This window comes from Tenrec ecaudatus, chromosome Y, assembly GCF_050624435.1.
Source record: "Tenrec ecaudatus isolate mTenEca1 chromosome Y, mTenEca1.hap1, whole genome shotgun sequence".
Lineage (NCBI taxonomy): Eukaryota > Metazoa > Chordata > Mammalia > Afrosoricida > Tenrecidae > Tenrec > Tenrec ecaudatus.
This window is the reverse complement of record NC_134549.1, coordinates 19,449,199-19,520,157: the sequence shown is the minus strand read 5'-3', so window position 1 is coordinate 19,520,157 and position 70,959 is coordinate 19,449,199. Positions and strand designations below refer to the sequence as shown.

Below are 70,959 nucleotides of genomic sequence, written 5' to 3'. Positions count from 1 at the left end.
GGATGGCGTCTGAGGCCGCCCCTGCAGCGTGGGGGGCGGGGTGGGCGCCTTGCACCCGAAAGTGGAAGCATCGGGGAGCACGACAAGCCCGGAGGGGAAGTGGCCGCAAAGGGAGACTGAGGACCCAGAGGAGGAGCTGGAACTGAGAAGGAGCCAGAGCTGTCAGTGGTTCTCAGCCTGGGGGTCGCGACCCCTTTGGGGGCTGGAACGTCCCTTTCACAGGGTCCCCTAAGTCAGGACCATCGCAGAACACATGTTTCCGATGGTCTCGGGCACCGAGACCCCGCTCCTCCGTCCTCTGTCCCCGGGCGCGTCGCCCACGTGCAGAGGCGCCCACCTGTGGGAACCCGGCCTGAAGACTGTTTCCCTGCTGCCCATCCTGCTTCACGACGAAGCGTCACTCGTTTATCGTTCGACGTCAGCACTTCATCGTCCAGAATGACGTGTCGCTTCTGTGAGGAATCCCTGTGCTCTAATGATGTTCGATTTCTCACACTGACGCTGCATCCTGCCGATCAGACAGTGACCTGACGATTCAGCACAGTGGCAGCGTGGCAGCGATGAAGAATAGTGTGATGTTCGGGGGTCACGACCACGTGCGGAGCTGTGTGAAAGGGTCGCGGCCTTGGGCAGGTTGAGAACCGCCGAGCTCAGATCCTTTTTTTTAAAGCCCGTTTCACCCCACTTGCAGGGGCGGCAGGGAGGGCTGTGTGTGTGGCTGAGGGTATGGGGTGTGCTTGGCTGTAGGATGCAGCGTTGATGGTTTCTAGCCGACGTGCTCAGGTGACCTTGCCCAGAGGTGTCTAACGTGTGCCTGGTTTGCTGGTGTCTAACGTGTGCCTGGTTTGCTGCAGAGCCTCCCTTGCGGTGTTGGCAGGTAATCTTTGCTCAGCACAGGTACCGGGTGCAGACAGCCCCTTCGTCCCGTCTTCCTCCCTGTGGAGCTGGTCTGCACGTGAACGTTGGTGCAGAGTACCTTCGCAGGGTGCTCGGAAATGGGCATCTGATTTCAGATTCTGCAGCCTTTGCTGCAGATTACAAAGGGGAAACTGGGAAAGTGAGTGAATAAGGGGGTGCTGATAGTGAAAATGCTGAAAGGGAGGGTGAGATGTGATCGGAAAGAGCCGGGTGAGAAATAGAACATTTTCCACCCAGATCTGGAAATGAAAGATCGGGGGTCGGCTCGTTTGGGGGGCCGTGTGGAGAGAAATGGGCACAGAGGCGTGCGGTTGTCCTTCTAGGGAAAGGCAACCGAGTTCCTGACTTATTTGTTGGTGGATTTGTGACCAGGTTGAAATACAGAGTGTTAAGGAATCCCAGGCTACTGGAAAACAGGGCGTAGCAATTCGTTTCAGAACAAATTAGGGGGGCGAATAGAAGCGGGAAAACCAAAATCTGCACCACAACATGAACAAGGATTAATCACGTGTCTGTGGTTGTTGGGCGCATCCAGGGGGTTCTCACCCGCAGCCAGGCTGCGCACAGCAGAGAAAGCACTGCCCAGTCTTGTCCCATCCTGACCACTGCTCCCGTGTCTGACGGCTGCAGGCACTGTCTCAGCCGTCTCCTGGACGGCCTTCCTCCTTCTTGCTGCGCAAACACGACGTCCTTCTCCAGGGACTGGCCTCTCCTGGCGACACGTCCACACTACCTGAGACAGACTCTCCCCATCCCGGCCTCTACGCAGCGCTCTGGCTGCACTTCTTCCAAGACTGATTTATTCGTATCTTTGGTTGTGCATGGAATTTTCAGTATTCTCTGCCGGAGCAGCGACACAGCCCCTTGATTGTACTTTGTTCTTCCTCATTCAATCTCCCACTCACATGCCTGCGAGGCCATCGGAAATACCATGGCTTGGGTCTGGTGCCCCTTAGTCCTCAAAGTAACTTCTCTGCTTTTCCGTGCTCTGTAGAGAGGTCTTGGCGGCAGATTTGCCTCCATGCAAAGCATCTTTGGATCTCTGGACGGCGGCTTCTGTGAGCATTGACTGTGGGTCCAACAGAGACTAAATCTTTGACAGCTTCAACCTCCCCATTGATTGTGATGTCACCTGTCGGGCCAGCTGTGGGGATTTGGGTCTTTACACTGAGTGCGAGTCTATACAGGTCAACTTCATCAGTAGACGCTGCACATCCCGCTTTCCACAAGCAAGCCTGCGCTCTCTGTTTACCGCCGCTTGTTAACAAGCCTCCCTCCAGTCCTGATGCCGCGTTCTTCCTATAGCCATCCATCCATCCATTGTGTAAAGCACATTTGTACATTCTTTGTCCTCATCATTCTCAAAACATTTGCTCTGCACTTAAGCCCTTGGCATCAGCTCTGCATTTTTCTCCCTCCCTCCCCGCTCCTCACTCCCTCATGAACTCTTGATAATTTATAAATTATTATTTTGTCATTTCTTACATTGTCCTACTTCACCCTTCACCCATTTTTCTGTTGTCCCTCCCCCAGGAAGGAGGTTATATGCAGACCCTTATAATCAGTTACCCCTTCCTACCACACCTTCTTTCTACCCTCCTGGTATCGCCACTCTTACCACTTGTCCTGAAGGGATCATCTGTCCTGGATTCCCTGTGTTTCCAGTTGCTATCTGTACCAGTGTACATCCTCTGGACTAGCCGGATTTCTAAGGTAGAATTGCCATCATGATAGTGGGGGGAAGGAAGCATTTAGGATCTAGAGGAAAGTTTTATGTTTTATCGTTACTTCACTGCACCCTGACTGGCTTGTCTCCTCCCCGCGACCTTCTGTAAGGGGGTGTCCAGTGGCCTACAGATGGGCTTTGGGTCGGCTGCTGCCTTATCGTACAAGAAATCTGCGTTCGTTCCACATTCTTTGTCTGCTTCCTGCATCGTTCAATTTTTGTCCATCACTCGTTCACTCACTGCCATTGAGTTCATGCTGATGCTCAGCGACGCCTGGTGGCTTCTCGAGACCGGCGTTGCTTATGGGAGTAGAAAGCCCAGGCCTTCTCCCTGGGAGAGGCTGGTGGGTTTGAACTGCTGACCATGCGGATCGCAGGCCAAGCATAACCACTACGCCACCGGGCGTCCGTTTTTTGCCCATGGAATCTTCAAGTTTCCTGAGTTCTTTCTGTTTTAAGACTTATTGAGTGTCAGGGGAAAACAGCCTCCCACAACTGAAGGGCCGGAAGGTGCAAATGTACGTCGATGATGTGTAAAGATGATGGTAAAGTCACGGAGGCTGGGAGACAGGAGAGAGGGTCGAATGAAGGAGTCAGATACATTGCATGGTAGCACGCTCACCTCTGCCCCTCTCGAACAAATGCAGACCCTCAGGGCCTGCTGACTCCCGCGGGTTCCCTAGGACCCCCTGGAGCTGGCAGCGCCTCCTCAGTCACAGTTTCAGTGCTTTCCGATCCGCGGCCTGTCCTCCAGCACTGTCTGTGACAGCCTTCTGCTCTCAGCCGTCAGGCCGTCAGCATCTGAGCGAGGTCCCAGGCTGCGTGCTCGTGGGAGGTTTCCAGCATCTCCCTCCTTCAAAGCGGGCGGCCAATTCCTTCTCAGTCGTCGGCTCTCAGTCCGGAGCTGCTGAAAACTTCTTCCCCGGGGTGACCATGGTGACACGTGAGGTACCACTGCCTGAAGCTTGCAGAATGGCCGCAGCCACCCCAGCAGGACAGACACACTGACAGACAGTGGTGGCCTAGGATGGGTGCCGTGAAAGCCTCTCATATCAGTACAGCCTTCTACGTGTGTGGGGCAGCGGTGTGAAGGCTGTGAAAGGTTATGGGTTGTAGTAACAGTTGCATGAGCCCCCAATAAAATGATGAGAAAAGAAAAGAAACATTAAGTAAAATGCAATAAAGGAAGTGAATGGCTAGTGTTGACGGCACAAGAGAAGAGCTTTTTGTTGTATTTACTTTGTTATGCTTTAACTATGTTTAGTTTTGTTCAATTTCTAACAACAAAAATACATCCTGCGTCCTTGGGAAATGCAATAGATGGATATGGTTCTAGACGCTGACTCCAGGGGAAGCTGAAATAAATCAATTTTAAAAAAAGAAAAGAAAGAGATGACACATCTTGCCTGTCAGACATTTCCATGACGATTCATCACAGTAGCAAACTGACAGTGATGAAGTAGCAACGAAACTAAGTTTATGGTGGGGGGTCACCACCGCAGGAGGTGGTGCGTGAAAGGGAGGTTGAGAACCACTGCCCTAGAGCTTCCACGGCTGTGGGTCCAGCAGGGTTTTAAACTTCCTGTAATGAAGGAGAAAGTGGTGGGGCAGACCCTGCGTGCCCAGGCCTGGTCCACCTTCGGTGCTGTGGACGTCCGGCCCATCCTGGCTCAGAGCCCTAAGACCGACTGCTTCTTGCTGCTTCACCCTCTGTGTCGTCCGCCTCTCCACAGTGCTTACGTTTGCATCCTGACACCCAGCCCGACTCAGCCAGTGAACCGTCTGGCTCACCCACACCATCCCAGGGAGAAAGTGCACATCTCTGGCCAGCTGGTGCGTGGACCAGTCAGACCTCATCTTCTTCTGAGTGTTCTCTGCCCTGTGTCCACTCCCATCCCTCGGGCTGGGAGACGACCGTGCCCCCGACGCGCAGGATCTGCAGCGAGGACATGGTGAGTTTGCAGCAAGCAGGGCTGTGCGCACCTGCATGTGAGTCAGACGGACCTGCTCTGTGTGGGAACTGCCGGGCGCCTGGTTGTTCCGTGAAGGGGGAGCCCAGCAGGGAGCAGGGTGCCCAGTCCCAGGAGGGACCTTGAGATCGTCTGGGTGCCTGGGTTCACCTGTCTCAGGTTATGCTGGTCTGGCCCCATGGGCCTCAGCGATCTGCCCGCTGCTGCTCTCTGGTGAGACACGGCCTCCAGAGACCCCCTGTCCTGTCTCTGTGGTTTCCCCCATTTGCCTCAAGGGGCCGGAACAGTTGCTATGAAATTGGAAAACTGTCCCTCCTGTCCTGGGATAGAGAGTCGGGAAGATGCCGTCGGGGGGCCTCCTGGCTGAAGATGGGTCTAGGAGGGGTGTCCCCTGGTGTCATCCAGGCAGGAACTAGGGGCAGTCTGTCCAACTGCGATTATGTTTGCAACTCCAGGCCAGTGTGATGTTTTTTTGCCGAAGAATACTTTCCTTGAAGGCTTCCCTGTGTGTGGACACAGAGTCTCCAACAATGATCCTCGACCTCCTACCTAGGCTGAGATCATGTATATGTATATACACACACGTACATATATACACACTTGTGTGTATACGTGTGCATGTATACACGTAGGTGCACACATACACGTACATATATGTACATCCCAGGTGTTATGTGACTGTTGATAGTGCTTTCTCATTTGGTAGAGACTAAATATAAGCTGTGTGTGTGTGTGTGTGTGTGTGTGTATGTGTGTGTAAATACTTTAATTTTCCGTTTCCTCAGAAAAAATTCCATCAAGCCCGTAGCATTGTTACCCCCAGGATTTGAGTGAAAGGGATGGAAATGCCCAAGTGCAGAGGCGTGCCTGTGTTTTAAGGGATTTAAACCTGCCCCAAGCTGAAGTAATCTTGCGATGGTCCTTTAAAGATCCCTGTGATGCTGATCGATCGTGGTAGAATCCCTTACGGTTTAAAAATTCTAGTTTGCAGTGTTCTCCGGCTGAGATAAAGGGCAGCTTTTAAAACCCCAATGTCCTTAGGGCTTTGCTTAGCAGCAGAGTTCAAAGTCACCTTTGTGGTTTGTACGAGTGGATGAAACCGAAGACCCAAACTCACCGCCATCGAGTGGATGCCGACTTAGCTGCCCCTCCAGGACCGGGCAGCAGGGCCTCTGCGTTTCCAGGCTGTAAATCTTCACAGGGGAGAAAGCCCTGCCTTTTCCCCGAGCAGCTGGTGTTCCGACCCGCTGACCCCGGGATCTCAGCCCAGCGTTCGGAGCAGCTCCGTCTGAAAGATGAATGGTTTCGTGATTGTGAGAACGGTGACTGAGCGTGTACGTTCCGTGTCACATAGTCAAGCGTGTGCATCGTGGCTGAAGAACTGCAGTGCTGTTCACGAACGTGACCTTTCCCAACCTTGATGCTGATCCTGCGACCTCATGGCGTGTTCCCAAAAGCGAATGATTATCCAGTGACATCATGAGCATGTTCCCCACAGTTAATGCTTGCCCTCTGACGTCGTGCGCGTGTGAGATGTGAGCGAGGGCAGGATCATCCCAGTCTGCTTGCAGATTTCTAGAATTGAGGCGGCACGTCTTTGCCTGCGCCTCTCTGTCTACGCAGTGGGTGATTTCTCAGTTGATGACGTTACTCCCTTTGCCTGCGCGCTAAATGAAGGTAGCCGTCGTCGATCCCCGCTGCTGAGCCCCCAGTGTGCCGCATCTGTGTAAAGTGCCCCTTTGGGAACCCGACGACCCTTTCACAGGGGTCGCCTAAGACCATATTTCTAACAAACGGAGACACTGCTCCTTTGTCCGTCTCCAGGCGGGTCCGTCCACATGCAGATGCCCCCACCTCCGGGGTCACCCCCACGCGAGGACGTGTGTGAAAGGGCTGCGGCCTGAGGAAGGTGGGAACCACTGCTTTATAAGGAAGGGACTTGAGAGTCTGATGTAAGAATTCTGTCAGTTTCTTTGAAATATGCCCTCCACTCTCAAACATGTGAGATGCTGTGCTTGTTGGCAGCTTGTTTTTCTCTTTCCTTCATTAACGACTTGGCAGGTATCCACTGTGTGCTCCCAACTCCAGACAAATCCGTATCTGTGCATCTGACGTCACTGTCGCCGTGCGTGGAAGGGGCGGATTGTCTCTAAGCCACAGGTGTGTCCAGGGAGCACAGGTCTGGGCAGAGGAAGCAGGGTTTTCCCTCCTGCTCAGCCAGGCTCTGTGTCAGCCAAGGCTTTACTGAGCAGGAACCGGCCGAGCAGCCACTAGACAATGTCCGTAGAGAGGAAGGACATCATGGAGAAATTAATCCTTCAAGATGAGTCCACCTGCTTCTTTTTCTTGGCTCAGCAGGGGTTGATTGAAGTGTTGGGCAGAGTTCTCTAGAGAAACAAAACCAGGACACTTAGGGTTTTGTGTGTGTGTGTGTGTGTGTGTAGGTTTATACAGCACAAAGGACTATAACAGCTAATCAGTCCACACAGCAGGACAGAGGGCTCAGTTCAACTCACTTCCATAGAAGTTAATAGACTGGAAGTCCTTCAACTCTGGAGGGCTGCCTGGCCCAAGGTCAAGGAAGCAGACAGCTGGGTCTCCATCGGACAAGGCAGGCAGAGTCTGCCCACTGGCAGCACACAGCAGGGCGGGTCACCAACAGCAGCTCAGGAGCTTAGAAAAGCAGGCCCGGATGGAATATGGAACTCAAGCAATGCAGGACTTCAGGACCCACCAGTCTCCGGCTCAAGCATGTGCACCAGCTGTGGAGAAGCCGGTCTCTGAGGAACCTCAAGCTCTAGCACAGGATCCTCGGGTTGGCTGTCCCAGAGGTGGAGCAGCTCATAAGTGGAGGCCGACAGCTAGCTACAGCAGCAGCATGGTGGTCTGATCACCAGAGAGGAAGAGAGGGGGGTTTGGGCCATACAAGGCCATTGATCTCTTTGCCGTCCAATCAGACTGCGCCCTGAGGAATCCCACACGTTCTTGCTGGCCGGGTTGGCTCAGTCAACCTTGTCTGTCCCAGGGGATTGCCCCTGTGCTTTGTGGAGATTGCTCTTGGGCGGAGGTGTGGCTGTGTGTGCTTGTGAAAGTGATGAGGTGGCATTTCTCCCTGTCCTGGGCCGTAACAGACGGGGAAAGACTTCCCCGACGGGCAGTGCACCGTGGAGGCATGGCTTCCGTGTGCTGTGAGGCTTTGGGAGCACATGCTGTCCTTGAGGAAGTCTTTGCGGTTGGCGAACAGAGGAGGGTGGTGGTATATCCTAAGGGTGGTCCTTGGTAGAGACGCCTGTGGGGTCTGCTGCACACTGAGCTCTTGGGCACATGGGGCGACGTGGGAGCTTCCTGACCCAGAGCGTGTGGGCTGTTTCAGGGCTCCGTGGTCCCTGAGGATGTGGCCGTGGTCTTCAGCCAGGAGGAGTGGGCTCTGCTGGACCTCGCTCAGAGGAGACTCTACAGGGACGTGATGATGGAGACGCTGACCCACCTGGCCTCCGTCGGTGAGAATGACGTCGGAAGAATGGGTCTTGTCTTGGTTTGTTCTTTGGGGTTTTTATTAATCATTTTTATCAGGGGCTCTTGCAACTCTTATCACAATCCACACATCCATCCATCCATCCTGTCAAGCACGTCTGTGCTTATGTTGCCGTCATCATTTTTTTAATAAATCATTTTATTGGGGGCTCATACAGCTCTTACTACAATCCATCCAGCATGCATTGTGTCGAGCACATGTGTACGTTCATTGCCATCATCGTTTTCAAAGCATTTCCTTTCAAATTGAGCCCTGGGTATCAGCTCATTCCCCGCTGCCCCACCTTTTAACATACAGTTACTGGACATTGGTATCTTCATTGACTTTGCTTCCACGTCTTGTGCTGAAGGGCAACCTAGAGGGATTGGTCACACGGGCACCGTCCCCTGGTCTGTGGACCTCAGATACACTCCTTTTGCAATAAACGGGGCCACCTGTGTCGCCGTGAGCTTCCATTTTCTTGTGGTGAGAAACTCAGAGGCTCCATTCACAGTGTTTTAGGTGATGGCGTCAAGTTCAGGGCCGGGGGACGGTAAAGACAGGGTGAGACTCGGAGTTTTCAGCTGTGCCCTCCCACCTGTGCTCTCTCACCTGTGCTCTCCCTCTTGTGCCCTCCCAATGTGTTCTCTCACCTGTGCCCTCTCACCTGTGTTCTCTCAACTGTGCCCTCCCACTTGTGTTCTCTCACATGTGCTCTCCCATCTGTGTTCTCTCACCTGTGCCCTCCCACCTGTGTTCTCTCACCTGTGCTCTCCCTCTTGTGCCCTCCCAATGTGTTCTCACCTGTGCCCTCTTACCTGTGTTCTCTCACCTGTGCCCTCTCACCTGTGCTCTCCCTCTTGTGCCCTCCCAATGTGTTCTCACCTGTGCCCTCCCACCTGTGTTCTCTCACCTGTGCCCTCTCACCTGTGCTCTCCCTCTTGTGTCCTCCCAATGTGTTCTCTCACCTGTGCCCTCTCACCTGTGTTCTCTCACCTGTGCCCTCTCACCTGTGTTCTCTCACTTGTGCCCTCCCACCTGTGTTCTCTCACCTGTGCTCTCCCATCTGTGTTCTCTCACCTGTGCCCTCTCACCTGTGCTCTCCCTCTTGTGCCCTCCCAATGTGTTCTCTCACCTGTGCCCTCTAAACTGTGTTCTCTCACTTATGCTCTCTCACCTGTCGTCTCCTGTGCTCTTACATGTGCCCTCTCTCCTGTGCTTTCTCACCTCTGCTCTGTCACCTGTGCTTTCTTACCTTTGCTCTCCTACCTGCGCCTTCCCACATGTACCCTCTCACCAATGCTCTCCCACCTGTGTTCTCACCTGTGCCCTCTGACCTATGCTCTTACCTGTTCTTTCCCACCGGTGTTCTCCCACCTGTGTCCTCCCACATGTACAATCAACCTGTGCTCTCCCACCTGTATTCTTTCACCTGTGTTCTCTCACCTGTACCGTCTGACCTGTGCTCTCCCACCTGTGCTCTCCCATGTGTGCTCTCCTACATGTGGTCACCAACACTCTTTGCTCTTTGGATGTCATGTGTGTGCTGTGCCTCTTACCTTTCGGTTCATGCCTCCCAAGGAGACATGTTTTTGCCGTCACTCTTAATCCAGGTGAAAGCGTTTTCTCAAACTCGACTTTCCATTCACTGCCGTTGTGCCCACGCGGCGAAACGTGGCAATGTCCTCTTTGTCCAGATCAGCCGCCTTCCCTTAGTAATTATTTTCTCTCGTTTCATTTTGCAAAACGCAACTCGGTGTGCCAGCCTCTCCCAACCAGAACGATGAGGAAAAGTTGGCCCGTGACCGTGTGATGCTGCTATTCAGGAAGAACGACGCCTGGTCCTCCTTGCAGGCCGACGTCTCTGAATGGCGCGTCGGCGAAGATCAGCACAAAGACCCAGGGAGACTAGCAAGGTGAGCGTCAGGCCCAGAAGGAATCCGTTTCCCTAGGAGAAAACACCACGGTGTCATGACATTAAAACACACTTGAATGTTTTTGTGCACATAAGTCCAGACCCCAGAATCTTCTTACGGCTGTACAGGTGTTGTGAGTGTTAAATAGGCTGCATTCATATTTTGGCCGTCAGACGCTGAGACCACAGAAACATCAGCCCCACTCAGACTTGACTGTTGGCTGGACTTTTTTTCACATGTGTCCATCTCCACAAGGGAATCCAGTAATCCGGTTCCTCAATAGATCCATAAAGTTTGAGGAATCCTATGCAGAGAATGGCCGTCTTTTATTTTATTTTATAAAATCATTTTATTGGGGACTCATACAGCTCTTATCACAATGCATCCCTACATTTCACAAGTACATTTGTTGCCTTCATCATATTCAAAGCAGTTTCTTTCTACTTGAGCCTTTGGTATCAGTTCCCATTTTCCCCCTCACCTTCCCTCCCTCATGAACCTTTATTACTTTATATATTTTTCATGTCTGACACCGACCAATGTCTCCCTTCACCCACTTGTTTGTTGTCCGTCCCCCTTGGAGGGGGTTATATATAGATCTTTGTTATCCGTTCCCCCTTTTCCCTCCCCCCTTCCCTTCCTCTCCTAGAATGGCTACTCTCACTGTTGGTTCTGAGAGGTTAATCTGCCTTAGATTCCCTGTGAATCCAGCTCTTATCTGTACCTGTGTACATGCTCTGGTTTAGACAGATTTGTAAGGTAGAACTGGGGTTATGATAGTGGAGTGGGGTGGAAGCAGTAAAGAACTAGAGGAAAGTTGTGTGTGTTGTCAGTGTTGTACTGCACCCTGTCTGTTCCCTTCCTTGTGACCCCTCTGATGGGATGTCCAGCAGCCTCCAGAGACACTGCCCTCAGTTTCATTGGAAATTGCTGGATCTTCCTGAATGGATTCCAAGCCCTGATACGTATGAAAACAACATGCTTAGATAGACCCACATAGCTGTGCCCATCATCCATCAATCTGTCCACATGTGCAGATACCCACAGAGATGTACAGTTCACCTTGGGTCAGTTCCAACTTACACTGACCTTACAGGACAAGGTGGAATTTCCCCTTGGGGTCCCCAGACTTAGAGCTTTCCAGGAGTCAGCAAACTTGTTTTTTATCCTGCTGAGCTGTAGTTGTGTTGAAACTGCTGACCTGGTAGAGTGCTGTGTGGTGTGTACCTCCTTGTGCCCCCAGAGATCCTACTTGTTTGTTGACATGAAAAACCACCGTTAAGATCATGTGCTCCGAGGATCTTTTTGATTTTGTATTTTTCAATCATTTTATTGGCATGTCATTCACATGTCCTAGAATTCAATAATCAGTGACATCAAAAAGATTTGATTAGTCATTTCCACAATCAGTTTCAGAACATTTTCTTCAGTCTGTACTCTTTATTAGCTCCCCCTTTCCCCGCCCAACTTCCCCAGAAGCCATTCATCTACTTACTTCCCATAGTTTTGAACTAGAATTTTGACAATACAGTATCTTCATACATGTGTGTGAAGCAGAAAAAGGGGCAAGGTTATATTCAACTGACTTTTAATTTTTGCAGAGACCTTAGAGAAGAGAGTCTCTGTGGAAATAATGAAGGCAGCAGGTGTGACACAACCTTCAGCCAAATCCCAGATGGCACTGCAGCAGCTCAAAGCCTTGCTACTGGAGAAAATCCATCTCAACCAAGTCAGCGTGGCGGGGCCGCCACAGATCACTCGCTGTCTCATGTTGTATCTGATGCTGACTGCAACACCTTTCCGTGTAAGAAATGTGGAGAAGCCTGCCTTGGCCACGGGAGCCCAACGTCTGCTCTGGGAACTCTTAAAAGAAGGAGTACCTGTACTAAAAGGGTGGTGTGTGGGGCGGACACCAGTCCTATAACAACATGCCTTGGTGAGAAACACTGTGAATGTAATCGATGCAGGAAGAATTCCTATGGTCTTTCCTCCCTTGGGACGCATTTGAAAGGTCGTAAGGGTAAAGAACACGGGAAGCCCGATAGTCCTCCGACATCGCAAGTTTTACATAGAACCTTTCAAAACTTCGGAAAGGAACACTTATGTACGCAGTGTGGGAGAGACTTCAGATCTTCCTGGTTGCTCACGCAACACATGCAAACTCACAGGGAGCACGTGGCGTCTGGATGTCAGGAGGATGAGAAAGTTTCTTCTCAGTCTTCAAAGCTCGCCATGCATAAAGTTCGTAGTGGAAAGAGGACCTACCAGTGTCAGGAATGTGGGAAGATCCTTACTTCTTCCTCCTCTCTCATTCAGCATGCTCGGACTCATACCGGAGAGAGGCGCTATAAATGCCAGGAGTGTGAGAAGACCTTTACTCAATCTTCCAACCTCATTATCCATAAAAGGATTCACAGTGGGGAGAGGCCGTATGAGTGTAAAGAATGTGGCAAAGCTTTCCGGTGCTCTTCCCATCTTAGTCGACACCTGAAAACGCACAATGGGCTGAAGCCTTATGAATGTCAGGAATGTGGGAAGGCCTTCAGCCAGGTTGCCTCCCTCACGCAACATAAAGGGATCCACAGTGGAATGAGACCTTACGTTTGCAAGGAGTGTGGGAAGACCTTTCCTCGGGTCTCATCGCTGACGATACACAGACGAACCCACAGCGGCGAGAAGCCTTATGAATGTAAAGATTGTGGGAAAGCCTTTAGCAATTCCTCACATCTCAGTAAACATAGGACCACTCACAGCGAGGAGCGGCCGTATGAATGTAAAGAGTGTGGCAAAGCCTTCACCCACTCCTCGTACCTTAATCACCACATCAGAACACACCGCGGAGAGAGGCCTTACAAATGTGAGGTCTGCGGGAAAGCCTTTGGGCGTTCCTCCCATCTGACTTCACACCTGAGAACCCACAGTGGGGAGAGGCCTTATGCGTGCAATGAATGCGGGAAAACCTTCAGTCACCCCTATTGCTTGTCTGAGCATGTTCGGATTCACACAGGACAGAGGCCTTACGAATGTAAGCAATGTGAGAAAGCCTTTCACTGCTCCTCGGACCTCACGAAGCACGTGAGAACGCACAGCGGAGAGAGCCCGTACGCCTGTGAGCACTGTGGGAAGAGCTTCAAGCAGGCCCCAGCCCTCACTGTCCATAAAAGGATCCACACGGGCGAGAAGCCTTATGATTGTAAGGAATGTGGAAAGACCTTTACTTCTCTGTCTGCGGTGACGACGCATATGCGAACCCACGGTGGAGAGAGACCTTACAAATGTGAGCAGTGTGGGAAGTCGTTTGGGTATTCCTCAGTCCTCAGGCAACACGTACGGACCCACAGCGGAGACATGCCATACAAATGCAAGGAATGTGGGAAAGTCTTTAAGACCCCCGCCTACCTCACGAAACATGTGAAAACTCACACGGGGCTGAAGCCTTACGAATGTCAAGAGTGCGGCAAAGCTTTCTCTCGATCTTCACATCTTCTTTTGCACATTAGGACCCACAGTGGGGAAAAACCTTATGAATGTAAGCAGTGTGGTAAAGCCTTTAGCGATTTGTCCCACCTGATAGTCCACAAAACGATTCACACTGGGGAGAAGCCTTTCGACTGTCGGAAGTGTGGGAAAGTCTTTCGGGTGTCCTCGCAGCTGAAAGCCCATCTGAAAACTCACTGCATGGAGGCCTTATGAATTTCAGGACCGTGGGAAAGCCCTTAAACCAGCAGGAAACCTCTTGACAAAACTAGGAGCCAGCCTGTAGAGGTCTTAAGAATGTCAGCAGCTCACTTCCCAGTAATCCTGAAGGCATCCGTCTTCCACTCTTCACCCGGTCGCCAACGTTCGTGCAGGGTCACAGTGCTGTAGAGCAGACACCATCCGCTAAAATTCATCATTGGAGGAAAATGGTGAAAGGTCTCCAGCGTGGGCAACTCTTCATCAGAGTGCTCAGTACAGAAACAAAAGAGAATCCTCCCACCCCAGCATTATTTTGCAAATGCAGATGAAAATTAGAAGTACTGACAAGTGACTGAGGAACAAGCAATTCCAGAGGATCTGTCTTTTGTCACCTTCAAGAGGCCATGGGATGCTAAAGATGCAGCCAGAGATACTAATAGAAAGTCCTCAGATGAAGAAACCCTCAAAGTCTAACGAGCCAGTGAACCAACACTTAGCGTAGTAGACGTAGACCACCACCAGGTCCTTGAAGCAGAGGTAGAAGCGGGGTCTATGGAGGAAGCAGGGAACCCTTTTCCCATGGGGGTCCTGTGGGTGACCCTGGCTATTTTGTGAGTGTTACTACGAGTGCTTCCAGGAAACCACTTCTAGTGAAGAGTCCTTCTACCAGGAAGTACAGGGTACCTCCTTACAGAACACTCCCAGGACTAGTGCACAGCAGCAGGGAAATGCAGGAAGCGTTCCTGCATCACATGGAAGCTACAGGTAAGCAGACCCCTCTCAGAGGGAGCCCCTGCCCTCCCGCAAGGATGTTTATTCCAAAGATGATGGAGAGTCTACTGAAGACAGTTATTCAAGCAGAGGTTACACCGGTTCTCGGGACACAAGGGAAGACGCAGAGCATGATTGTGGTTACTCAAGTCACATGATGACTGACCCTCCAGAGGGGATGGCAGTAGAGATTCCTACCGTCCTGGTCGTGACCACGTCATCCCAGTGGAGCTTCCTACAGAGGTTCATGTGAGAGCCACTATAACTCCCTTAATGCTCCAGCTACACGAGGGGCCTGCTTTTTATGGAGGAAACAGTTGCTATGGTGTTTACAGCGGCTCATGGGACAGATATGTTGGAAGGTGAAAGAGTAATAAACAGTCGACGTGAGTTCCACTCACACAATTACGATTGACGTAGCAGACAAGCGAGAAGGTTTCCTCTTCTGTGGAGAGGAGGCATTGTCCACACTGATTCACACACCATCTCAAGCCATGGGTGAACCCAGCCCGATAGAGAAGGGGTGGGGTCTGGGGGAGGCAGAAGCAAATACTAAAGACAAACCAATATGTGGGGCCAACATCCCTGTTCAAAGAAACAAGCTAACTAAAAATAAAAACTATTCTGTCTTTACTACCTGTGGATTATTAATGAAAAATTGTTACTTAAAATAAAACTTCCTGTTTTAAATTTTCTAGCGATTAAACTGGAGCTTTAAGTGTGTACAGGACAGGCATGCAACGGCTCTGAAAAGATAAGACCCACCCACTGCTTTGAGTTCTTGGGACATTTGCTTTCAAAGAGGTTTGCCTGGAGGGCTGTGGTATTTTGAATTTTGAATTAGTGATTTGTGCCTGAAGCTGGGAAAAATTGGAGCCATGAAGAAACTCCTCTGTAAGACTGAACCTGGAAATGCTTGCTAGGGGACCACCTGGATCCACTTGAGTGGAAGTGGGAGAAACTCAGCAATAAAGAGGTTGACTCTGGCCACTGACACCTGTGGACCTTGTTTGCAGATACTAGAGAAGAAGACTAGAACATGGCTGCTCTGAAACGTAAAGAATTGTGCAGGTCATGGACTAGCTCAAGAGGGCTAGGGGTGTTGAGAATTTGTGATGAGGCCCATGGTCCAAAGGCACAGCACCCAATGAGCACCCTGGTGAGGCAGCCCACATTGAGTTGACCAGAAGCCAACCAGAGGAAGATGAGATCTTTGAGCCGGTGACGTGGTGCGTAGTGCTGCTGACTTTATGGGCGGCCTGCCCTGATTTGACTCTGCTTATGGATGCAGACTTCACAAGGTTCCAACTGGAATGAAGATTCTTCACATCAAAGAAAGTTTGGCTCCTGAGATCATTGGGTTGATGTAGGTGGGCAGTGTCGAAATTGGATACTCAACACGGAGAGGATGAAGGCTTGAAGTGGCTGGCTTACAAGCTTTCATGAATCAGGGAATGTGTTTATAGGATTATGAGATAGGTGTTCACTTAACTGCAATTGTTGGGGGAATACTTTTGTACACTTATAGAATGTTCTGTTTAAAGGAGGTTTCCACATTTTGAGTTGTGTGCATTTTAGTTTTATCCTGTTATGCGCAAGTATTATTTTACTGTTGCCTTGGTTTTAAAAATTCTGTATGGGTAACGAGTTGTGTAGGGCGGGGGGCGGGAAGGGGGAAATGAGCCGATACCAAGGGCCAAGTAGAAAAAATGTTTTGAAATTCGTGATGGCAACCTATGTACCAATGTGCTTGACACCATGGATGACTGGATGGATTGTGATAAGAGATGTAAGAGCCTCAAATAAAAGTACTTAATAAGTTATCTTAAAACGTTGTGTAAAAGTGTCGAGTTGACAAGAGCTGGTCTGTGGTGGGTGTTTACATAATAAAGGGGTGGAGTCTAGCCTGTCAGCTGGAGTCTAGCCTGATGTTACCTCTTTTCGCGGCCTTCCCACAAGGAGAGTTCTGGGGACAGGGAGAGCCCTGGAAACGGGTCTGCCTCCAGAGGAGCTACAAGACTACATACCAGCCTGCGATCTTCCTGCAATCTGTATTATTGATTCTCAAGAGGGATTTGTGAACCACTACCGGACTTAAAGAGTCTGTTCCGGCTTACAGACTTGATCTGGACCATGCTCGGATGGTTGCTTGACATATAATTCTTGTTATAAAGCGTACTCTTACACGTCTATGAGTATTCTTGGATCTGTTTCTTTGGTCAAATACAACCAACATAAAGTTATAGCATTATTTAAAGTGTCAAGGGTCGTGTTCTGAATGTGTAACTAAATTAAGCCTTTACAGAACATAGAGTTACAGAAAGGACTGAGCATTTCTGGGTGCTAACTTTATACTACAAGGTAACCTGGTGTTCTTGTCAGGTAAGTGTTGGGCAGCAACTGCAAGGTCAGACATTCAAACCACCAGCTGCTCGTTGGGAGAAAAATAAGGTGGTCTGCTTCCACAATATTGATGGCATGGGAAACCCTCGTACACAGTCCCTGGGAGGCAGGACTGGGAACTTGTTTGGTCTGGAGGTCTTACCATCCGGTCACAACATCCAGGTAGAAGCACATCTGAGGTACTTGAGTAAAGAAAATCATACTAAAGGTCACGATCCTGGCTGTTTTAAGGTACAAAAGGTATCCCATCTCAAATATAAGGAAAATGTTATTAAGCTGTAGAAGACAGAGACCATCTAAAGACATAAGAGGCATCATCCAGATGAACGAGTCAGTTGGGCAGGTCAGGGCCCTCATACCCGGGACTGGGGCCCGATTCAGACACAGGGTCATATATACCCAAAGCAATGAGGAATACTTCCGCTCCCATTTTCTAAGGCTTTCGTAAACGAGGAGGACTTCATTGTGTAATCGAAAGGGGGAACCCTCGATGCTTACTGGTTCCTCCTGGCGTGTAGGTTATTTCCAATGATACATAAACACCCTGCCATCCAGTTGATTCCCCACTCAGAGCGACCCTATGGGGCATAGCGATTGCCAGCCATACCTCCTCCGTAACGGAGGGACAGGTTTTCTTAATGCGTGGATAAACTGAAATTCGGATTTCCGCAACCGGGCAGGCTTCAGAGCTGAGAACATTGGTATTTCCCACTTAGCCATCTGACCTTTTCCCCTTGGTCTTCTAGGAAAAGGATTCAGTTGCACCTAACAGAAAATGTTTAGAATTCTCTAAGTTGTTTGGCTTTTGTTCCATGGGTACTCAGCTCTCGAGGATCAGGTGTCTGACCGACCTTAAGGGGATCTGGTTGTAGAGAGGGTTTGCCTTGGAGCAGGTAAGCACAAGACCAGGTGAATCACCATATGACAACCAAACAAGGGAAGGAGCTAATGAAGTGGCACACAGATTGTGTACAGTCTCACCAACACTGGGAAAGAAGTGCTCTGTGTTTCATGGGAGAAGACACAGCAAGGTGAACTGAATGACAGAAGACGTAAAGGCTGATTAGGTTAGACAGGGTTCTCCAGAGAAACAAAACCAGGACACTTATTACTCTATGTGTGTGTGTGTATATATATATATATATGGATAGATATATACAGCAAGAAGGAATATAACAGCTAATTAGTCTACACAGCAGTACAGAGGACCCAATTCAACTCACTTCCGTGGAACAGTTAATATACTGGAAGTCCTTTGACGCATGAGAGCTGCTGGGTCCGAGGTGAAGGAAGCAGGGAGCTGAGTCTTCAGTGGAGTAAAGCAGGCAGTCCGGCCACAGGAAGCAAACAGCAGGGCGGGTTTCCAACAGTCCCAAGGTTAAGCGATGTACACATCAGCAACGTGGCAAAGCAGGTCTTGAAGGAACCTCCACCTCTAGTGGCAGGGTCCACAGGTTGCCACGTAGTGTAGCTCATGAGTTGAGACAGAAATAGCAGCTGCATGCTGGTCCGATGACCAGAAAACGAGAGGAGGTGGGGCTCGCTGAGCCCTCCAATCAAACTGCGGCCTTATTAATCTCACACGTTCCTGTTGGCCAGGTAGGCACAATAAATCTATCACAGATCGACGACAAAAGTTGCACACACACACTACAATATGAATTTAACCACATGGAACTAGCAAGTTCCACCCGTGTGGTTTGTATGGAGCCAAGATATGCTTTGTTCATACAATTCACATGCAGCAGCAAAGAGTGAGGCCACCTTTTTATTAAATGGTCGAAACTTCAAAAGAGGTAGCAAGTCCCCTTTGGAGGTGAGAGGACACCTGAAGCAAAGGTAAGTTTCACTTGCTTGGAGATAGTGGGAAGCAGGTCTCCTTCTGGACTTGTCAGACGACATTGTCTAGGGCAAGGCTGGGCCAATTTTTGAGATGGAAGAGCCAATTCTAATCCTCACAGCAATTTAAAAATTATTGAGACATAGAGATATTTTTACCGACAACCAATATCTTATATTTCCTGAATAATACCCTTTCAATGGTACCATGATATTTTTCTTTTTTTCAGAAAAAAACCTTAATGGGATTTAATATATCATTCCATATTTCAGTCTTGTCAAGCAGAAGTGAACAACTGCTGCCACAATCCGTTTCCAAACCTTCCCTAACACTGCCTCCCCTTCACTCCACCTCCACCACTGTGCCTCCCTCTCCCCCAAAACCCTTATTCTACCTGCTTTCTCTATGGGTTCATCGATCCTGGGTTTCATATACCGACATTTGGAAAATCTTGTAGCACAACTCCAGAGGGTGACTCCCTCCCAATGACACAACACCTGTGAGATACACCTTCAGACAGACAAACAAAACAATACAAACCAAAACTTACAGCACATTTTGGAAGCCGGATCAGACCCAGCGTGCATCATCAGGGAGATCTGCTGACATAGTTTTAACTGGTCAAGTTGATTTATTTCTTTATTCATTTCTAATCAACTCTAATGCACTTGAGTTTACATCGAGCAGTGGTTCTCAACCTTCCTCATGCCGTGACCCTCTAATATCGATCTTCATGCTGTGGTGACGCCCCCTCCCAACCATGAAATGATTTTCGTTGCTACTTCATCACTGTCATTTAGCTACTGTTACGAATTGGGAGACCCCTGTGGAAGGGTCTTTCGACCCACAGGTTGAGAACCACTGCTCTAGAGCGTTTTCCTGTGCTGACTGCAAGTTTGACGGTCTCATTTTACTGCCATCAGCGTGACACTTCTTTATGATCAGAGGTCCCGAAGTTGAAGGTCTTGTCTGAGAATCAGAGAGCTGTCCACTGCTGTGTGATGTCTCCCTTCATGCGATGGGTTCCTCTGGGAGTGTCGTGTCAGCTCTGCCCGTTTGCAGTCTGGGAGAAGCGAGGAAAGACGTAAAAACAGTGGGGGTTCGAAGACTTGGGCTTCTTCCATTTACAGAAAGCAACTTGAAAAGGTGTCTTTTGCCTTGAGGACACCTGTTCTCGCTCACCTGAGCAAGCTCTTCTGGTCATGGTGCTGTCATACCTTTGGCTCTTTGAATAGTCCATGGGGTCGGTTGATGTCTCCTAAGGACCGTTTTCTGTCAACCTCATTCTGGGTCCAGAGGGAAGTATTTTCCGCCCGTGTCCTGTAGACATTCTTTTGTGTCCCTATGAACATTAACGTGAATTAACGTGCCACGCTCTCAAAATTCAGATGGCTAAGAAACATTGCCCTGTGAACGTATCCTGCTGCGGTTCATGAAGAATGACCGCTGGTCCTCCTTGGTCACAGATGTTTCTGAAGGGCTTGTTGGTGGAGATCGGCGTGAAGAGCATGAGAGACATTGGAGGCGAGTGTCAGGCAAAGGCGGCACCATTTCCTCAGGGGAAGACACAACATGCTGTGCAGGACACTTAAGCACACTTGGGCATAATTAGGTCCATATGTCCAGAACTTCAATCTTATCACGATTATAGACGTCTTGTTACAGAAAGAGAAGCAGGATAGACGTGGCAGAGAACCGAATGTGTTTTTTTATAAATCATTTTAGTAGGAGCTCAGACAACTCTTATCACAACCCATCCATCCATCCATCGTGTCAAGCAGATTTGTACATTTGTTGCCATCATCATTTTCAAAACATTTGCTTTCTACTTGAGCCCTTGGTATCAGGTCCTCACAAACGTGTATTATAACATTGTTGACTGTCTTGATTTTTAAAATGACCGCAAATAGAAAGCAAGCAAACACCCATCAGCACATGCATGGAAGAAGACAATAACATACATTGATTCAGAGTATTGATTCAGTCAAAGAAACAAATGACCTTCTCAGAAATGCCATTTCGGCACGCATGAACCTTGAGCTTATTTTTTTAAATCTCACTGCCATTGATTGAATGGCGCCAGTGAAAAGATGGGAATGGCTCTTTAAGAATAAGTGGGGGGAATAATAACAAAGGAGGCTGACTGCTCTTAAAGAAATAGGCTTTTACTGCCTATGTACGTGAGAAGCCAGGCCCGGAGTAGCTTGGTATGTAAGCATTTTCATGGACAGAACTTTCTTCCAGGAAGAAATGACACTTGGGCACTATCCCTGGTCTTGAGGCTGTGAGGATGTCTCCCCACTAGAACTGGTCGGCTAATCCCCGTGACCTGGACTGCAGACAACATGTCAAGAACACCTTCCAAGTCATCCATTTCTCAGAATTTCCCCTTTTATGTTGTAAATTCAAGTGGACTACAGAAACGACATGTCTGCTCTCTAAATGCAGTGGTGGCAGAAGCATCTCCAGGGCTCTCACAGGTGTAAGCATGGCTCCAGGTGGCTTGTCCATGGGAAGACAAAGCAGAGGGCGGCGGCTCCCAGAATCCTCACGAGCAGGGCAGGTCCTCAAGGAGGCAGCATCCGGCTGTGACCAGGTTGACAGGCCACCCTCCACGCCTGCTCTTATTTATCAAGTTACCTGGTGTGTGTATGGTCATTGTTTCCTAGCTTTAGAGTCACCTGCTCCTGTTACAAGAGTCTCCACTGGTTGGGGCCCATTTGAGGGTCGAATGACCCTTTCACAGGGGCCTCCAAAGACCATGGGAAAATATATTTCCCGTGGTCTTAGGAACCGAGACACCACTCACCTATCTGTCTGCAGCCACATGCAGATGCCCACCTACGAGTACCCGGCGTGAAAACTGTTACCCATGCTACACCGTGCTTCAAGACAACAGTTTATTTGTCATTAGAAATACATATTTCACAACATAGAGTCACATTGTCTTTGTGACCCATCACTATGCTTTCATTGTGTTCAATTAGTAACAATGTAAATACATGCTGCCTATCAGATCGTTACATGACGATTCATCACAGTAGCAAAATGACAGCGACGAAATAGCAGTGAAAATAATGTTATGTTTGGGGGTCACCACCCCATGGGGAGCTGTATGAAAGGGCCGCGGCATTAGGAAGGTTGAGAACCACTGCATTAGGTAGAGAGTGAAGAGTAAGCAAGGCTAAATGAAGTTTGTCCGATACAGAGCTGCCATTCCTGATTCCCCTTCTGTTTCAATAATCGAGGCATTAGAATCGTGAGCACGCGCTCAACGAGAGCTTGGCGTTGAGGACTATAAGCAACGCCCGTAGTATGGTGAACATTTCAACCTCCACAAAATTTGGGAAATCGCAAGTGTAATTGAGGCTGTAGTCAATTTTCAAATGTACTGGGGTCCACGGCACAGCGCAGCAGGGCAGCAGATGGCTAATGACATCTGTGGATTCGCCAGGCTTGCCTGACACCCATAGCATCCTGAGGAAGCCTCTGTAGTAACGCACACAGCTCTTAGGCATCCAAAAGAGGGCCTGTCCGTGACTTCCATCTGCCGGGGGGCACTGGAATGATCTGGCTGGTCTGCTCCAAGGGGTCCCTCTTGAAGGGCGGTTTGCTGGTAATGCGTGCACTCTGGGGCAATGCGTCTGGCTTGAGCACAAGTCAGGTGATATCGGTGCCTCCAGCTGGCTGCACTGTGATGCAGACGGGGGTGTTCAGCTTTGGGAGAAGCAAGAGAACACAATTTCCTCTTAGTCTTCCAGCATTTGCATTTCCCCAATGAGCCCTGCTGTGCACCGGGTGTGTTTGATAAAGATTGTGTGGAGGTGCGATCTTATCTGAATTTGTAAGGTGAGGAGTAAGTTAGCCATGGTTCCCTTTTGAGCTTTGCTGCTTCCATGAAAGAGCCTACCTCCATTGCATGCGCAGACTTGCTAATTACATTCAGAGGCTGCTCTACATTTTTGACGAAAAGAATGAGGGGAAATATGTGTTCCCAATCAGGCCGAATGACCTTGGGGCCTGTCTTGCCTTGAGGTAACCGCGCAGAGGCTTATGATCCCTCCAGGAATCACATCTTTCCTCTCTTAGCTAGCCTTAAGTTGCTTCTACTTTTCCTTGCAAAGTACCGTGAATGAACTGGTCATCTTTTTTAATCACACACTCAAGTGCACACAGGTAGCAGCAAAGGGTTAAGCCATCATTTTATTTAATCTTGGAAACTTCCCAAGAGACAAGCAACCCCACTCTGGAAGTGAGAGGGGACACCTTAACCATTGCTCAGGTTCACTTGCTATGAGATCGTGTGGAGGATGACATGGTCTAGGCAGGGGTGGGCCAAATTCTGAAATGGAAACAGCTGAACCTGTCCCTCAAAATAATTTAAAAATTATTCAAGAAACATCTATCTATCTAGCTTTCTATCTATATATATTTCAATCATTTTATTGGGGGCTCATACAACTCTTATCACAATCCATGCTTACATCAATTGTATAAAGCACATCTGTACATTCTTTGCCCTTCCATTTTCAATTTTACTTCAGAACGTGCTCACACTAAAAGAGCCACATACTCCTTTCCAGCTGCAGTGTACAGACCCTGGTCTGGGGGAGCTTTCCCTGTGTTTACAGGGCACATTCCGAGGGGAGGGGAGGAGCTGTTAGGTAGCTTAGCCTAGGGAATTGGGAAGTCCATTTACGCATGCCCAGGAGAGCCAGCAAAAGACAAAAGCTGGATTTTCCTGCCTGTGGGCTTGGATGGGCGTTACACCTGGAGCAGCCCACCTGGGTCGGGTGATTGCAATTCAGCCAATGGAATTGACCTGGGGCCGTTCACCACGCCTCCCCCGGGAACCCTTGAAAAGGCAGGGACCGGAAAGGAGAGCTCTCTTGGGCTCTTGGTCTCTCCTTGCTTGGGCGATCTGGTCGTCTTCGTGGGAGGGGAGAGATCCTTGCGCGTCCCGGAGCAGTCTCTGCCAGGCCGCATGGCCAAAGGAATCCTATGGGTGCCGCGTAAAACCTGATGCTTCTTTGAACTTTCATTAAATTCACTTGGATCACGAGCCCGGCTTCGGCGTGAAATCTTTCTCGCGTGGAGCTAAGGACCGAGGCTGAGATTTAGGCCGGAGAGAGAAACCTAACAGAGCCACTAAGCTCATTGCTGGGTCTCGGACATATTTCTAATTTTTTTCAGGCTACCATTCTGTGCCAGTGTGTCCCGAGTGTAATCTCAGACTGTCAATCTGGGAAAGTTGTCTGTGGACACTCACCCAGGTCTGACGTCAAGCTGAGACATTTACCGGGGCTTCTGATCGCGAGGCCCATGTTTATTCTGCTCGTACCAGAAGGCTCATTCCCTTACAAACAGAGCATTAATTCTTAGCAAGCCTGGTGTCCATTTCCTTAGCAAGAATATTAATTCTTAGCAAACTCAGGGTTCATTCCCTTAAAGGGCAAGACTCCTTGTCAAGAACTTTTGGGGCACGATGGTAACTGAGTCTTCTTCATGAGCAATTTATAAGCCCTTTATCCAGGGGACAGTCAACAGATGCCAAATAAAAGTTTTCCCTCTCGCAAGGATGTCTTTGGTTTCGGAAATCTGCATTCGAGTTCCCTCGTGCGTTGCAATAAACAAAAACGAACCACACAAACACCACTAAGCTTTTCCAAGATGCAGGTAAAATACAGACGGCCAAGGGCTGGCCTAAACGAAGGAGGGAACGACGGAACCATGGAACTGGCTCCTGTGTTTCCGCCCGGAAGACCTCCGCACGCACCACACGGTGTAGAAACCGGAAGCAGGGATTTCCTTCCTGTTGTCGGCATCTACGCGTAGACCACGCGGGAGGGACCCGTGTGCCCCGCACGCCGCCGTCCGCGGGCTCCGGCCCCGTCCCCCCGGATCCGCCCCGCCTCCCCGGGGCCCCGAGCACAGCGCCGCGACGAGGAGCCGCCGAGCGGCGAGTCCACGGGGTCCCGGTCCCGGTGAGTGGGGACGCGCGCAGAGCGGGGCCCTGGACGCTCTCGGGCCGCCGGGGCGGGGGCTTGGTCCGGACGCCCTTCCTGTGTGCGCTGATGGTCCTGGAGCTGCCTCCGGGGGCGGGGCGGGGGCGGGGCTTCGAGACGGGATTGGTGATGGCTCTGGGGCGGGGCTCGGACCCGGCTCCGGGGGTGGGGCTAGGGGCGGGGCTTCGGGGCAGGGCTCTAGGGCGCAATTGCTCCTGGCCGTGGGCGGGGCTTCGGGGAGGGGGCGGGGTCTGATCTCTGGGGCGGGATTGGTGCTGGGCCATGGGCGGGGCTATGGGGACGGGGCGGGATTGGTGCGGGGGCGGGGTCTGAGCTCAGGGCGGGATTGGTGCTGGGCCCTGGGTGGGGCTATGGGGTCGGGGCGGGTTTGGTGCTGGGCCGGGGCTCCGGGGGCGGGGTCTGAGCTCCGGGGCGGGATTGGTGCTGGGCCGGAGGCGGGGCTCTGGGGGCGGAGCTGGTCAGCTTGGGGGGGGGATTGGTGATGGGCCGGGGGCGAGGCTGCCAGGGAGGGGCGGGGTCTGAGTTCCGGGGCGGGATTGGTGCCGGGCCATGGGCGGGGCTACAGGGGCGGGGTCTGAGCTCGGGGCGGGATTGGTGGTCGGCCGGGGGGGGGGTTTTCCAGGGGAGGGGCGGGATTGGTGCCGGGTCATGGGCGGGGCTACAGGGGTGGGGCGGGGTCTGAGCTTGGGGCGGGATTGGTGCTGGGCCGGGGGCGGGGCTCTGGGGGGCGGGGCTGAGGTCAGCTTGGGGCGGGACTCCCGGCTGGAGGCAGCTGGTCCTTCACCTGCTCCTGTCCTCTGCTTGGTCCCCGCGGGGCGGGGCTGGGCAGCCTGTTATCAGGTGGGCGGGGCCTGGGCAGCCTGTTATCGGGTGGGCGGGGCCCGGGCAGCCTGTTATCGGGTGGGCGGCTTGGCTGCAGTGCAGCCCCTGGGTGGTCAGGGCGGGGCCACGTGGGGAAGGCCAGCGCTCCAAGGTCCATCCCCACCTGTCGGCCCGCGGCCGCGCGGCAGGAGGGCAGGTGCGAAAGGCAGGAGCCTTAGGAAAGTCGGCGGTCGTGTCGTGTCGTGTCGTGGACGCTGTGCTGGGAGGAGGCCGTTCCAAGGCCTGCACGACGGCGACCTCATTCCCGGGGTTGAGAGCCGCTGGTGCCTCCGTGTCCTTGCATCGCCCGGGATTGCCCTGCATGGACTGAACTCCGGGAACTGACTCGGGAGGCCGAGGTAAGGCTTCAGGTTCTGCAGTGTGAACGAGGCCCGTCTGCACTGGAAACCGTAAAGCGAGAGCCCGGGACTGAATGACTAACGGCGGACACAACAGCGACCATGTGCCGGCGTGTCCTGGGACACCGTGTAAAGGAGACATTCACCCAAGCCCCCAAACCCGAACAGTGACGTAGAGCACGGGTGGGGAAACGTAGAATCAGGCGGAAGGTGGCCCTTAGGGAAAGTAAATATGTTTTTTGCGAATCGTATTTATTTTTTGTTAATTGTATTATGAAGTTTAAATGCTAAGCGTTCAGGAGTTCTAGCTGACAAACAGAAAACAACATCGACATCGGTTAGGATGTGCCAGGCTCTGAGAGCCAGTGAGGAGAAAGGGGGGGACAGACAAATATTCACCCTAAAGTGAACACAATCAGTCGCACACGTATTAAAATGGAGCGAAGGTTTATTACAGCGTCGTCGGAGGGCTTCACCTTCGTGCAAGGAGAACTGAAGACGGCAGTGTGCACTGGAGTCTGCACCCTGCTTGTCTCTGCACAGATGAGCTCAGGTTGTGGCCCAGAAGCTGAAATGAAAAACACGCCCTCCCCGATCTCTCAGCACCGTCTGCTTTCCTCTAGCTCTCAGGGGTGCGCAGGGACCATCCTGTACAGCCGTGCGCCCCAGGAGGGACTTCCACAGCCCCGACAGATCAGAGCTCCCGACCCACGGAATCCCGGGCAGACAAGCCGCTCGGGAACATTAGTGGGAGGGAGGGGGAAGGTGGGGACAGAGGGGGGACCAATCTCAATGCTCGGTGTGCAGACACATAGCCCTGCCCCAGGGGGTGGACATGGGTGGAAGGAGACAGCAGACGGTGAGACATGAAAATCATAAAGACTTCATTATCAAGGGTTCATGGAGGAGGGAAGGCAGGGCAGGGAGGGAAATGAGCTGCTACCAAGGCTCAGGTAGAAAGAAAAAGCTCTCCCAGGACGATGGCAACCTGTGTGCACAGGCGTGTGACGCCAGGGACACGCGTGTGGTTCTGAGGGCCGGAGGAGCCCCCAGTGAAACGACTAATAAAAATAAAAACAGGAAGACAGACACGAAGACTCACTTCTCATACGTACACACTTTGCGTTCATGGAGACGTGAGCTCCCAAGGCCAAGGTCCGCCCTTTCACGGGGCATTCCCGTTTCATTAGTACAAGCTCCAGAGCAGGGTCCTCAAACTTTGTAAACGGGGGGCCAGTTTCAGAGCGTTTGAGAGCCGGACTATAGTTTAAATAAAAAACTATGAACAAAAACAACAAATTCCTATGGGCCCGGGATGAGTTGGCTGCTAAGCAGGACAGGCAGCGGCTGCAAAAACACCCAGCGGGCAGGTGAACTTCCTCAGCGGGCCGGAGTTTGAGGAGACCTGCTCCAGAGAATCCTGGGTTTTAACGAGGGAGAGAGGCATTCTCGCCGACGGAGGCCAGGTGGGTCAGCGTCTCCACCATCACGTCCCTGTAGAGTCTCCTCTGAGCGAGGTCCAGCAGAGCCCACTCCTCCTGGCTGAAGACCACGGCCACGGAGCCCTGCAAACACGCACACGCTCTGCATCAAGGCCACACGGAGGCTACTGAGCTCAAGAGCCCGGGTACGGCCGGTGCTCAGGGACACGGGGAATTCACAGGGACCCATGTGCGGCTCTGTCTCTCAGCGCCGTCTGCTAGACCGCGTGGCCATCAGCAGCAGCCGGTCACCAAACGAGACCGACGTCCCCCCGGAGCACGCTCTCTGCAGGGCTGCCAACACCCGGGGGTGTTTCCTCCACCCGCAGGACACAAGCCGGGGCAGCCTCTTTCCCTCTCAGTGACGAGCACGTCAGAGAGCAGGCGGAAGCAGACATGTCCTCTCTTTTGGACCATCTTTTCTGTGAGCGGACAGTGGAACCCACAGCCTCCTACAGACCCACCCGGACACCCCACCAAACAAGCCCCAGGAGGACAAGGCCAGGACGACCAGCCCAGAAGGACAATCCCAGGAGGACAATCCCCAGGAGGACAAGCCCCAGGAGGACAAGCCCAGGAGGACAATCCCCAGGAGGACAAGCCCAGGAGGACCAGCCCAGGAGGACAATCCCCAGGAGGACAAGCCCAGAAGGACAATCCCAGGAGGACAATCCCCAGGAGGACAAGCCCAGGAGGACAATCCCCAGGAGGACCAGCCCAGGAGGACCAGCCCAGGAGGACAATCCCCAGGAGGACAAGCCCAGAAGGACAATCCCAGGAGGACAATCCCCAGGAGGACAAGCCCAGGAGGACAATCCCCAGGAGGACCAGCCCAGGAGGACAAGCCCAGGAGGACAATCCCCAGGAGGAAAAGCCCAGGAGGACAATCCCCAGGAGGACCAGCCCAGGAGGACAAGCCCAGGAGGACAAGCCCCAGGAGGACCAGCCCAGGAGGACAAGCCCAGGAGGACAATCCCCAAGAGGGCAAGTCCCAGGAGGACAAGCCCCAGGAGGACAATCCCCAGGAGGACAAGCCCCAGGACAATCCCCAGGAGGACAAGCCCAGGAGGCGGCGGAAAGCTTCCTGTTTGCACCCGAGGGTGACACTCACCCACAGGCAAGATGAGGCGGTGAGAGGGACAACAGCTGGGGGTGGGAGGGGTGAATCTTCTTCAGGGGAATGAAGAATGTTCATGGTGCCCCAAACCACTCACTGCCCGCAAGCAGATGCTGACTCAGAGACCCTGCAGGACGAGGCAGGACTAACTGCCGAGAGCCTAAGACAGTAACTCCTGACGGCCATAGATAAGCCCATCCTCCTGGGGGAGGCTCCTTAGCAGCCCAGGGCTTAGCCATTGTGCGGGAAGGGCTCCGTTCCACAGGGGAGCGACCAAACGCTGACAAAGCCACGCCTCTTGCCAGCCTCGGGCTCTTTCTAAGGTAAACAAAGGCCAGAAAAGCCAAAGAGCCGCAGGATGCCGGACACGAACATCCTCCCAGAACTCTCAGTATTTCAGGACATGGAGCACCTGTCTACCAGTACACTCTCCTCCACGCCCCCACACTCATACCCCCACACTCATACCCCCCCCCATGCACGCCCACACTCACACACACCCCACATGTACCCCCACACTCACCCACACCCCACATGTACCCCCACACTCACCCACACCCCATGCACCCCCACACTCACACACACCACATGCACCCCCACACTCACACCCCCACATGCACCCCCACACTCACACACACCCCATGCACCCCCACACTCACACCCCCACATGCACCCCGCCACACACCCCAGCATGCTCAGACCCCACACTCGTACACACCTCTCACACTCAAACAGCCGTACCCCCAAGCACCCCAATCACACATCCACAGCCCCACACACTAAGACCCCCACACTCATACACACAAACACAGCTGTAACCTCATGCACCCCCCCAGTCATACCCCCCCCCGCACACTGAGACCCCCACACTGACACCCCCCCACACTCACCCCCCCCACACACGCACAGTCACCCCAGACAAGGAGGGGCAGCATCTGCAGAAAGGAGAGCAGCACCACCTGGTGTCCACTGAGGGGAAGACAGCTGCCCTTCCTGCCTCGTGCCAGCCGCACGGGAACACGTGACCATGACACGCGTGTGCGCAGCGCTGCGCTGGACAACATCTTGTCGCAGAACATGCTGTCATTTAAACCACAGACGCTTAGTCCCGGAGCAGCTGAGCTGGGAGGGTTTTCCTCTTGAACTGGCCCAGGAAGCGTCGGAAGCGGACATAACACTGGGCCTCCGCTCAAGCCCCCCTCAAGTCAAGAGCTCTTTGTTCTAACAGCCTGGCATCCCGCGACGCGCTCCTTCCCGACACGATCACGGAGGGCAAACAGGTGCACGAGGAAATGTGGGGAAGGAAGCTGATGGTGCCCGGCTATCGAAACATACAGCCTCTGGGGTCTTAAAGGCTTGAAGGTGAACAAGCGGCCATTTAGCTCAGAAGCAACAGAGCCCACACGGAAGTAACACGCTAGCTTGTGTGACCTCGAGGTGCCAAAGGGATCAGGTATCAGGCATCAAAGAACAAAAAAATCACATCATAGTGAATGAGGGGGTGCAGAGTGGGGACCCCAAGCCCATCTGTGGGCAACTGGACACCCCCTTACAGAAGGGTCACAGGGAGGAGACGAGCCAGTCGGGGTGCAGGGCAGCAACGATGAAACATACAACTTTCCTCTGGTTCCTAAATGCTCCCTCTGCCCCCCACTATCCTGATCCCAACTCCACCTTATGAAGAAGAAGAAGCAGGTGTCCACACTAGTCCCCCGGGCGTGACCACTGAGCCTGTGGTTGTGAGCCTGCAAACAGCAGGGGCTCCGGCAGGACTGGCTGAATGCAACAGACGCCTTTAAAACAGGGGTTCTCAACCTTCCTCCCGCCGCGACCCCCCGGGGGTGGTGACCCCCCAGCCATACAATTATGTCCGTTGCTCCTCCGTCGATGCCGATCCGAGAGTCGGGGAGAAGCAGGAAACTAGAGATTCGGCTAAATGACCTGTAAGCAGGGGTGCCCGACACAGGAGCTACAGCGAGGGCTTAGGCTTGGCACGATGGAGGGACCGATGGGTTCTGATAAGAGCTGTACGAGCCCCCAATAAAATGAGGGGTTCAAGGAACCGGTGAGCAGGACGAGACCCCGGCTCGTCTTCACGCTCTGGGCAGGAGACGGTCACTCGGCTCAGAGCACCCAGGCCCAGGCCCAGGCTGGCGATCACTCGAGGGACGTGAGCGAGACAGACTCCGTTTTGTTGTCCTTTAAACTGCTACGTATTTTTGTTTAAACTCGGTCTCGAAGGCCAGCCTGTGCCGTGCAAAACACGTGCGAATCCAGGGGTGCAGAGCCGGGTTATTCCCGAGTAAACGAACCCCGATGTCCACGGATGGACCTTCTCAGAACTGTCAGCGTTGATGACCCCCCTCCCTGGGGGTCGAACAACAGAAAAGTGGGTGAGGGGCGACGAGGACGATGCAAGGTACGAAAATAATCATCTCTAACGTATGGAGGGTTCCTGAGGGAGGGAGGGAGGGCCTGGGGGGAGGGGGGAGCAATGGGGAGCGGATGTCAGGGGCTCCACTGGGAAGAGAATGCTTTGAAAATGCTGATGGAGGCCTGTGTGCAAATGTGCACGACACACTGTATGGACGGTGACCTGAGTTGTCCGACCCCCAGGAAAAGTATTTAAGGGGGAAAAAAGGAGGAAACACGGAGGGATGAGCGATGGAGCAGAGACTGCAGCCCCCTCCCGTGTAAAATGCCCTCTAGGATGTAAATATTAAAAATATATATATTTAAAGATGTAAACACTGACCCGAGGGATGGATGGATATGTTGTGATCAGGGCTGTATGAGCACTCCGCTGCGGGGGCGTCTGGGGGGCTGAGTCCCTTTTGCCTGCTCCCGGCCAATCAGCAGGGCGCTCCCATGCACCCAGCCTCAACAAGCCACAGGTGGGCAGGTGGAGGGTGCAGGGCAGGTGGAGGGGGCCGGGCAGGTGGAGGGGGCCGGGCAGGTGGAGGGGGCCGGGCAGGTAAGGGATGCTCGGAATCACGGGCCCTCGGACGTTGGAGTCTTTGCTTGGGGCTTACGGGGTGCACGAGGGCGGGCGGGCGGTCCTCCCGGGGTCCCCGGACTGGACTGGGTCTCACTGGAGAGCTGCACAGAGGGACACGGGTGAGTAAGCAGGACGTGCATGCCCGTGGCTTCCTCCCCAGGCCCGAGACAAAGCCCCCCCGGAATGCGCGCATGCAGGCGGGGGCAGAGGGGGGATTTACGCGTCCAAGGCCGCCTCAGGATGGGGCGTTGGAGCCTGGCTCCCTGCAGAAAGCAACCCCCTGGGGGTTAATGTTAAACTTCCGAATTCACCTGTGGAACTTTGACCCCCAGGCAGACACAGGGAGAGCCTCCTGATGCATTCAGCTCTAATTTGCAATTGTGTGTGTGTGTGTGTGCGCGCGCGCGCAGTGAAGGCCCTTCGGCTGTGCTGTAATTTTTAAAAAATCATTGTATTGGCGGCGCGGACGACGCTCATCCCATCCACCCACCCGTCGTGTCGAGCGCATCCGTGCAGCGGTCGCCTTCCTCATTCTCAACTCATTGTCTTTCGACTTGAGCGCTGGGGACCAGCTTTTTCCCCCTCCCTCCACCTCCTTCCCTCCCCACGCGCGCGCACGCACACAAATGCACACGCACGCACACAAATGCACACGCACGCACACAAATGCACACGCACGCACACAAATGCACACGCACGCACACAAATGCACACGCACGCACACAAATGCACACGCACGCACACAAATGCACACGCACGCACACAAATGCACACGCACGCACACAAATGCACACGCACGCACACAAATGCACACGCACGCACACAAATGCACACGCACGCACACAAATGCACACGCACGCACTTTCTCTGCTGCAATCATTTCTATGAATGAACAGGTGATGCAGCTTCTGCAGGCCCCAGCTCCGTGAACGAGCACGCACACACGCACGCAGACGCACGCGCACGCACGCACGCGGCGCAGGCCCCGCCCTCACCCCCGGCCCCCCGCCCCGCGGACGCCGCTAACTGCGGCCGCACCGAGACGCGCAGCTGCCGCCGGACCCGGAAGGACGGAGACCGAGCGGGCGGCAGCGCCCTCGGACCCGGGACCCGGGAGCCACCACCCGGGCGCGCGCGGACTCGGGAAACGTCCGCTGGAGCCGGAGCGGCCCGTCTCGGCGGCCCAACGGAAGGCACCGCTCCGTTTCCGGTCTCTGACCCAATGGGTGAACCCGGGAAAGGGGTCCGGGTGGGAAACGCAGACCGCTGTAACGGGTGCCCGCGGGGCGCCGTGGTTCCGCTTGCGCTGAGGTGGAGCCGCAACACAGAGAAGCGTCTGAGTTTCCTTTACTGCGCGGGGAACTGAAAGGCGACGTCCTTGTGACCGGATGTAGACCGGGGAGGGGCAGGCGCGCACACTTCCGCTTCCAATTTCTAGGCAGTGGGTGCCACAGTAGCGGGCTTCCGTGCGGAAACAAGCAGGTTGGGGGGGGGTCTCACTCTTCATGGTGGGGTTCACTTACTCCCCGTACAGATGTGGCCCCAGATGGCCATATCCCCTCTAAATATGGAGAAAAAAACAGTTGTTTTTTTCCCCAACTATTAACTCAAACTCATATTTCAGCAATTAAAGATATCATCATTGGGGAGCACAGAAAATTGGTATTTGCCAATTTGGGTGAGTTGATGTTTTTTTTTGCCATGTTCTTTAAGTAAGTCATTTCCTTGCTCTGCATGAATATTGTGCTGCCCTATGGGTGCTATAGCGAAGAAGGGTAAAGAAACTAGGGGGTGCCCGGCCGTCAGGAGGAATCGCGTCTGGAGTCTTAAGCTTGTTTGGGTCCAAGTGGGGGCATCAACCTTGTCCACACAGAAGCACACCAGGCTCTGGGATCCAAGGATAGTAAATAATAAAATCATGCTCCAAGAAGGGAATGGTTTAAGCGCTTAAATTGTGAACACCTAGCTTGCAGAAGCCTGTGGATGACAGTCGAAGCCCAAAATCCATCTGCTGGGCCCACACGTGGTGTCTCAGGCCAGGTTGACCAGAAACGCACATCTCTGTGTAAGAAAGAGCTTTCTATCAAGAAGTACAATGAGACATGGCAAAAACATCCCAGCCCAGTCCAATTCAAGTCCCCAAGTCCAGGGTGAATCCATAAATCCCTCTTCAGACTCATGCAGCCACAGGCAATGATGCAGAATGCAAGATCACTGGCCGGCGGCTGCAAAGTCTTGTGGATCCAAAGGTGGTGGTGGAAGCATCTCCAGGGCTCTGACAGCAACCAGGGTCAGCCTGCAGGAGAGAGGGCGAGGTTCCCAGCACCTTCCTTAAGAGAAGGCCATGCCCACAAGGTGGCACCTTCAGACTGTGAGCTGATTGACAGGTTGGATCCCCACACTTTGATCTGTCTTCAAGTTGACATAAAATTAGATACCTACCATACCTGGATCTCCTCAGGTAAATCCCCTCTGATCATAGTTGAAGAATGTTATCAGAGACTTTTTTAATCAGTGCATCGTACATCAATGATTGGAGACAGGTTAACATGTAAGGTCTTACCACTGGATCTTCCTTTTGACCCATTTTAAAGTTGTTTCCAATTTTTAGAAGGTGAAGGGGAAACATACATGTATTCAGCCTCTAGCACAGTGGTTCTCCACCTTCCTAACACCGAGACCCTTTAATACAGCTCCTCGTGTTGGGGTGACACCCTCCTCCCCCTCCAACCATAAAGTTATTTTTGTTGCTACTTCACCACTGTCATTTAGCTACTGTGATGAATCGGGCGACCCCTGTGAAAGGGTCGTTTGAACCCCAACGGGGTCGCGACCCACAGGTTGAGAACCACCGCTCTAGTGACTCCCTTCTGGCCACAGACCAGGCATGTGAGCAGCCTTGCTATCCTGCAGGATGCCTTCAAAAGCGGATCACTGCAGATGCCGTTATGCTAAAACGTGGCACCGTACCATTTGATCTCCCTTTGGGCACATTTTAAATTCGTTCTAGTCTGAAATTCTTTCTGTACTTCCTTTCTTTCCTCGCTAAACTTTGTTTTAACGGGTTCCAAAATTCCGAGGCAAGTGGATGCCACCGTTTCGGGCTTCCATGCAGAAACACGTTTGGTCAGAGCATTATCGATTTTACAAATGAATAGCTTGTTTTCACGAAATTTAAAAAATTTGAAAGGCCAATCGAGACAAAGTGTTCTGAGACAGCTCTTCCACCACCGACTAAGACCGGGGTGGCAGGTGTGGGGGGTGATGTTGACGTCACCTTCTGACCCTTAGAAGACGTGGTGACCTTGCCGGCTCCAGCAGCCTGTGTGTCCACTGCCTCGGTAACAGCCACGGCAGGCACCTGCTTGTCTCATGTAGCAGACAGCAACACGGCCCAGGAGGACATTCAAGAGAAGCTTTCCACGACACGGGCTTGCTAGGGACCATGTCAAAAACCACCAGACTTCGAGAATGCTGGGCCCTCTTCCAGCTGCTTCTCAGAATGGCGATGCATTTCTCTTGGAGCTCAGCAAACTTGGAAGCAATGTGGGCAGGTTGACAATCCGGCGAGGGTGCATATCCAGCCCTGATGTCCCCTGAATGCTTCAGGAGGATCACCTGAGCAGGGAAGCCGGCTGCTTCCACGGGTGGGTTGTTTTTGCTGTCTCCAGCCACATTGCCACAGGGAACATCTTTGGCAGAGATGCTCTTGATGTCGAAGTTTACCTTGTCCCTTGCCCAGAGCTTCACTCAGAGACTCATGGTGCTTTGCCAAAAAACTTTACGACTTGGGTCATAAAGTCTGGAACAAAGGGGACCGGCATGCCAGCTTTCAGAACACCGGTTCCCACCCTGCCCGCAGGGCCAGGGTTGACACCACCATTTTCACAGCCATACTGGGGAGGCAGGCAAAGGGAGGGGCTGGTCAGGTGGTCGAGCTTGTGGCAGGATGCAATCCAGAGGATCCAGCAGTGCCGTGCCTCGGCACGATCTTCCTGACCATCCTTGGAACAAGGCTTATCAGCACTTGTCTCCAGGATGTTGCCACTTTCCACCCAGAAACTGGCACAAACACGACTGTGTTAGAGTTGAAGCTCCTTTTCTTAAAGGAAGTGCTGACTTCCTGAACGATGTCCTCCCTTCTCTTCTGGCTGTAGGGTGTCTGGGTGGACGAGAGATACAAATTCATAGGCATATGTGCACAAGAAAGAGCTTGAGAGAGTTAAGGTTTATTGTGCCAACCTGGCCGATAAACACATGCAGGGTTAATTGAAGGGCGAGAGATAAACGGCTCAGTGAGTCTCGACTGTCTAGTTCTCTTGTCTCTTGCTTTGTGATGGTCGGACCAGGGTGCAGCTGCCTTAGCCAGTTCCCTGCTTCAGCTGGCAAGGCTCACTTCCTGCAAAACATCCCCAAGGAGAAGCCACATGGACCTTCCTCGATGCAGCCCTGAGTGCTGGAGCAGCCGTGTGGAGACCCCTTCCAGTGCTGAGATGCGTACACATTCACTGACTCGGCTTTCCCTCTGCAGTCGGCATCACTGCGTGTGTTTTGTGAAATGGCGGAGGACTTTGTGGATTGGTGTTGGACATATGGGTTAATGTTGGACTTGTGAGCTTGGGCAGCACTGGGTTGGGATGTTTTCTTGACGTGCACTTAACCTTTATATAAAACTCTCTCTTATACATATGAGTTTCTGTGGATTTGTTTCTCTAAAGTACCCAGACTATCGCAGTTTTGTACATAAGAGCAGTTGAATACTGAGAAAACATCCCAGTCCTAGTCCAGATCTTAGTCCAGATCAAGTCCATAAGTCCAATATTAGCCAGGATGTCTGATTCTAGTCTATAAAGTCCTCTTTATATTCACGGAACATATGCAATGACGCCGAATGCAGGAAGATCACAAGTCAGTGGGTGGGAAGTGTTGTGGATCCAGTGGCGGTGGAAGCATCTCAGCGCTGGTGTGGGTCTCCACGTGGCTTCTCCAGCTCAGGGCACTAATGTAGCTCCATGTGTCCTGTCAGTTGCAGTGTCTCCCAGGAAGTCAGAGAGTGTGTCTCCCGCCTCTAAAGAGAAAGACAGGAGTTCCCAGAATTCCCAGGAGAAGGCCCCGCCCACACAGAGGGCTCATTGGCTATGACCTGATTGACAGGCTAGACTCCACCCCTTCACTCTTAATCCTCCCACATTGATAAACAATTATATAATACTACAGTGGTTCAGTGAAATCCACTTTGTTTTAACATCTCAACAATTAGTTGTTTCACACCTAGTGTGTGAGCCAGAAGGGCATGCTCAGGGGATTAGGTTTTACAAGAGACAAAGGGAGACCTTTAATTAATAGATTTATTGAGGGAGGTGAGGTTTGTAGGGAACAAGAAATCAAAGGAAACTAGGTAAAAGGGGATCATGATACTCAGAGAAAGGCGTGGTAGATAGATAGTCGTTTGTCCATTTGAGGATTAAGACTGTCGGGGTGGAGTCTAGCTTATCAATCAGGTCATAGCCAATGAGGCCTCTGTGTGGGCATGGCCTTCTCCTGAGAATTCTGGCAAATCCAGTATTTCCTCCTTGGAGGCAGGAGACACCTCTCTGCCACTCCCTGAGAGACATTGCAGCTGACAAGTCACATGGAACGACCCTAGTGCCCTGAGCAGGAGAAGCCACATGGACCTACCTTGATGCAACCAGACCTCTGCAGCTGGAGAAGCCACGTGGAGACCCCTGCCAGCACTGAGGTGCTTCCAACCCCACTGGATCCACAAGACTTCCCACCCACCGGCCTGTGATCTCCCAGCACTTGGCGTGCTTGCATGTGTTGCCTGAGTCTGAAGAGGACTTTATAGATTGGTATCAGACTTATGGACTTGATCTGGACTGGGCTGGGATGTTTTCTCAATATTCAACTGCTCTTGTATGTAAAGGTCTTTCTTGTACACCTGTGTGTGTTTATGAATTTGTTTCTCGAGTCAACCCAGACTCATACAAAAAGCTAGAGCTGGCCCTTTGTCTAAAGCCAAAGAATTAACTAGCTTAAAAGTTACAGAGACCATTGCTCCTTGGCCTTTTGGCTAAGATCAAGTGTAAAAGTTATAGAGACCAAGAGAGCTGCTATTACAAAAAAAGGAAGAGAAATTTATTTTTAATACAGACCCACTAACAAGCTACAACATCTGCTGCAGAACCAGCAGGAAAGGTCCCAATGGGCTGGAGAGCTGGCATTTCAGGAAGCAAGCAGGGGTGAGAGGCAGACCTGCCCCTGTGGGTTTCCCAGACTGTACCTCTTTACAGGAGTAGAAAGCTTCGTCTATCTCCCGAGGCGTGGCTGGTGATTTTGAATGCTGACCTTGCTGTGAGCAGCCCAACACACACCCACTACACACACACAGAGACCAAAATGAACTTCAAGGGGTGTTGGCCTGGGTTGACAAGAGAAACAAATTCATAGACACTCATATGTGTCTAAGAAAGAGCTTTATCTACAAGAGCACATGAATATTGAGAAAACAGCCCAGCCCAGTCCAGATCAAATCCATGAGTCTGATATTAGCCCACATGTCTGATACTAGTCTATAAATTCTTCTTCAGACTCATGCAGCTCATGCAATGACGCCGAATGCAGGAGGATCACAGGCCGGTGGGTGCAGAGTCTTGTGGATCCAGTGGCCGTGGAAGCCTCTCAGTGCTGGCGTGGTCTCCACGTGGCTCCTCCAGCTCCAGGGCTCTGACTGCATCAGCGTAGCTCCATCAGGGTCATGATCCGTAATGTTTTGCAGGGGATGAGCATGTGTCCTGCCTGCAGGGAGCTATTTATCTCCTCAGTGCCTCCAAATGAGGTCATCAAGCTGCAACCTGATTGGCTGAGTAAACTCCACTCCACCCCTTCGCTCCTACATCTGAAATTGACAACAGAACAAAGGCTGGATTCTAGTTTTTAAATCTTTGGGGGGAAATTATAAAAAATTAAAATGCAAAAAATAAATCTTTGGGGTGTCTATAATTCTTTTATCTTTTCATTTAATTATCGTTTAAAGAAATTTTGTCTGTAACTCTTAGGAGGGTTCCTGTGCATCTTTCTGATTGTTGCTGATAAATCTGATGGGCGGGGCACCACTGAATCTGGCAGGGCGGGGGAGAAGATGGGCAGATTCAGCTTTGCAAATGGAAGAATCATGGGCTGCATCCACGCAGCCACGCCCCCCAGACACGGGTCTGCCCATTCTTGTAGGGCCCATCTAAAAAATCCAACACCACCAGCAGCAGCACCAATGAGGATGGCAGATGTTCCTGCGATCACAATGTTCATAAAATCCCTGTGTCCCTGGACATCGGTGATGCTGGTCAAGTGGTACCTGCTGGTCTCGAGTTTCCAAGGGGAGCTATGAAGCCCAGGCCTGGGTCCTTCTGGATGTTAATGAGCGGAGACCACCTTCAGGGTCAGAAAACGCCTTCATGAAGAAAGACCTTAACCAGTATGATGGATTCAGAAGCTCATGAAAAGAGGCCCCCAATCTAACATCTTCGAAACAAGACCTGGCCCCTCACATCACAAATGTGGACCAGGTGCAGCACGACCTGCGCGGCCTTCAACAACACCGTCTTCACGTTTCCCATGCAGAAGGCCCTTTTCCGGCAGCGGCTGCATGGAATCAAAAGCCGAGATGTGATTCTTCAGCTCAGGGATGGATGGATTCTGAAACTTGGACCGTGGCATCCTCCCTCCGCTGCTGCAGAATTCGAGCACCCTGGTCCTTGTGTTTGGACTGTGTGAGATGCTGCCCTGCCTTCTCCAAAGCACGTCAGCGCCCCCGAGTTTGCCACCCGCAGCCTGGCAGCCACCCTGGCAGGAACAACAGAAGCAATTCTCAGTCCATTGGAAAGAGTTCAAACCTGCTGGAAGACCACAAGCCTCATGACACATGGATCCAGCAACGCCCTGTTTTTTGGCCTCAGGAGTACCTGCCTACCGCCACTTGGCACAGCGCTATGTGGGCAACGACTTCATCTGAAGAGGTCTGCTGGGCGCCATGCTGGGATCCTTGTTTTTCCCAATGAATGTCGTAAACCTTTTATTTTGCTTCTGTTGGGATATTCTTTGCAGTGAAGAGTGAACCTGTCTGTTTTATGCAGTGGCGGGACAAGTTGGTTTGCTCTAGATTCAGGAGCCAATCAGGACTTTTCCCTTTCAAACATAAGGTCAAAAGTCTACCACCAACAGATGCTTCTTGGGAGAGAAGAGGCTTTCTATTCCCGAAGAGTGGCAGCCTTGGAAGCCCCCAAGGGAAGTTACACCTGCTCTGTGGCACCCCGACTCATTCATCGAGTGATGGATTTATGTTCTCATGACCGTGTCTTCAACACAAGCAGGCTCTAGAAGAACCTAGAGCACTTTAGGGGGAAAACCCCCAAACTTCGCAGGACACCTGTTTTCAAGACCCACCTCATCCTGAGACAGGAGCAAACACTTCCATACGTAGAAAAGGAAAACTTCTCTGCAGGTTGTTTGACCCATGGTGACCTCAGGTTCTGCTTTGTCATTTTTTGTTTACATCTTTATATTTGCATATAGATATACGAATATACACAGATGATATACATATGGATTATGTTACAAACTCAGGGTCCTTCTTCATTTGTTAAATAATGCATAGAGCCTAACAAGGGCTATGATTATTATTGCTCTTATTATCATTAGTTGTCTTTTTGTTCAGGTTTATTTATTTATATGATCGTTTTACTGGGGTACCTCAGGTTTTTCAAGGTGCACTTGATCCTCCAGGTGGGCAGAGTGGCAACTTTCTTACACAGCATCCGTGAGGGGGTGGTGGTGGTGGCTTTAAACCACCATCTTTACTCTAGAAGCTGATTGTCAAGTTAGCTCAGCAGGACCCTGAAAGACACATGGCAAAGGTCCCTGATTGTGAAAGATCCACTTGGCTTAACCAATCAGTTTTCAATATCTGTTCAGTTGCTCATAGCTTCTTACACCAGGAGGGCCACGAACCAGAGAGATGAAAGTTCACTCACAAGAGGTCCCTGAGAGAAAGGGCTGGTGATGCGCTTCTGTCACGTTCAAACCCCGTGGCACACAGTCACGTGACACATGTGGGAGCAGCTCATTGGCAACAGACCAAGCATCTCTCTCAGATTCACTTTGACGGCAAATCAGGAGCTGCTGCCAGGATTTCATTCACTGCCAAATAAAATGATTATGACAACGCATGTAATAAGATTCCAAAATTTCAGGGTCCGTTCTTGGTGTTGGAAAAAACCAAACCAAACCATGGGCTCAATTATTGCAACATTGTCTTTATTGTGGCAGTGTGGAATATCCCTGATAACCTGATTATATCCACACTGCCCAATGTCCCCGAGGCAGGCTTGTCTATATGCAATGAGGACTAATGTTCATTACAGTTTAAATTTAGAAGCATGAAGCATTGTTTTAAGAAAAACAGAATTAAAACAGAAGCTAATGCTCGGTGAAGCCCCATCACATAATATTCAATTTAATAAGTTTAGATTTTATTATAAAGTTTTCTAATTTAATAACTTTAATTTTTATAAGTTTTATAACTATACAGTATATTGCAAAGACAAATGCTACCCATCATATAATGCACGTAACACTAAAATAACATGCTAATTAATGGCTTAATCAATACATTTGTTCAGTCGATCACAAGCCACATGAAAGAAACTCTGTCCAAATCAACCGTCTCAAAGCAACCCAGTAGGACAGAGCAGAACTGCCCCTGGGGAGCTCTGAGACTGTAACACTTCATGGGAGTAGAAAATGCCTCATTTATCTTTTTCCTGCTGGTTTAGTAGAGTGCAGTAAAATGTCATCCGGTTTTTATGACACAAAACAGTACGCAACCTGGCCATTTAAAATATTCTGTGTTATCTGATCGCAGCATACAGGAAGAGATGAAGGGGGAGGAGGAGAGAGTGGAGCACATCCTGGCCCACCAGGCCTTGAGGACGATGTTCCAGATTAGAGCAGCCAGTCCACAGAAAAGACCACATGGCTGGCCCCACTATGAGACATGATGTCCCTCGCTGACCCATAGCCCTACAGGGGATAGCACCAGAGACACAGTGTGAGAACTGCACCCGATCTGATCCCACCACACCAAGGCAAAACACTAAGGGATGCAACAGAACAGCAAGGGAATGGAGTGTGGAGGTCCCCAGGGAATGCTGAAGGTGGACTTTGGGGTCAGGGTGTGATGTCCCAACAGACTGGACTTGAAAACACTCCTAAAGGCCAATAAACAATCCTTGAACTAACTACAAGGTTTTCTTTCTTGTTGTGTTTTGTTTTGTTGTTGTTGTTTTGTTGTATATTGTTGCTTCGTTTTGCTCTGTCTTGTTTTTGTGCATGTTATTATCTCTGCAGGTCTGTCTAAATAAGATAGGTTGGATGAACAATCTGGAGGAGAAAACAACGGGACCAACAGTTCCAGGGGGACATGGAGAGGGGAAGGTGGGGGGAAAGGTAGTGGATTTAACCAACCCACGGACAAGGGAACAAGTGATCCAAATCGGTGGTGAGGTGGGTGTGGGAGGCCTGGTAGGGCTTGATCAAGGGTAATGTAACTAAGAGGAATTACTGAACCCTGGTGGGGACTGAGCATGATAGTGGGACAGGAGGAAAGTCAAAGGAAATAGAGGAAAGAGCTTGGAGGCAACGGGCATTTATAGAGGTCTAAATAAAGGCATGTACATATGCAAATACATTTCTATATGAGGATGTGGAAATAGATCTATGTGCATATATCTATAGGTTTAGTATTAAGGTAGCAGAAGGACATTGGGCCTCCACTCAAGTACTCCCTCAATGCAAGAATACTTTTTTTCTATTAAATTGGCATTCTATGATGCTCACCTTCCTGGCACCACCGCTGAAGACAAAGTGAGTGAACAAGCAAACCTGGTGAAAAAAGCTGATGGTGCCAGGCTACCAAAACATATAGCGTCTGGGGTCTTAAATGAAGGTAAACAAGCGGTCATCTAGCTCAGAAACAACAAAACCCACATGGAAGAAGCACACCAGCCTGTGCAATCACGAGGTGTCGAAGGGATCAGGTTATCAGGCATCATCAGAACAAAAAAATCTTATCATAGTGAATGAGGGAGGGAGTGTGGCGTGGAAACCCAAAGCTCATTTATAGGCCACTGGACATCCCCTTGCAGAGGGGTCTCAGGGAGGAGATGAGCCAGTCAGGGTGTGATGTAGCAATGATGAAACATACAACTTTCCTCTAGTTCCTAAATGCTTCCCCTCCCCCACTATCATAATCCCAATTCTACTTTACAAATCTGGCTAGACCAGAGGAAATCCAGGGAGGATGATTCCTTCAGGACCAGTAGTGTGAGTGGCGATACTGGGAGGGTGGGGTGGAAAGGGGGAACCGATTACAAGGATCTACATGTGACCTCCTCCCTGGGGGACGGACAACAGAAAAGTGGTTGAAGGGAGACGTTGGACAGGGCAAGATATGACAAAATAATAATTTATAAATTATCAAGGGCTCATGAGGGAGGGGGAGTGGGGAGGGAGGGGAAAATGAGGACCTGATGCCAGGGGCTTAGGTGGAGAGCAAATGTTTTGAGAATGATGAGGGTAACAAATATACAAATGTGCTTTACACAATTGATGTATGTATGGATTGTGGGTAGAGTTGTATGAGTCCCTAATAAAACAATTAAAAAAGAAATATTTAAAAAGTGTGTGCCACTCTGTGTTCTGTGTCATGTATATATTGCTCTACATTGTACACTACCATTTCCAGAAATATTCAACACATTTATCAATAAAATCAGTTTTATAAGTGGTCCCAAGGTCATAAAGGTTGGACTTTCATACCACCCACAGTTCAAAAGCAACTCACATAAAATCCATTACCTTAAAATGTTGAGGGATGCAGGAGTGGTTCAAAAAGTTTATGAAAAAAATTGAACTAAAAGATATTGAACATTTGGACACAGTTATTGATAGAATCCTGCTCGTGTAATACTTACAAGTGGCTGCTATTTTGTGGGGCAAGAATCACAGTACTAATAACATGTCATCCTTACTAACAGATCTGCAGGTAAATAAGCCTAAGGCGGGTGGAGCGTAGATTTGCACAATGTCAAAGTAGGATGCTATGAGAATTTTGTTGAAACAGTGGAACAATTCCCTTTGCAAAAGGAAAGATACGAAAATTCCTTAAATATGATGGAAAATAACAAATATGAAATTTAATGGAATGAAAAATGCCAAGGAATACATTTAAAAACATACCATGGCATTTGCTAAGGGCAATTATATGAAGTTTCCCTTGTACCTGCTAGAGACTGCAATGAAGGTAAAATGTGTTTTAGGATGAAAACCAAAATCAAATGTCAATAAAGACAGCACTGAAGTAAATACAAAAAAGTAATTTTTCCCAGACACTCAAGTACCTCTAATGATCCCTTGTTCATATCACAATTCTAATTTCACAGTGAAAAAAGGTGTCCTTTACATTCAATTTTTTGAAAGAGCAGTAAAGGAAGAAAAGTCCTACTTCTAACCATACTGCCTGAGTTCAAATGATTCAAGAGGGATATGCAGAATGGCTAAAAACTTTCCCACAATGCTTCACTCGTGGTCCCTCCGCAGCGTGACATCTCTTATGTGTGGCCAAGTTACCGGCTTGACTGAGAGCTTTCCCACGCTATTTACATCCATAAGGCTTTTCTCCAGTGTGGATCCTTGTATTCACCCGCAGGTTGGAGGAATTTGTAAAGGTTTTCCCACACTGTGAGTTATTTTATATGAAAGGTGTGAAGAGCGAAGGAAAGCTTTCCGTTGCTCATGCTCAAAGGTTCAAGCTCCCTGCCAGGAAGGGGTGGCACACCTAGGTGGGTGTTACACCTGGATTGGCCCATCTGAATTAAATTCAGCCAAGGGGGTCGTCCAGTATCATCAACCACGCCTCCAAGTGGAGGACCTGAAAAGGCAGCATCTGGAGCCCACCCATGACTTTTTCATCTCTGGAGCTGCGTCTCTGCAGGCTGCATGGGCTGGGAGTGGGGGTGGGGAAGGCCCTGAGGGTGTCTGGGTAAACCTGAAACATCTTCTATCTTTCAAAAAACGCACTTGGATCACAATCCAGGCTTCGGAGTGAATGCTTTCACACACGAAGTCAAGGTCTGAGGAATAACTCCCGAGAGAGAGAGAGAGAGAGAGATCTAACAGTAACCACTATAAAACCAGGGATCCAAAGATAGTAAAGGACGGGCAATTCCTCTGAGGGTTCAGCCTGTTGACTCACTCTTTGCATTTCTCTCTCATCGAGGCACCACTTGCCCATAGCACACAGCCGTTCCTGCAAAGTTCAGGGCCTCCGACTCACGGTAAGAACAGCCCTGTGGGCTGTCGAAATCACCATTTTCTTGTTGGTCATTCTGGGTGTCTAGGACAATGTGCTCTCTCTCTCAGCCCAAGGAGCTACTTAGGAGGACCGGCAGTAGAGAGGAACTTTCAAGGCGGATGAACTGTATCCCTGCACATGTCAAGGATGTGGAAATCCTTCCTGGGACGTACTGATGTACAAGATGGTCCCTGCACACACTTGGGACCTTTAGGGAGAGTCAGAGGAAAGCAGCCAGTGCTGAGAGATCGGGGAGTGTTATGTTTTTAGTTTCAGGTTCTGGGCTACAACCTGGGAGCATGTGTACAGAGAGACAATCGGGTCCAGATTCCACAGTGCACACTGAGTCTTCATTTCTCCTTACAGGAAGGTGAAAGCTTCTATGAGTCTGTAATTAACCTTTAATTTCATCTTAATACGTGTGTGACTGACCCCTGTTCATTTTAGGGTGAACATTTCTCTCCTTCCCTCATCTTTCTCCTCACTCGGTTCTCAGAGCCTGGCACATCCTAACCGATGTTGTCATTGTTTTGCTTCCTGTTTCAGTCACCTAGGATTCCTAATCTCTCAGTATTTCAACTTCATAATAAAACCGTGAACAAACACATCACAAGAATATTCAGCTTTCCCTAAGGGCCACCGTCTGCCTCTGCTTCCAGATTTTTTTCCACCCTGCTTCCAACTGGTTTCTAAACCTTCACTTTTTGGTCTTCGGTGAATATTTTCCATCACCTGATCTTTACCCTAGTGTTGTCCCACGACACGTTACCCTTGCTTTCATCGTTTTTCTCTTGCGGCCCTGCACGTTATTCATTCGTTTTCCGAATTCTATCTTCATCATTTCCAGTAAAGACAAGATGCTTGTTCACTCTGTAGAAGTCGAAGCCTTACCTTTGACGTCTGAATCAAATGCCACATTTCCATCTACACAGGTAATCCCAGGTCATCCACACTGACACCAGTGCATTCGAAGTTCTCGCTGATCTTCATAGCCTGTTACTCAAGGAGTGAGTGTCTATCCATGGAGGTCCCTTGAAACATCGACATCCACACAATGGCTGCCTTGAACGAGGCTCCCGGGAACCATTCCTCAACATGTTTCTGTGTTTTCCTTTCCAGCTTCAATGATTGACAACATTCCCAAAGGAATGCCTGACAGTCTGTCCCCTGCTGCCTCCAGCGTGGATGAGATTCCTTTTTCACCACAGCCAGCGATGATTAGTGATCAGTCCCACACAGCCCTGCAGGCAGCTAGGAAAGAGTGGCTGAGCTGAAACTGCTCTTAAATCATTGCCTTTCTCTGTGGGCGAGGCCTGGTCCCTGAGTTCCAAATTTTTCTGGATGATGTGTCTGTGTGTTTATATTGTCCGTCTCACGAGACTTAATAAATAGGATCAGGCAGCAGGTGTCAAAGTCCCAGAACAATAACTTCTATCAATGTGAATGAGGGGTGGCATGGAGTGGTGACCCAAAGCCCATCTGTAGACAATTGGACATCCCTTTACAGAAGGGTCACAAGGAAGAGACGAGCCAGTTGGTGCAGGATAGCACCGATGAAACATAAAATTTCCCTCTAGTTTTTTAATGCTTCCACCTCCTACTATCATAACCCCAATTCTACCTTACAAATCTGGCTAGACCAGAGCAAGTACATGGGTACAGATAAGAGCTGGAAACACAGGAAACCAGGAGAGATAAACAGAGAATTCCTCAGGACCAATAATGAGAGTAAGGGGAAGGTGGGGGGAAATAGTGGGAACAGATCACAATGATCTACATATAACCCCTTCCCAGGGGACCAAACAACAGAAAAGTGGGTGAAGGAAGACATCATTCAGTGTTAAGACATGAAATAATAACAATAAATTATGAATTATCAAGGTTACATGAGGGAGGAAGGGTGGGGAAGGGGGAGAGAGGAAAAAAATGAGGAGCCCATACCAAGGGCTCAAGTAGAAAGAAAATGTTTTGGAAAATGCTGGCAACAAATGTACAAATGTGCTTGACGCAATGGATGGATGGATGGATGGTGATAAGACTTATACGAGCCCCCAAGAAAATGATTTTGAAAAAGAAGACTTAATAAATGTTCTCCTTAAATTATTTCTTTCCTATGGTGATCTCTTTTGTACTTCAAAATACCTTAAAAAGTAGTATTTCTCATTACACACAAAGTTTCTCAGATATGCTTTTACATAACCATTGTCACAGGATAAGAGACCCAAACCAGTAGGGCTGTGATTTTTCCACATGGTGACCCCAAAATAAACCTGAGACTTGCAAACCCCAAGGGGAAGCAGATGGAGCCTGGGCTCCTCCTCATCTCTAGCTCCAATTTAGAACGCTTAGTTTTTACACCATGGTTCTGGTGGGTACTCACCTGCAGGAAAGGGTCACTGAAGATCAGCGTGCTACAGCAAAGCGTGAAGCAAACAGATGGTGCCCGGCTATCAATCGGAAAAGTGTCTGGCTCTTAAAGGCTTGTCTTCCGATACCCAGCCATCTAAGCGAGAAGTTAACGAAGTCCGCATGGAAGAAGCACGCACCAGGTTGTCATCCAAAGATGACAATTAAAACACCGGATGATGGCAAAGGGAAAACTATCAGAGCTAACATAATGAACACCCAATTTTCAAAAAGCTAGGAAAGACAGTGGGAGCCCCAAACCCACCTGCAACCGAGATACAGTCAGACTGAGGCCCGGGCAGACCTGCTCAAACCACAGGCAAGTCGGGAACTGCCTGGCTGCCAGAGACGATAGTCATCTTGAAGATGCTGAATTGAACTGGGTCCCTGGCCAGATAACCTCCCTATGCACCCAACCTGAGTTGGTTCTGGGAGCAAGTGTCTCCTACTTGCTCTATAACAGAAACTTCTTCCCTGTCTTTTAAAAATTTTTCCTTAACACTGTGCAACTCGCTTCAGTGGTGGAAGCCCATGCGCTAGGAGGCAAGGCAATGCTTCAGGGCTACGGTTTGCCCTGGCATGGGACGTGATGAGGCCCATGAGCCTGCCACCACCCTGCCTGTCTTATGGAATGTTGATGAGGGTTTCGTACTCATTAATTGTATTTTGATCTTTTTGTTATTATATCCTTACTACCTTGTTTCAAATTTGGTTTTTGTTTCTGTGGAGTTTCCCAGTTTGTGACCCACAGGAAGGGATGCATAGTCACAGATACGGGGGTTGATAGAGGCTTGGGAGTAGGTGTGAAGGAGAGAAAGATTTGGGAGGTTGTAAATGAAGATGCGCATGGGGAGGGAGTCTTAGAACGGACTGTGATTGTACAATTCATTTTAAAGACGATTCACTGTAGGGGACGAGAAGTGTTCTAAAATTGATACGGTAATGTCTGTACGATTCTCCTTGATGGAAGGATTGAAGGTTGTGCTATGTAAATTATGTGCCAATAAAACTATTTAAAAGATTTTAAGATCCAAACCAAACACATTGCCAGTACTCCTTCCTAGGAACCTGATACCCAAGAATTTTCCAGGGTATAAATATTTTAGAAGCAGACCACGGCATCTTTCTTCCAAGGAGAAGCTGGCATTCTAAACTTCTGACCTTGCAGTTTGCCGCCAAACACTTACCTGACTAGAACACCAGGTCACCTTGTAGTAGTTAGCGAGAAACACCGGAAAGGATCACTGTCCTTTCTGTGACTATATGTTCCGTGAAGGTTTACTTCAGTTACACATTCAAAACACGACCCTTGACATTTTTTAAAATGCTGTAACTTTTCTGTTGGTTGTCGAGTTTGCCCTGGTTGACCAAAGAAACAGATCCAAGAATACTCATATATGTATGTGTAACAGAACGCTTTATATCAAGAAGTATGACTCTAGCAAACACCCCAGCATGGTCCAGATCGAGTCCAAATGCCTGAACAGATTCTTAAGTCCAACAGTGGTTCATAAATCGCTCTTCCGATTCAATAACCCAGATTGTAGGAAGATTGAAGGTTGTAAGTGCAGTCTTGTGGTGCCACAACAGGAAGGTGAAGCAGAGAGGATGTTCCCAGGATCCTTCTTATGAGAAGGCCACACCCACAAGGAGGTATCATCAGGCTGTCACCCAGCTGATAGGCCAGACTCCACCCCTTTATTATGTAAATATCATGGACCAGGCCTTGTCTACTTGACTTTTACACAAATTTTTAAGATCATTTATTTTTATTAAATACTTTTATTGGGGGCTCTTACATCTCTTATCACAATCCATCCAGTCATCCATGGTGTCAAGCACATTTGCACATATGCTGCCCTCATTTTCAATGCATTTTCGTTCTACTTGAGCCCATGATATCAGCTCATTTTCCCCTCCACCCTCCCCTGCCCTACACAACTCTTTAGCCATAAAGAATTTTTAAAACAAAGGCAATAGAACCATACTTGCATCTAACAGGATAAAACTAAAATGCACACAACTCAAAATGTGGAAACCGCATTTAAACAGAATATTCTATACGTGTCCAAAACAAAACCATCCCAACAATTGCAGCTAAGTGAACACCTATATCATAAGCCTATAAACACATTCCCTGATTCATGAAAGCTTGTAAGCCAGCCACACATGCTTCTATCCTCCCCACTGTGAGGATCCAATTTCGACACTGCCCACCTACATCAACCCAATGATCTCAGGAGCCAAACGTTCTTTGATGTGAAGAATCTTCATTCCAGTTGGAACCTTGTGAAGTCTGCATCCATAAGCAGAGTCAAATCAGGGCAGGCCGTCCATAAAGTCAGCAGCACTACGCACCACGTCACCGGCTCAAAGATCTCATCTTCCTCTGGTCGGCTTCTGGTCAACTCAATGTGGGCTGCCTCACCAGGGTGCTCATTGGGTGGTTTGACTTTGGACCATGGGTCGCATCACAAATTCTCAACACCCCTAGCCCTCTTGAGCTAGTCCATGATCTGCACAATTCTTTACGTTTCAGAGCAGCCATGTTCTAGCCTTCTTCTCTAGTCCCTGAAAACAAGGTCCACTGGTGTCAGTAGCCAGACGCAACCTGTCTCTTTATTGCTACATTTCTCCCACTTCCACTCAACAAATGGATCCAGGTGGTCACCTAGCAAGTATTTCCAGTTTCAGTCTTACAGAGGAGTTTCTTCATTGCTCCAATTTTTTCCCCAGCTTCAGGCACAAACCAACAGTTCAAAATCCAAAGGTCACAGGCCCCCAGGCAAGTCTCTTTGAAATCAAATGTGCCCAGCACTCAAAATAGCAGGTGGGGCTTATTTTTTCACAACAGTTGCATGTCTGTCCTGTACACATTTAAAGCTCCAGTTAAATGAAAAGAAAATGTAAAACGGGAATTTTAAGTAACACAATTTTTCCTTAATAATCCATGGGTCGTGAAGACAGAATAGTTTTTATATTTAGTTAGCTTGTTTCTTTGAACAGGGATGTTGGCCCCACATATTGTTTTGTCTTTAGTATTTGCTTCTGCCTCCCCCAGACCCCACCCCTTCTCTATTGGGCTGGCCTCATCCATGGCTTGAGATGGTGTGTGAATCCGTGTGGATGATGCCTCCTCTCCACAGAAGAGGAAACCTTCTCGCTTGTCTGCTACGTCAATCGTAATTGTGTGAGTGGAACTCACGTCGACTGTTTATTACTCTTTCACCTTCCAACACATCTGTCCCATGAGCCGCTGTAAACACCATAGCAACTGTTTCCTCCATAAAAAGCAGGCCCCACGTGTAGCTGGAGCATTAAGGGAGTTATAGTGGCTCTCACATGAACCTCTGTAGGAAGCTCCACTGGGATGACGTGGTCACGACCAGGACGGTAGGAATCTCTACTGCCATCCCCTCTGGAGGGTCAATAAGGTGACTTGAGTGACCACAATCATGCTCCGTGTCTTCCCTTTTGTCCCGAGAACCGGTGTAACCTCTGCTTGAATAACTGTCTTCAGTAGACTCTCCATCATCTTTGGAATAAACATCCTTGCGGGAGGGCAGGGGCTCCCTCCGTGATGGGTCTGCTTACCTGTAGCTTCCATGTGATGCAGGAACGCTTCCTGCATTTCCCTGCTGCTGTGCACTAGTCCTGGGAGTGTTCTGTAAAGAAGTGCCCTGCACTTCCTGATGGAAGGACTCACTAGAAGTGGTTTCCTGGAAGCACTCGTAGTTACACTCACAAAATAGCCAGGGTCACCCACAGGACCCCCATGGGAAAAGGGTTCCCTGCTTCCTCCATAGACCCCGCTTCTACCTCTGCTTCAAGGACCTGGTGGTGGTCTATGTCTACTACGCTAAGTGTTGGTTCACTGGCTCGTTAGACTTTGATGGTTTCTCTATCTGAGGACTTTCTATTAGTATCTCTGGCTGCATCTTTAGCATCCGTTGGCCTTCTGAAGGTGACAAAAGACAGATCCTCCGGAATTGCTTGTTCCTCAGTCACTTGTCAGTACTTCTAAGATTCATCCGCATTTGCAAAATAATGCTGGGGTGGGAGGATTCTCTTTGTTTCTGTACTGAGCACTCTGATGAAGAGTTGCCCACGAGGGCAAGCTTTCACTGTTTTTCTCCAATGATGAATTTTAGCGGAATGGTGTCTGCTCTACGACACTGTGACCCTGCACCGACATTGGCGATTGGGTGAAGAGTGGCAGATGTGTTCAGGATTACTGGGAAGTGAGCTGCTGACATTCGAAGACCTCTACACGCTGGCTCCTAGTTTTGTCATAAGGCCTCCATGCAGTGAGTTTTCAGATGGGCTTTCAGCTGCGAGGACACCCGAAAGGCTTTTCCACACTTCCGACAGTCGTAAGGCTTCTCCCCAGTGTGAATCGTTTTGTGGACATTCAGGTGGGACAAATCGCTAAAGGCTTTACCACAATCCTTACATTGATAAGGTTTTTCCCCACTGTGGGTCCTGATGTGCAAAAGAAGGTTTGAAGATCTAGAGAAAGCTTTGCCGCACACTTTACAGTCGTATGGCTTCAGCCCCATGTGAGTTTTTACATGTTTAGTGAGGTACACGGGAATCTTAAAGACTTTCCCACATTGCTCGCATTTGTATGGCGTGTCTCTGCTGTGGGTCAGTAAGTGTTGCCTGAGGACTGAGGAATACCTAAATGACTTCCCACACTGCTCACATTTGTAAGGTTTCTCTCCAACATGGGTTCGCATATGCATCCTCACTGCAGACAAATAAGTAAAGGTCTTTCCACATTCCTTACAATCGTGAGGTTTCTCGCCCGTGTGAATTCTTTTATGGACAGGGAGGGCTGGGGCCTGCTTGAAGCTCTTCCCACAGTGCTCACAGGCGTACGGGCTCTCTCCGCTGTGCATTCTCACGTGCTTCATGAGGTCTGAGGAGCCGTGAAAGGCTTTCTCACATTGCTTACATTCGTAAGGCCTCTGTCCTGTGTGAATGAGCCCATGTTCAGATAAGCAATAGGGGTGACGCAAGGTTTTCCCGCATTCATTGCACGCATAAGGCCTCTCCCCACTGTGGGTTCTCAGGTGTGTAGTCAGATGGGAGGAACGCCCAAAGGCTTTCCCGCAGACCTCACATTTGTAAGGCCTCTCTCCGCGGTGTGTTTTGATGTGATGATTAAGGTACGAGGAGTGGGTGAAGGCTTTGCCACACTCTTTACATTCATAGGGCCGCTCCTCGCTGTGAGTGCTCCTATGTCTACTGAGGTGTGAGGAGTAGCTAAAGGCTTTCCCACAATCTTTACATTCATAAGGCTTCTCGCCGCTGTGGGTTCGTCTGTGTATCCTAAGGGAGGAGACCCGAGGAAAGGTCTTCCCACATTCGTTGCAAATGTAACGTCTCATTCCACTGTGGATCCCTTTATGTTGTGTGAGGGAGGCAACCTGGCTGAAGGCCTTCCCACATTCCTGACATTCATAAGGCTTCAGCCCATTGTGCGTTTTCAGGTGTCGACTAAGATTTGAAGAGCACCGGAAAGCTTTGCCACATTCTTTACACTCATACGGCCTCTCCCCACTGTGAATCCTTTTATGGATAATGAGGATGGAAGACTGAGTAAAGGTCTTCTCACACTCCTGGCATTTATAGGGCCTCTCTCCGGTATGAGTCCGAGCATGCTGAATGAGAGAGGAGGAAGAAATAAGGATCTTCCCACATTCCTGACACTGGTAGGTCCTCTTTCCACTAAGAACGTTATGCATGGCGAGCTTTGAAGACTGAGAAGAAACTTTCTCATCCTCCTGACATCCAGACGCCACGTGCTCCCTGTGAGTTTGCATGTGTTGCGTGAGCAACCAGGAAGATTCGAAGTCTCTCCCACACTGCGTACATAAGTGTTCCTTTCCGAAGTTTTGAAACGTTCTATGTAAAACTTGCGATGTCGGAGGACTATCGGGCTTAGCATGTTCTCTACCGTTACCACCTCTCAAATGGGTCTCAAAGGAGGAAAGACCATAGGAATTCTTCCTGCATTGATTACATTCACAGTGTTTCTCACCAGGGCATGTTGATACAGGATTCAGAAGAGTCAACATCCAACTGGCGTCCGCCTCACACCCCACCCTTTTACTACAGGTACTCCTTTGTTCCAGAGTTCCCAGAGCAGACGCTGGGCTCCCATGGCCACGGCAGGCTTCCCCACATTTCTTACACTGAAAGATGCTGCAGCCAGCGTGAGATTCCACACGACAGGACGGCGAGTTATCTGTGGCGGCCCCACCAAGCTGACTTGGTTGAGATAGATTTCCTCCGGGAGCAAGGCTTTGAGCTGCTGCAGTGCCATCTGGGATCTGGCTGAAGGTTGTGTCACACCTGCTGCCTTCATTATTTCCACAGAGACTCTCTTCTCTAAGGTCTCTGCAAAAATTAAAAGTCGGTTGAAAATAAATTTGTCCCTTTTTCAGTTTCACACACATGGATGAGGATACTATACTGTCAAAATTCTCGTTCAAAATTATGGGCATTAAGTGGATGAATGGCTACTGGGGGGAGTTGGGCGGGGAGGTTGGTGGGGAAAAGGGGAGCTAATAAAGAGTACAAGATGGAAGAAAATGTTCTGAAACTGTGGGGAGGATTGATCATATCTTCTTGATGTGACTAATTATTGAATTCTAGGGCATGTGAATGACATGCCAATAAAATGATTGAAAAATACAAAACTGAAAAGATCCTCAGAGCACATGATCTTAATGGTGGTTTTACATGTCGACAAATAGGTAGGATCTCTGGGGGCACAAGGAAGTACACACCACACAGCAGCACTCTACCAGGTCAGCAGTTTCAACACACCTATAGCTCAGCAGGATAAAAAACAAGTTTGCTGACTCCTGGACAGCTCTAAAGTCTGGGGACCCCAAGGGGAAATTCCACCTTGTCCTGTAAGGTCAGTGTAAGTTGGAACTGACCCAAGGTGAAGTGTACATCTCTGTGGATATCTGCACATGTGGACAGATTGATGGATGATGGGCACAGCTATGTGGGTCTATCTAAGCATGTTGTTTTCATATGTATCAGGGCTTGGAATCCGTTCAGGAAGATTCAGCAATTTCCAATGAGAATGAGGGCAGTGCCTCTGGAGGCTGCTGGACATCCCATCAGAGGGGTCACAAGGAAGAGAGCAGACAGGGTGCAGTACAACACTGACAACACACACAACTTTTGTCTAATTCTTTACTGCTTCCACCCCACTCCACTATCATGACCCCAGTTCTACCTTACAAATCCAGCTAGACCAGAGCATGTACACAGGTACAGATAAGAGCTGGATTCACAGGGAATCTAAGACAGATTAACCTCTCAGAACCAAAAATGAGAGTAGTCATACCAGGAGAAGAAGGGAAGGTGGGAGGGGGGAGAAGTAACAGATCACAAAGATGTACACATAACCCCCTCCCAGGGGGACAGACAACAGAAAAGTGGGTGAAGAGACATCAGTTAGTGTCAGACATGTAAAAAAAACAAACAATAAATTATCAAAGTTCATGAGGGAAGGAAGGTGAAGGAGGGGGAAAATGAGGAACTGAAAGCAAGAGCCCAAGTAGAAAAACAATGTTTTTATAATGTTGATTCAAGAGATGTACTTGATAAATGTAGGGAGTAAGGGAGAGTTCTGAGGGGCCGGCCCCAATCCGAACTACATGGTTAGCTGCCCCTCCCCCCAGGAGAATTTATTTCAAAGGACAGCACTGAATCTGCAGCTCCAGGAGAGGGGCATGTCTGAGGAGAACACTTGGCAGCAAATGAAGCGGGAGGGAGAGAGAGTGGAGCACATCCTGGTCCACCAACCCTTGAGGACTATATTCCCGCTCAGAGCAGCCAATCCACAGAGGGGACAACATGGGCAGCCCCACAATGAGACAAGACATCCCTCACTGACCCATAGCCGTACAGGAGACAACACAGGAAACACTTGTGGGAATTCTGCCCTATCTGACGCCACCCCAACGAGATAAAACACTAAGGGCATTCAACAGAACAGCAAGGGGAGCAGAGCAACAAAGTCCCCAGGATATAACAAAATTAGACTTTGGGGCCAGAGCTAGGCACCACCGAGCGACTCAACTGGAAAACATGCCTAAAGGCCAACAACAGTCCTTGAACTCACTACAGGCTTTTATTTCTTGTTGTTATGGGTTTTTTTTGTCATTGGCCTTTTGTTGGTTTGTTTTCTTTTGTTCCTTGGTTTTGCTCTGTCTTGTTTTTGTGCGTGTTATTATCTCCGCAGGTCTGTCTAAATAAGACAGGCTGGATGAACAATATGGAGGTGAAAACAATGGGACCGACAGTTCTGGGGGGACATGGAAGAAGGGGAGGTGGGGGTAAAGGTAGTGGTGTTAACAAACCCAGGGACAAGGGAACAACAAGTGATCCAAATCGGTGGTGAGGAGGGTGTAGGCGGCCTGGTAGGGTGTGATCAAGGGTAATGTAACCAAGAGGAATTACTGAAGCCCACATGAAGGTTGAGCATGATCGTGGGACAAGAGGAAAGTCAAAGGAAACAGAGGCAAGAGATAGGAGGTAAAGGGCATTTATAGAGGTCTAAATAAAGGCATGTACATATGAAAATATATTTATATATGAGGATGTGGAAATAGATCTTTGTGCATATAATTATAGGTTTAGTATTAAGGTAGCAGAAGAACAATGGGCCTCCACTCAAGCACTCCCTCAATGCAATACTTTGTTCTATTAAACTGGCATTCCATGATGCTCACCTTCCTGAGTCGATCGCTGAAGACAAATGGGTACATAAGCAAATGTGAAGAAAGCTGATGGTGCCCGGCTATCAAAAGAGATAGTCTCTGGGGGTCTTAAAGGCTTGAAGGTAAACAAGCAGCCATCTAGCTCAGAATCAACAAAGCCCACATGGAAGAAGCACACTAGCATGTGTAACCACGAGGTGGCGAAGGGACCAGGTATCGAGTACTGAAGAACAAAAAGTTGTGAGGGGGAATGCAGGGTGGAGACCCAAAGTCCATCTGTAGGCCACTGGACATCCCCTAATGGAAGGGTCGCGGGGAGGAGACGAGTCAGGGTGCAGTGTAGCAATAATGAAACACACAACTTTCCTCTAGTTCCTAAATGCTTCCTCCCCCGCACTATCATGATCCCAATTCTACCTTTCAAGTCTGGCTGGACCAGAGGATGTACACCGGTACAGATAGTAACTGGAAATACAGGGAATTCAGGGCGGATGATCCCTTCAGGACCAGTGATGTGAGTGGCGATAAAGGGAGGATAGAGGGAGGGTGGGTTGGAAAGGGGGAACTTATTTCAAGGACCTGCATTTGACCTCCTCCCTGGGGGATGGAAAAGTGGGGGAAGGGAGATGTGGGACAGAACAAGATATGAAAAAATAATAACATAAATTATCAAGGGTTCTTGAGGGAGGGGGGAAGGGGAGAAGGAGGGGAAAAATGAGCTGATGCCAGGGGCTTGGGTGGAGAGCAAACATTTTGAGAATGATGCTGGCAATCAATGTACAAACGTGCTTTACGCAATTGATGTGTGTATGGATTGTGATAAGAGTTGTATTAATCCCCTAAAGATTTTTTTTAAAAAGTGACTGTCAATAGATAAAAAGTTCACAATAAATATAATAAAAAGGAATATATTGGGGGGGAAAAGATGATGGCAGCAAACGTACTCAATAAATGTAGGCATGCATCGTGATCAGAGCTGTGTGAGCCCCTAATAAAATGTTTTAAAAATAAATAAAATGAGGGCAAGTCTATGCATAGGGTTACTCAAACTTTCCGGATCCCTAGGAACAGGATTACTAGATCCCTGTGGAGAGGGACACACGTGAAAAGAAGTGCAGCCAACTGTGAAGTCTGACTGGGGCTGATGTTTCTGTGGTCTCAGCGTCGGATGGCCAAAATATGAATGCAGCCTATGTAACACTCACAATACCTGTAAGAAGATTCTGGGGTCTGGACTTATGTGCACAAATATATTCAAGTGTGTTTTAATGTTGTGACACTGTGGTGTTTTCTCCTGGGGAAACGGATTCCTTCTGGGCCTGACGCTCACCTTGCTAGTCTCCCTGGGTCTTTGTGCTGATCTTCGCCGACGCGCCATTCAGAGACGTCGGCCTGCAAGGAGGACCAGGCGTCGTTCTTCCTGAATAGCAGCATCACACGGTCACGGGACAACTTTTCCTCATCGTTCTGGTTGGGAGAGGCTGGCACACCGAGTTGCGTTTTGCAAAATGAAACGAGAGAAAATAATTACTAAGGGAAGGCGGCTGATCTGGACAAAGAGGACATTGCCACGTTTCGCCGAGTGAGCACGTTGGCAGTGAATGGAAAGTCGTGTTTGAGAAAACACTTTCACCTGGATTAAGAGAGACGGCAAAAACATGTCTCCTTGGGAGGCGTGAACTGAAAGCTATGGGGCACAGCACACACACGACATCCAAAGAGCAAAGAGTGTTGATGACCACATGTAGGAGAGCACAGGGGAGAGAACATAGGTAAGGGTAGGAGAGCACGGGGGGAGGGCACAGGTGGGAGGGCACGGGGAGAGGGCACAGAACAGGTGAGCGGGCACAGGTGGGAGAGCAGAGGTGAGATTAGAAGAGTCTGCTTAGCTGTCCCGAAAGTCGTCTCCTCAGGCCAAGAGATATTTTCAAGATGGCTGATGTACATGTAATTCCCTTCATATAAAACAATTCTTTCTAAAACTGTAGGCTTCCTGGTATTTCCCACCATAGTGGTCTCAGGTGAGCCCCACAGGGATTGCCCTGTGGTGTTTTCTTGCTTCTCCCAGAGGACAGAAGGCAGCACTGGCCTGGTGCTCACAGAGCAAGGCACCGCAGGAGGGAGGACAGTGAACGGATCCCTGACACCAGGCGAGTGACTTTCACTTCAGGGCCTCTGAAGACGGACAGGTGTTCAGGCTTGTCTGCAGCAGTGTCAAAATGACAAACTTGTAAGTCAGCACCCTAAGATGTCTCTGCACATATCCCCGAAACCATTGAGTCTCACCCTGTCTTTACCATCCCTCGGCGTTGAGCCGACAACATCACCTAAAACACTATGGAGCCTCTGGGTTTCTAACCACAAGAAAATGGAAACTCATGGCGACACAGGCGGCCCCGTTTATTGCAAAAGGAGTGTATCTGAGGTCCACAGACCAGGGGATGGTGTCCGTGTGACCAATCCCTCTAGGATGCCCTTCAGCACCAGACGTGGAAGCAAAGTCAATGAAGATACCAATGTCTAGTAACTGTATGTTAAAAGGTGGGACAGCGGGGAATGAGCTGATACCCAGGGCTCAATTTGAAAGGAAATGCTTTGAAAACGATGATGGCAACGAATGTACACATGTGCTCGACACAATGCATGCTGGATGGATTGTGGTAAGAGCTGTATGAGCCCCCAATAAAATGATTTATTAAAAAGAGAAAGAAAATGATGACGGCAACATAAGCACAGACGTGCTTGACAGCATGCATGGATGTGTGGATTGTGATAAGAGCTAAAAGAGCCCCTGATAAAAATGATTAATAAAAAACCCCAAACAACAAACCAAGACAAGACCCATTCTTCCGACGTCATTCTCACCAACGGAGGCCAGGTGGGTCAGCGTCTCCACCATCACGTCCCTGTAGAGTCTCCTCTGAGCGAGGTCCAGCAGAGCCCACTCCTCCTGGCTGAAGACCACGGCCACGTCCTCAGGGACCACGGAGCCCTGAAACAGCCCACACGCTCTGGGTCAGGAAGCTCCCACGTCCCCCATGTGTCCAAGAGCTCAGCGTGCAGCAGACCCCACAGGCGTCTCTACCAAGGACCACCCTTAGGAAATGCCATCACCCTCCTCTGTTCGCCAACCGCAAAGACTTCCTCAAGGACAGCATGTGCTCCCAAAGCCTCACAGCACACGGAAGCCATCCCTCCACGGTGCACTGCCCGTCGGGGAAGTCTTTCCCCGTCTGTTACGGCCCAGGACAGGGAGAAATGCCACCTCTTCACTTTCACAAGCACACACAGCCACACCTCCTTGGACAGCGCCCAAGAGCAATCTCCACAAAGCACAGGGGCAATCACCTGGGACAGACAAGGTTGACTGAGCCAACCCCGCCAGTAGGAACATGTGGGATTCCTCAGGGCGCAGTCTGATTGGACGGCAAAGAGATCAATGGCCTTGTATGGCCCAAACCCCCCTCTCTTCCTCTCTGGTGATCAGACCACCATGCTGCTGCTGTAGCTAGCTGTCGGCCTCCACTTATGAGCTGCTCCACCTCTGGGACAGCCAACCCGAGGATCCTGTGCTAGAGCTTGCGGTTCCTCAGAGACCGGCTTCTCCACAGCTGGTGCACACGCTTGAGCCGGAGGCTGGTGGGTCCTGCCGTCCTGCATTGCTTGAGTTCCACATCCCATCCGGGCCTGCTTCTCTAAGCTCCTGAGTTGCTGTTGGTGACCCGCCCTGCTGTGTGCTGCCTGTGGGCAGACCCTGCCTGGCTTGTCCGATGGAGACCCAGCTGTCTGCTTCCTTGACCTTGGGCCAGGCAGCCCTCCAGAGTTGAAGGACTTCCAGTCTATTAACTGTTCCATGGAAGTGAGTTGAACTGAGCCCTCTGTCCTGCTGTGTGGACTGATTAGCTGTTATATTCCTTTGTGCTGTATAAACCTACACACACACACACACACACGCACACACACACACACACAAAACCCTAAGTGTCCTGGTTTTGTTTCTCTAGAGAACTCTGCCCAACACTTCAATCAACCCCTTGCTGAGCCAAGAAAAAGAAGCAGGTGGACTCGTCTTGAAGGATTAATTTCTCCACGATGTCCTTCCTCTCTACGGACATTGTCTAGTGGCTGCTCGGCCGGTTCCTGCTCAGTAAAACCTTGGCTGACACAGAGCCTGGCTGAGCAGGAGGGAAAACCCTGCTTCCTCTGCCCAGACCTGTGCTCCCTGGACACACCTGTGGCTCAGAGATGATCCGGCCCTTCCACGCATGGCGACAGTGACATCGGATGCACAGATACGGATTTGTCTGGAGTTGGGAGCACACAGTGGCTACCTGCCTGTGTCGTTAACGGAGACGCAGGAAAGAGAAAAACAAGCTGCCAACGAGCACAGCATCTCACGTGTTTGAGAGTGGAGCGCATATTTCACCAAAACGGACAGAATTCTTGCATCAAAGACTCTCAAGTCCCTTCCTTATAAAGCAGTGGTTCCCACCTTCCTCAGGCCGCAGCCCTTTCACACACTTCCTCGTGTGGGGGTGACCCCGGAGGTGGGCGTATCTGCATGTGCACGGACCCGCCTGGAGGACAGAGGAGCGGTGTCTCCGTTCCTTGGGAATATGGTCTTAGGCAACCCCTGTGAAAGGGTCGTCGGGTCCCCAAAGGGGTCGGGGACCCCAGGTTGAGAAGAGCTGTTATCAAGTGCCCAGGAGTGATTTTCTCCCTTCATGACCCCGTGTGTCTCTTCATGAGTGATGCACTTTACACAGATGCGGCACACTGGGGGCTCAGCAGCAGGGATCAACGATGGCTACCTTCATTTAGCGCGCAGGCAAAGGGAGTAACGTCATCAACTGAGAAATCACCCACTGCGGAGACAGAGAGGCGCAGGAAAAGCCGTGCCGCCTCAATTCTAGAAATCTGCAAGCAGACTGGGATGATCCTGCCCTCGCTCACATCTCACACGCTCACGACGTCAGAGGGCAAGCATTAACTGTGGGGAACACGCTCATGATGTCACTGGATAATCATTCGCTTTTGGGAACACGCCATGACGTCGCAGGATCAGCATCAAGGTTGGGAAAGGTCACTTTTGTGAACAGCGCTGCACTTCTTCAGCCACGATGCACACACTTGACTATGTGACACGGAACGTACATGCTCAGTCCCCGTTCTCACAATCATGAAACCATCCATCATTCAGAATGAGCCGCTCTGAACGCTGGGCTGAGATCGTGGGGTCAGCGGGTCGTAACACCAGCTGCTCGGGGGAAGGGCAGGGCTTTCTCCCCCTGTAAAGAATTAGAGCCTGGAAACTCAGAGGCCCTGCAGCCCGGTCCTGGAGGGGCCGCTAAGTCGACATCCACTCAACGGCGGTGAGTTTGGGTTTTCGGTTTCATCCACTCGTACAAACCACAAAGGTGACTATGAACTCTGCTGCTAAGCAAAGATCTAAGGACATTGTGGTTTTAAAAGCTGCCCTTTATCTCAGCCGGAGAACACTGCAAACTAGAATTTTTAAACCGTAAGGGATTCTACCAAGATCAATCAGTGTCACAGGGATCTTTAAAGGACCGTCGCAAGATTACTTCAGCTTGGGGCAGGTTTAAATCCCTTAAAACACAGGCACGGCTCTGCACTTGGGCATTTCCTGTCCCTTACACTCAAATCCTGGGGGTAACAATGCTACGGGCTTGATGGAATTTTTTCTGATGAAATGGAAAATTCAAGAATTTACACACACACACACACACACACACACACAGCTTATATTTAGTCTCTACCAAATGAGAAAGCACTGTCAACAGTCACATAACACCTGGGATGTACATATATGTACGTGTATGTGTGCACCTACATGTATACATGCACACGTATACACACATACACATACGTGTGTATATATGTATGTGTGTGTGTATATATATACATATATATGAAATCAGGCTAGGTAGGAGGCCGAGGATCATTGTTGGAGACTCTGCGTCCACACACAGGGAAGCCTTCAGGGAAAGCATTCTTTGGCAAAAACATCACACTGGACTGGAGTTGCAAACACAATCCCAGCGGGACAGACTGCCCCTAGTTCCTGCCTGGATGACACCAGAGGACACCCCTCCAAGACCCATCATCAGCCAGGAGGCCCCCCGACGGCATCTTCCTGACTCTATCCCAGGACAGCAGGAGGGGCTGTTTTCCAATTTCATAGCAACTGTTCAGGCGCCTGGAGGCACACGGGAAACCGCAGAGAGGACAGGGGGTCTCTGGAGGCCGTGTCTCAGCAGAGAGCAGCAGCGGGCAGAGAGCCGTGGCCCACGGGTCCAGGCTGGCGTCACCTAAGAGAGGTGAAACCAGGCGCCCAGACCACGAAGCCTCATCTGTACCCAGAGGGGTTGGTCCAGTGACACGGAGGAGCTCAGGGCCCCTCCCGGGACTGGGCACCCTGCTCCCTGCTGGGCTCCCCCTTCACTGAGCATCCAGGCGCCCGGCTGTTCCCTCACAGAGCAGGTCCGTCTGACTCACATACAGGTGCTCACAGCCCTGCTTGCTGCAAACTCACCATCTCCTCGCTGCAGATCCCGCGCGTCGGGGGCACGGTCGTCTCTCAGCCCGAGGGATGGGAGTGGACACAGGGCAGAGAACACTCAGAAGAAGATGAGTTCTGATTGGTGCACGCAGCAGCCGGCCAGAGAGGTGCACGTCCTTCCTGGGATGGTGTGGGTGAGCCAGACGGTCCCCTAGCTGAGTCGGGCTGGGTGTCAGGACGCAAATGTGAGCGCTGTGGAGAGGCGGACGACACAGAGGGTGAAGCAGCAAGAAGCGGTTGGTCTTAGGGCTCTGAGCCAGGATGGGCCGGACGTTCACAGCACCGAAGGTGGACCAGGCCTGGGCACCCAGGGTCTGCTCCACCCCTTTCTCCTTCAATACAGGAAGTTTAAAACCCTGCTGGACCCACAGCCGTGGAAACTCTAGGGCAGTGGTTCTCAACCTCCCTTTCACGCACCACCTCCTGCGGTGGTGACCCCCCACCATAAACTTAGTTTCGTTGCTACTTCATCACTCAGTTTGCTACTGTGATGAATCGTCATGGAAATGTCTTTTTTTTTTATTAATGAATTTATTTTATTTCAGCTTCCCCGGGGAGTCAGCGTGTAGAACCACATCCATCTATTGCATAGTCCAAGGACCCAGGATGTATTTTCATTGGTAGAAATTGAACAAAAGTAAACATAGTTAAAGCGTAACAAAGTAAATACAATAAAAACCTCTTCTCTTGTGCCTTCAACACTAGCCTTTCACTTCCTTTATTGCATTTTATTTAAATGTTTCTTTTCTTTTTTAATCATTTTATTGGGGGCTCATGCAACTGTTACCACAACCCATAACGGTTTCACTGCCTTCACACCGCTGCCCCACACACGTAGAAGGCTGTACTGAAGAGAGAGGCTAACGCGGCGCCCATCCTAGGCCACCACCAGTCTGTCAGTGTGTCTGTCCTGCTGGGGTGGCTGCGGCCATTCTGCAAGCTTCAGGCACTGGTACCTCACATGTCACCACGGTCACCCCGGGGAGGAGGTTTTCAGCAGCTTCCAGACTGAGAGGCGACGACTGAGAAGGAATCGGCCGCCTGCTCTGAAGGAGGGAGATGCTGGAAACCTCCCGTGAGCAAGCGCCCTGGGACCTCGCTCACATGCTGACAGCCTGATGGCTGAGAGCAGAAGGCTGTCAGAGACAGTGCCGGGCCGCGGATCCGCAGGCACTGAAACTGTGACTGAGGAGGCGCTGCCAGCTCCAGGGGGTCCTAGGGAACCCGCGGGAGTCAGCAGGCCCTGAGGGTCTGCATTTGCTCCAGAGGGGCGGAGGTGAGCGTGCTACCATGCAATGTATCTGACTCCTTCATTCGACCCTTCGACCCTCTCTCCTGTCTCCCAGCCTCCGTGACTTTACTATCACCTTTACACATCATCGACGTACATTTGCGCCTTCCGGCCCTTCGGTTGTGGGAGGCTGGTTTCCCCTGACACTCAACAAGTCTTAAAACAGAAAGAACTCAGGAAACTTGAAGATTCCATGGGCAAAAAACGGACTCCCGGTGGCATAGTGGATATGCTTGGCCTGCGAGCCGCATGGTCAGCAGTTCAAACCCACCAGCCTCTCCCAGGGAGAAGGCCTGGGCTTTCTACTCCCATAAGCAACGCCGGTCTCGAGAAGCCACCAGGCGTCGCTGAGCATCAGCATGAAATTAATGGCAGTGAGTGAATGAGTGATGTACAAAAAAATTGAACGATGCAGGAAGCAAAGAATGTGGAACGAACGCAGAGTTATTGTACGACAAGGTAGCAGCCGACCCAAAGCCCATCTGTAGGCCACTGGACACCCCCTTACAGAAGGTCGCGGGGAGGAGAGGAGCCAGTCAGAGTGCAGTGAAGTAACGATAAAACATAAAACTTTCCTCTGGTTCCTTCCCACCCACCCCACTATCCTGATCCCAATTCTACCTTACAAATTAGACTAGAAAAGAGGATGTACACTGGTACAGATAGGCACTGGAAACACAGGGAATCCAGGACAGATGATCCCTTCAGGACCAGTGGTGAGAGTGAGAGGGTGGAGGGAGGGTGGGGCAGAAAGGGAAAAGACATTGTGCTTGTGCAGCAAGGAGGAGGAAGGCCTTCTAGGAGACGGTGCCTGCAGATGTCAGACACGGGAGCAGTGGTCAGGATGGGACAAGACTGGGCAGTGCTTTCTCTGCTGTGCGCAGCCTGGCTGCGGGTGAGAACCCCCTGGATGCACCCAACAACCACTGACACGTGATTAATCCTTGTTCATGTTGTGGTGCACATTTTGGTTTTCCCCCTTTTATTCACCCCCCTAATTTGTTCTGAAACGAATTGCTACGCCCTGTTTTCCAGTAGCCTGGGATTCCTTAACACTCCGTATTTCAACCTGGTCACAAATCCACCAACAAATAAGCCAGGAACTCGGTTGCCTTTCCCTAGAAGGGCAACTGCACGCCTATGTGCCCATTTCTCTCCACACGGCCGGCCCCCCAACCGAGCCGACCCCTGATCTTTCATTTCCAGATCTGGGTGGAAAATGTTCTATTTCTCACCCGGCTCTTTCTGATCACATCTCACCCTCCCTTTCAGCATTTTCGCTATCAGCACCCCCTTATTCACTCACTTTCCCAGTTCCCCCTTTGTAATCTGCAGCAAAGGCTGCAGAATCGGAAATCAGATGCCCACTTCCGAGGACCCTGCGTCAACGTTCACGTGCAGACCAGCTCCACAGGCAGGAAGACGGGACAGAGAGGCTGTCTGCACCCGGTACCTGTGCTGAACAAAGATTACCTGCCAACAACGCAAGGGAGGCTCTGCAGCAAACCAGGCACACATTAGACACCTCTGGGCAAGGTCACCTGAGCACCTCGGCTAGAAACCATCAACGCTGCATCCTACAGCCAAGCACAGCCCATACCCTCAGCCACACACACAGCCACCTACCGCCCCTGCAAGTGGGGTGAAAAGGGACTTAAAAAAAAGGATCTGAGCTCGGCGGTTCTCAACCTGCCCAAGGCCGCGACTCCCGAACATCACAATATTCTTCATCGCTGCCACGCTGCTACTGTGCTGAATCGTCAGGTCACTGTCTGATCGGCAGGATGCAGCGTCAGTGTGAGAAATCGCACATCATTAGAGCACAGGGATTCCTCACAGATGCGACACGTCATTCTGGACGATGAAGTGCTGACATCGAACGATAAACGAGTGACGCTTCGTCGTGAAGCAGGATGGGCAGCAGGGAAACAGTCTTCAGGCCGGGTTCCCACAGGTGGGCGCCTCTGCACGTGGGCGACGCGCCCGGGGACAGAGGACGGAGGAGCGGGGTCTCGGTGCCCAAGACCATCGGAAACGTGTGTTTTGCGATGGTCCTGACTTAGGCGACCCTGTGAAAGGGACGTTCCAGCCCCCAAAGGGGTCGCGACCCCCAGGCTGAGAACCACTGACTGCTCTGGCTCCTTCTCAGTTCCAGCTCCTCCTCTGGGTCCTCAGTCTCCCTTTGCGGCCACTTCCCCTCCGGGCTTGTCGTGCTCCCCGATGCTTCCACTTTCGGGTGCAAGGCGCCCACCCCGCCCCCCACGCTGCAGGGGCGGCCTCAGAGGGCATCCATCGACCACCTGAGCCCCTAGTGCCCGGCGTCCTGAGAGACGCGGGGAATTGCTAACCTGCTGCCGCCGCGGGAATTCCTTCCGCCGAGAAGCAGCGGGAAAAGCCACCCAACAAGCGCTTTCACGGGTCCACGGCTCGCGTCCATCCTCCAGAACGACCGACAACTGCCGGACGTGCAGGCTCCACCCGCCTCGCTGACAGCCCGCCTTTCGGGGTTCGCCGCACCCTCTTCCTCGCCCACGAGCCGCCCCTCAAACCCAGCGCCTCCAGGGACCCTGCCCCCCGCGTCCCCCTCAGGGCCGGCGCGTGCTCGCCCCGGCGCGGACACCTCAGGGGACGCCGCAGGGACCCGCCGCGGACCGTCCGTCCGTCTGTCCGTCCGCCCCGCCGCGCAGGGGGCCGACCCGGAACGAGGACCGGAAACCGCCGGGGCCGCGTCCCCGCCGAGCCGGGTCCCCTCAGGCCTGAGGGCCGCAGCGCGGTCAGGGCCGCCGTCCCCTCCCCGCCCCGCCGCCCGCCTGCGCCCGCGGGCCGGCCCGGAGCCCCCTCCCCGCGCTCGAGACGCTCGGCGCCCCGACTCCGCACGCGCCCCGCCCCCCGGGCCCCGGCGGGGACGCGGCACCTGAGGCGGCACCGAGACGCGCAGCTGCGCCCGGCTCCTCGGCGTCCGCGCGGCGCGGCGGGTCGGGGGGCGGGAGGGGCGCGGGGGCGGCGCCCGCACCGGGGACGGGGCACCGGGCTCTGCGGACGCGGGAAACCGACACGCACCTTGCGAGCGCCGGTCCGCTGCGGGCTGCCGGGCGGGGAGGGCACCTCCGCTTCCGGTGTGAGGCCCGCGGGAGCAGCACTAGAGCGCGTCCGGGCGGAAACACGAACCGCTGCGACTGCTGGGAGCAAGGTTCCGCGGCGCCCGCGTGCACGCGCGCACACGGGTGAGACTCGCGCGCGTCACGGACTGCAAGGTCACGCGCAGTCATGTCGGCATCGCAGGTTCGGAAGCGCCGCCGCCGTCGGAGCGCTCACCGGGCAGACCTGCAGGGAGCACGTGGGCTCCTAGCGCTGGAGGGTCAGTGTTTCCACCCGGGCTTCTATTACAGGCACTTCCACCGGGCCTCTGACGTCATCCTGCGAGGTGGGCGCGCCGGCGGCGTGAGGCGACGTCTCCTCGGGGTCCCGGGACCTTCGGGGGCGCTTCTTGAGGGCGATTCGGCGCGTTTTGCTGGGTTTCGAGATGTCGTTTTCCTCTGAGGGGAGCCGCGTGCCGCGCCGTCCCCGCCTCGCGAGGCAGCAGCTGCTCGTCCTGCAAGTTGGTTCTGCGTCGTTCTCCGCCGCGGGCGGAGCAGGGAGCTCGGAGCTGCCGGGGCCCGAACTGCTGACCCTGCGGTCGCACCTGACGCCCAGCCGGGCCTCCCCCGGGCGCTCCACCGAGAAGGGGCTCGCGTACCTGGTCCGGTCAGCCGGCCAGGAACTGCCCAGGAGGAGGCCTGGGAGGACGCTGCCGGGAGGGACGGGCCGGCCCGACAGAGCGCCCCTGAGCACCGGGGAGGCCCCAGACGGCGGACGCAATGCAAGGGCCCAGGGAGGAGGGACTGGACGTCCACACGGCCCCCACGGGGCACTGCCTGCACCCTGGGGCTTGCGACGGGAGCACAGCATGCAGTCTGGGGCGCCAGGGCGCTCAGGTGCGGGAAGACGGGTGCCTGAGGGAGGTCGGTCCCTGCAGACGACCAGCCAGCAGCAGAAGCCTCGCCACGAACCCGGCCTTTTGCTGTGAAGTCCACCGTTAGCCAAATATCAACTCACTGCCATTGAGTCAATGCTGACGCCTAGCGACCCTCTGCGGGTGGAGGAGGGGAAGGAGAGAGGCCAGGAGGAGGGAGAGGGGGAACTGGGAGGAGGAGGAGGGAGGAAGTGGGGTCGGGGTAGGAGCCCAGTCTTTCTCTAGAGGAGCTGCAGGTGGTTCCGAACTGCCTACCTTGCACATCTCAGCCCAACACATAACCGGGGGCCAAATAAAGTTGCTCCTTGTAGGAAACCTGACCTATAACACTGCCCTATTCATGGTGCTTGAGACACGATCTCCACGTTTCGGTGTTTTCTATGCACCCCCCCCCCACCTGTTGGTCATGCTTTTAGGGTCCAGCTTCACGGCTGACCAGGTCTGTCAGTGGTTATGCGTTGGGCTGCGACTTGCAAAGTGCGCTCCAGACGCTCCTCAGGAGACAGACAGTGCTTTCTAAAGAGGTTCAGGCTGTGGGGGAACAGGGCAGGGGCCCCATGGGGTTGCCATGGGTCAGAATTGACTCCATGACAGTGAGGTTTTTCTCTTTAAGGGCCCTTTGGACGTCATTTCCAAAGTCTCCCCTTCAATACTGACTCTTTCTGTTCAAAACTTCTCTGACTCTGTGATAAGGATGTTTAAATTGAGTCCGGGACTGAGATAAGAATAGTAGACGACGGGGTGTTTGTCCAAGCATGTACAAATGTCAGCCTAATTACAAAAATATTCCACCTTTGTACACTGTAGCTTTTAGAAAAACCACATACTGTTACAAGCAGTGTTTGGAGGAAAACTGCAAGCTAAAGATTATATATATATAGATTATATTATATATTATATTAATATATACAATATTATATTATATATAATATTATGTTATATATATAGACACCTGGGCGTGTTATGCCTATAAGCTTCTCTCAGGTCGAAGCTTGGGGTCCACACTCTGTACTTCACAGTCTGGTGTGGTCGCTCAGCGCTGAGTCCCAGATTAAACGCAATAAACCTCCTTGAGCTGCCCCCGGTCTCTGCTCGTTCTGCTTATTCAACAACCTGCTTACAACAACTCTTGTCTGAATTTCACCCCTCACCTGATATGTTTCTCATGAGCTGGACAAGAATGGAAGAGTGGAGACACTTGTAACTCTGAGCCTCCTCCCGGTTACAGTCCTCTTGTTCAAGGCAGTTTCCAAGCCGGTCAGAGCCACACGGAATCAACCAAATGAGAAGCTTTGATTGAATGCCGGCGACTGGGAATCAGCTGTCGCTCCATCCTCTCCATCTGAGCGCAGCATGACACGTGGGTTATAAAGCATGAAACACAAGTGGGGGTGCGGGGGCTCCAGGTGGGAAGGTTCTGGGGGAATTTCCGACGTGTTCAGTCCTGGGGTGAGGGGTTCCTAGCAACTGCTAATTTCAAAACTCGTCTCTGTGACCTGGCAGGTCTGACTTAGTCAAGCATCGAAAATTACAGAAGCCAAATCCAGCCAGTTCGTTATGAACTGCCAGTGTTCCACGATGAAGATTTACACCTCATTTTTCTCATGATAAAAAACATAATTTGCTCAAGAGGAGGGCTCAGAGACCATGGAAACCCAGGACGGTGAGGGACGAAGGGGGCCACCCCATGCCCACAGCAAACAGAAATGGGCTGTCCAGGCCCCAGTAAAGGTGTTGAGAAGTTAGCATGCGTTAGACGCCTATGGGAAACATCCAAAGCTGAGCACGCACACACCCAGATCACCTGGACACAGGTGAACGTCAGTCCAGGCACACAGGAGGCACCAGCGGTCCGATGTCACAATGGCATCTCTGAATTCAGCCACTAAGAATGCCCCAAACCTCAACCACACTCCTGGCCAGTTAGACTGGCCCAAACCCTTACTGTGACAGCCAATGAATAAAAACAGCCCTAAAATTGTGAGCCAGAATGGTGGGTAACAGCCCAGCAAGGGCCCTAGGCATGTCCCCTGATTGCTCTTCCAGCTGGATTGCACCTCCCTATCGTTCATTCCAGCGGTGAATTGAATCATATAGACAACTTATTTTTGATAAGGGCCCAAAAATACTAAATGGGAAGCAGATGCCCTCTTCAATAAATGGTGCTGGGAAAAGTGGATATCTATCTGCAGAAAAAATGAAGCAAGACCCTTATTTCACTCCATGCACAAGAATAAACTCAAGGTGGCTTACAGACCTTGAGATAAAACTCCAAAGAATTAGGGCAATTCCCTGAGAACCTGGCACTGGGAATCCATAGGCTATCGGAAATAGGGAAGAGATACAAACACAGAGGAGTCACAAATAGACAAGGGGGATATACTGAAGATAAGACACCTGTGTACATCAAAGAATTCATCAAGAGAGGAATAAGAGTCCACTGACTGGTAAAACATCTTTAACAATGACACATCAGACAGAGGCCTTATTACTAAAGTCTACAATACTTTGCAAGCTTAAAATAAGAGAAAAACGAACTGCCCACTGAGGAGGTGGGCAAAGGATCTGAACAGAAGTTTCACAGGGGCAGAAATCCGAATGGGCAATGAACATGTGAGAAAATGTCCCCGATCATTAGCCATGGGAGAAACAGAAATTAAAACATCTAGGAAATACCACCTAACTCCTTCAAAGATAGCCCAATTCAAAAATCAGAAAGCAACAAGGGTTGGAGGGGCTGTGGTGAGATGGGAACTCTCATCCCCTGCTGGTGGACCTGTAGGTATGTACAGCCACTATGGAAATCGATTGAGCGATATCTAAAACAGATGGAAATAGAGTTACCATATGACCCAGCAATCCCCCTACTGGGCATATACCCAGAAGAGGCAAGAAACAAACCAAGGCCAGACATGTGTGCTCCAAAGTTCA

At 50.9% G+C, this 70,959-nt stretch overlaps 2 protein-coding genes and 1 pseudogene across 2 annotated transcripts in view; 2 read left to right on the top strand and 1 right to left on the bottom strand.

Moving 5' to 3' along the window:
* The window catches only part of LOC142435531 (zinc finger protein 555-like), a 17,603-nt gene extending 917 nt beyond the window's left edge, over positions 1-16,686 (top strand). Inside the window, exons 2-5 of the mRNA XM_075539754.1 lie at positions 4,378-4,596; positions 7,988-8,114; positions 9,894-10,044; positions 16,453-16,686. Of these exons, the coding sequence (XP_075395869.1) occupies positions 4,594-4,596; positions 7,988-8,114; positions 9,894-10,044; positions 16,453-16,591 (420 nt within the window). The 5' untranslated portion in view covers positions 4,378-4,593 and the 3' untranslated portion in view covers positions 16,592-16,686. The remainder of the gene's footprint in view (positions 1-4,377; positions 4,597-7,987; positions 8,115-9,893; positions 10,045-16,452) is intronic.
* A 15,903-nt stretch (positions 16,687-32,589) lies between these two features.
* LOC142435713 (mitochondrial nicotinamide adenine dinucleotide transporter SLC25A51-like) lies at positions 32,590-40,341 on the top strand (annotated as a pseudogene).
* An 8,451-nt stretch (positions 40,342-48,792) lies between these two features.
* Positions 48,793-67,140, bottom strand: LOC142435712 (uncharacterized). The gene is made up of 5 exons (XM_075539899.1): positions 67,077-67,140; positions 62,699-62,917; positions 59,008-59,134; positions 57,473-57,623; positions 48,793-53,797 (listed from the first exon to the last, which is right to left on the bottom strand). The coding sequence occupies exons 2-5, from the start codon at positions 62,699-62,701 to the stop codon at positions 51,682-51,684; spliced, it is 2,397 nt and encodes a 798-aa protein (XP_075396014.1). The 5' UTR covers positions 62,702-62,917; positions 67,077-67,140; the 3' UTR covers positions 48,793-51,681.
* Positions 67,141-70,959: the final 3,819 nt, after the last annotated feature.

Excerpts from the sequence above, each read along its gene's own strand:
- LOC142435712 (XM_075539899.1), bottom strand. Across the intron at positions 57,624-59,007 it reads GACCCACCTGGCCTCCGTTG|CCTCTCCCAACCAGAACGAT; the intron begins GTGAGAATGACG and ends TCGGTGTGCCAG. Across the intron at positions 53,798-57,472 it reads GACCCAGGGAGACTAGCAAG|AGACCTTAGAGAAGAGAGTC; the intron begins GTGAGCGTCAGG and ends TAATTTTTGCAG.